Source organism: Bombina bombina, chromosome 3, assembly GCF_027579735.1.
Source record: "Bombina bombina isolate aBomBom1 chromosome 3, aBomBom1.pri, whole genome shotgun sequence".
Lineage (NCBI taxonomy): Eukaryota > Metazoa > Chordata > Amphibia > Anura > Bombinatoridae > Bombina > Bombina bombina.
Genome location: NC_069501.1, coordinates 429,460,741 through 429,532,829, shown reverse-complemented (window position 1 = coordinate 429,532,829; position 72,089 = coordinate 429,460,741).

Sequence of the window (72,089 nt, the reverse complement as noted above, 5' to 3'; positions counted from 1 at the left end):
GAATGTTATTAAGGTTTCTGCATACACCATGTGGGCTATCTTGGTGAACTGTAGACAGTTAAAACATTGAAGATAATTTCTCTGCTCAACTACTCCCCACCCTATAGGACATTGTTATATATATAACCTAACACTACCCCTATAGTAAAACTGACACATCTCCCACACAGTCTACTATTCACATATGCACCTCCTTGGCTCCTGGGTAAATATACATGTTAATGTATTGACTTTTTATATAAAGTGGAGACCATAATTTCTAGGCCCTGGAAGGTACATTTGGGGAATTCCCTCTATAGGCTTCGCATTAAGTGCCCCTAATGGCTAGCCTCCCCCTATTGCACTTTGGATTATCACTTAACTATCCTTCCCCTTCAAGCCTACCAGGAGGTCTCTAATTGCAATAGCGCTACCCATCTCTGGATTGGTGTGCCAGATTCTTCCCCTCCATATCAATACTCCCATCCTAGGCCCTACAACCTAATCTCCTTTAGAGTGTTAATAGAGTGTCTTGGCCTCCCTACACCTCAGTTACCATGACTATATTTCTCTCCAGCCGTAGATATACATTGCACATATGATACCCCCCATAGCTCTCTATGTTAGTCATTGTTCTTAAGACAACCACAGTATACATAATTATATAAATAGTCTCACTCTGTAGCCCTATCACAACTGGCTCCGCCCTCCCTGCTTTTTCCTCCCCCTCCCATACATCGAGTGGCTATTGCCCACTGCAACCCCTCTTCTTTCCTGCTCTCTATGACACCTTTGTGGTCACATTAAATGCCACATTATGATAGGAACTCTCACTTTATTCACTTTATAGATGTGGAGATCAGATTCCATTTATTAAAATATAAAATGAAGTTTCATCTTAACGCGCCCAAACTTATTTCTGACACCTATCTAGACATAACATAGGCTTTTGTTTGTTAAGAGTAATCTTTTCGTATTTCTGTTATTATGAATGTCTCTGCAAAATCCCAGAACTCATGACTTTACTTGATGCCTGGAACAGATACTCCCATGTTAACTGCATAGATAGTTTGAATGCCATAATATTATGCGGTGTACCTTGATGTTTATCCTATGGATGGGCAAATGTTGAATTTTGTATTTCCTTTATGCTTTTTTGAAACTTCAATAAAAATAAAATTAAAAAAAAAAAAAAAAAACTTGAAAATGTTCTAAAGGTAATAACACATTCAAAAACACTGAAACACAAGTAGCGCTTGGTTGTTAAAGAGACATGAAACCCAAAATTTTCTTTCATGATTTAGGCAGAACAATTTTAAACAACTTTCCAGTTTGCTTCTATTATAAAATTTGCTTCATTCTCGTTATCATTTGTTGAAGGAGCAGTAATGCACTACTGGTTTCTAACTGAACACATGGGTGAGCCAATGACAATCGGTATATTTATGCAGCCACCAATCAGCAGCTAGAACCTAGGTTATTTGCTGCTTCTGAGCTTCCCTAGGTAAACTTTTCAGCAAAGGATAACAAGAGAATGAAGCAAATTAAATAATAGAAGTAAATTGGAAAGTTTTTTAAAATCTTTTGCTCTGTCAAGATGTCTAATTGAATTGAATGAATGTCTAATTATGACTTTACTGTCATAATTCTATATTGTGTATAGAAACATCTATTTCCATTGGAAGAAAAAAAAAAGGCAATTTGTCCTATGTCTTTAATATGGCTTACGTTATTAATCAGCTTTCTGCCAGTGCCACACACCTGGCCAGATGGTGGGCAAACCTCTGATTATGCCTTAGCGGTTCATAATGCCAGTGTCATGTACAACCTCATTTACACATACATTTTGTGAGTGGAGTAGATAGGGGCATATATTTATCTAGAACAATCAAGGAAATTAGATGTACTGCTAATTTGGAAATATTTAGAAATTTGGTCATTTGAGTGACACATATACAGAACAAATGTAAATTTGGGTCACAGTCACATATTTTTATTATGTTCCAACTCCTTCTGAGCCCTATCTCCCTAACGAAGATGTTGAAGTTGTCAACAGCAGCGACTGAACAATTTGTCCTCAGGGACTAGATGTGCACAAACATGCACTTAAAGGGGCACTGAACCCATTTTTTTTCTTTCAAGATTCAGGTAGAGCATAAAATTTTAAGCAACTTTCTAATTTACTCCTATTATCAACTTTTCTTAATTCTCTTTGTATCTTTATTTGAAATGCAAGAATGTAAGTTTAGATGCCGGCCCATTTTTGGTGAACAACCTGGGTTGTTCTTGCTGATTGGTGGATAAATTCATCCGCCAATAAGAAAAGTGCTGTCCAGAGGTCTGCACCAAAAAAGGAGCTTAGATGCCTTCTTTTTCAAATAAAGATAGCAAGAGAATGAGGAAAATTTGATAATAGTAGTAAATTAGAAAGTTGCTTAAAATTGCATGCTCTATCTGAATCACGAAAGAAAAAAATTGGGTTCAGTGTCCCTTTAAAGTTAGTTTTAAAATCAGTTTAAACAGATTTATTATTGGGCAAAAACATATTGTAGCATTCTTACACAGTGCTTTTCCATATTTAAGATGGAATTTTTATGTCACTAATGATTGATTGTATTCTTTAATAATACATATCACATGGATTAGTTTATGGCAAAGTTATTTTGTGTTTCACTAATACAACCTTTAGAAATACTGCTATATAATGAGGTAGGGAAGTGGTGAATTATAAAGAACAATAGAATGTATTTTCTGAAGTAAAATATGATCCCTTCAGAGCTTATTCAGATATTTACAAGTAGAGATCCATACAACTCATATGCTTGTTCTCACCAGATCAGCATATTGTTGTTGTTCTTTTTTCAATCATATGTATTTTATGCGTGTATGATATACATTAATAAAAATAAAAAAATTCTGCAGATTTATAAAATATCTTGATGACTTTAACCAGCAGTTTAACAGTTAATACTGCAACTGACTAAAGTCACCAAGACACTTTTAACCATGTGTGTGTGAGACTTTTTTACAGCAGTATAGAACTATAGATGACATTAAAAGCAAGATTCATTGGTGTCAGTGGGTAAAGGGATCAGCTTTAGAGTTACACACAGTCTCTCAGCTGCAGGGTAAACAACCCCTGTCTGAGCTGGAACATGGCCATGAGCAGCCTTCCTTAACAAATGACATGTTTATTTTTTGCAGACATACCTAGTCAACTAGCCCTGCTTCTCTGCCTTCTGTAACTAAAAGGGAGCCTCTGAAGGCAGAAGAGGGAGGAGCAGCTCTGGACTTTTCCTGCATGACAGGGAAGGCAGCAAATCACATAGCAGGTGTTGCTTTCTCCTCCCACACTCACTCCCAATGTGCATTGCAGCTGTGGGCGGGAGCTCCACCCTCCACCTCTGATTATTTGAGCATTTTAGCTGGAACTTATAGTTTCCTGCAGTACAGCTTTAAAAAGTACTTAAAACACAAAATACATGGCGTTATGGGGCCCCTGACTGGAGTCACCCCGGTCACCCCTTGATGGCGGCCCTGGGCCTCATCAGTGAGGTGCAGCCATATTCCTCTAAGCACACTGGACAAGGAGTCCACGTCTGGTTTCCCCCTATTACTCTTAGGGAGACCTCCCCAGGGTCATAAAAATTTGCATACAAAGAGAGAAGCGCTCTACCAGGAACTAACAACAGCTCAGCAGCTTGTTCTATGGCAAGTTACCACCTAGGAGCAGCCTCTTTTAGCCCAGTTGTGCTTTTCACCAAGGAAAACTTTCCTGAAGTATATCAGTCTGATCCCGCCAAGTAAGGTCAGTCCAGTCCCGAAATACCAGGCAATTCTCCTTTGAACAAGGAATATGACAACCCCAGATGATTGTTTCGGCCTCCTATGGGCCTTATCAGTGAGGTGCAGCCATATTCCTCTATGCACACTGGGCAAGGAGTCCACGTCTGGTTTCCCCCATTACCCTTGGGGAGACCTGCCAAGGGTCATACAAATTTGCATACAAAGAGAGAAGTGCACTACCAGGAACAAACAACAGCTCAGTAGCTTGTTCTATGGCGAGTTACCACCTAGGAGCAGCCTCTTTTAGCCCAGTTGTGCTTTTCACAGAGGAAAACTTTCCTGAAGTATATCAGTCTTATATGGTCAAGTAAGGTCAGTCCAGTCCCAAAATACCAGTCTATTCTCCTTTGAACAAGGAACATGACAACCCCAGATGATCGTTTCAGCCTTCTATGGGCCTCGTCGGTGAGGTGCAACCATATTTCTCTAAGCACAATAGGCCAAAACGTACGTCAGGGGTTTTGCCCTTTCTCTTGTTCAGGTATTTTGGGGCTGGACTGCACTGTTAAGTCAAGGTCAGACTGATATGCTACAGGAAAGTTCTTCTCTGTGAAAGGCACATGTTGAGCAAAAAAAGGCTGCTTCTTGAGTGGTAACTAGACATAGAACAAGCTATTATGCTATTGTTCGTTCTCAGGTTGAGGACTTCTCTCTTTTTATTTATGCAAATTATGACCCTGACGAAACGTGGGCTCGTTGCTCACTGTGCCTAGAGGGATATGGCTGCACCTCACTGATGAGGCCCACAATAGGCTGAACCATACGTCTGGGGTTTTGCCGTCTCGCTCGTTCAGAGAGGAATTGCCTGGTATTTCGGGGCTGGAGTGCACTGTTAAGTCAGGATCAGACTGATATGCTACAGGAAAGTTCTTCTCTGTGAAACGCACATGTTGAGCAAAAAAAAAAAAAAGGTGATTCTTGGGTGGTAACTAGCCATAGAACAAGCTATTATAATGTTGTTTGTTCCCAGGTTGAGCGCTTCTCTCTTTTTATTTATATTGTGTATTTAGTGTAACTATTTCACATTCAGCCGGATATGCTTTATGTATTTATAAATAGATATTCCTATATTTATATCTGTATGTATCTATACCTATATATAATCAAATATATAGGTATAAATATATCCGTACCAAAATACCATCAGATATATGTAGACATATGTAGAAATATGTGTTTATAAATAAAAAGAACATATTCTGCATTGTGAAGAACATAGGAATGTAAAATATTTCTATTTTCATGTCAGGTTAGCACACATGAGAATATGCAATCAGGTTTCCACACATTGATTTCTATGGGGGAATAGGTTATTGCATGCGTGATATTCTAAGTTTGGCTTTTTGCGCTCGTCGGGATAGCGCACAAGCGAAAAAAACAGTTTACTTTCAACTCATAATACAACATAACCCAACGGGCGAAAAAACTTACTTCTAGTGCAGTTAATTTTAGCTCCACTTGTCTACTGTATTGTTTACCACTTTCCAAGTCCCATTCCATTTTTTGTAACAGTTTTCCTTGTGTCTGTAATTAACCTTTTTCTTTCTTAAATGCATGTTTTTGTTAGGATGCAAACAATGTCAATAAATAGCACGGGGTACGCTAGCATCACTCATATTTCAAGGAGTGAGTTGTGTGTTGCAATTTTAGTGCACTGGTGGGGATAAGTAAAGAGTTAGGACTAGAATAATAATATAGCAAAACACATGTTTAATATATTAAAATAAAGTAATTCATATATCTATATAAACATATATACAGTATTAAAAGTACAATAGGTGGACACTCAGAGCTTATATCACTTTACGTTTTCAGTATGTTTAAATGCTAAGAATGTATGTCTTATCGCAATGTTATTTGTGTCCATTGGTGATTCTTGTTTGTAACACTTTTTTACTCTTTATAACCTCAATAAAATTTAAAAAAAAAAGTACAATAGGTGTTTATTATTATTATTAAAAATGTTAAGACATTGATATAAAGGGATATGGTATATGGCAAGGTGTTGGAATGGGAAGGGCTCAAAGGTCTATATGTATGTGTATGTATGTATACAGTATATATGTGAACACGGATAGATAGATAGATAGATAGACACATACACACATATACACCATTGAGCACTTCCCAGTCCTTGCCATATCCCTTTAACTCATTTAAAAAAAAAATTAAATCACATGTCTAGTGGATCTCCAAGTGGGAAAATTAATTAGACAAGCATTTGTGTTGTGGATAACTATTGTGCCATAAACCCGTCAAGCAGGCCATATTGAAGCTACATTCCAGGGGAATACATTAGTATTGGTGATTTTATTCTTTCATGTCTAGATAAGTTGTGAAATCTGGAGGTATAATACTAAATACCTGCTAATAAGAAGCATACTGAGTTATCTGCAGAAATATATTTTTACTACATTTGGTAGTTTGTACGCTGACAGTATTTTTACTATTAAAACAATCTTCAGGCATTGTTCTAGCTAAACTTCCTGTTGCCATCAAACTCAGTTCAGAAATGCACTATTAACCACACTTTCGGCTAGATCATGAGTTTTGTCGGTAGAGCCGTGCGGTGCTAACAAGCCTTTTTGTTTCACCGCTCACTTAAAACAATTTATACTTCTAACGCAGCCCCATTGTTTCCTATGGGAAAATAAAAAATATGTCTACACCTAACACCCTAACATGAACCCCGAGTCTAAACACCCCTAATCTTACACTTATTAACCCCTAATCTGCCACCCCTGACATCATCGCCACCTGCATTATACTATTAACCCCTAATCTGCCACTCTGGACACCGCCGCCACCTACATTATACCAATGAACCCCTAATCTGCTGCCCCTAACATCCTCTTCAAATGAAGTCCTAACGAAGAATGAAGGTTCCTTTAAATGATGTCATCCAAGATGGCGTCCCTTGAATTCCGATTGGCTGATAGAATCCTATCAGCCAATCGGAATTAAGGTAGGAAAAATCCTATTGGCTGATGTAACCAGCCAATCGGATTGAAGTTCAATCCGATTGGCTGATCCAATAGGATTGACCTCGCATTCCATTGGCTGTTCCAATCAGCCAATAGAATGCAAGGTCAATCCTATTGGCTGATTGGATCAGCCAATCAGATTGAACTTCAATCCGATTGGCTGATAGCATCAGCCAATAGGATTTTTCCTACCTTAATTCTGATTGGCTGATAGGATTCTATCAGCCAATTGGAATTCAAGGGACGCCATCTTGGATGACGTCATTTAAAGGAACCTTCATTCTTCGTTAGGACTTTGTTTGAAGAGGATGCTCCACGTCGGCTGGATTGAAGATGGACCCGCTCCGCTCCGGAAGGATGAAGATAGAAGATGCCGCCTGGATTAAGCCTTCTGCCGTCTGGAGGACCTCTTCTGCCCCGATTGGATGAAGACTTCTGCCGTATGGAGGACCACTTGTGCCCAGCTGGTTGAAGACGGCTCAAGGTAGGGTGATCTTCAGGGGGTTAGTGTTTTTTAAAGAGAGGATTGGGTGGGTTTTAGAGTAGGGGTGTGTGGGTGGTGGGTTGTAATGTTGGGGGGGCATTGTATTTTTTTTATTGCAGGTAAAAGAGCTGATTACTTTGGGGCAATGCCCCACAAAAGGCCCTTTTAAGGACTATTTGTAATTTAGTATAGGGTAGGGAATTTTATTATTTTGGGGGGCTTTTTTTATTTTATTAGGGGGATTAGATTAGTTTAAAATTCTTGTAATTCTTTTTTTATTTTCTGTAATTTAGTGTTTGTTTTTTTCGTAATTTAGTTTATTTAATTTAATTGTAATTAATTGTAGGTAGATTAGGTAATTAGTTTAGTTATAGTGTAGTGTTAGGTGTAATTGTAATTTAGGTTAGGATTTATTTTACAGGTAAATTTGTCTTTATTTTAACTATAACTATTATTAAATAGTTAATAACTATTGAATAACTATTGTACCTAGTTAAAATAAATTCAAAGTTGCCTGTAAAATAAAAATAAATCCTAAAATAGCTATAATGTAACTATTAGTTATATTGTAGCTATATTAGGGTTTATTTTATAGGTAAGTATTTAGTTTTAAATATGAATAATGTAGTTAATGATAGTAATTTTATTTATATTTATTTAAATTATATTTAAGTTGGGGGGGTTAGGGTTAGGGTTAGACTTAGGTTTAGGGGTTAATACATTTAATATAGTAGCGGCGACGTTGGGTAGGTAGGTGTCGGCGATGTTAGGGACGGCAGATTAAGGGTTAATAAAATTTAACTAGTGTTTGCAAGGCGGGAGTGCGGCGGTTTAGGGGTTAATACATTTATTAAAGTTGCGACTATGTCCGGTCGGTAGATTAGGGGTTAATAATTGTAGGTAGGTGGTGGCAACGTTGGGGGCGGCAGATTAGGGGTTAATAAATATAATGTAGGTGTCGGCGATGTTAGGGGCAGCAGATTAGGGGTTCATAGGTATAATGTAGGTGGTGGCGATGTCCGGTCAGCAGATTAGGGGTTAAAAAAATTTAGTTCAGTGTTTGCAATGGGGGGGGCCTCGGTTTAGGGGTTAATAGGTAGTTTATGGGTGTTAGTGTACTTTTTATCACTTTAGTTAAGAGCTTTATGTTCCGGCGTTAGCCCATAAAACTCTTAACTACTGACTTTCAAATGCGGTAGGAGTCTTGACAGGAGAGGGTCTACCACTCACTTCTTCCAAGACTCGTAATACTAGCGTTAGGCAAATCCCATTCAAAAGATAGGATACGCAATTGACGTAAAGGGATTTGCGGTAAGCTCGAGTCGCAGAAGAAAAGTGAGTGGTACACCTGTACCTGTCAGACTCGTAATACCAGCGGGCAATAAAAAGCAGCGTTGGGACCTCTCAACGCTGCTTTTTAAGGCTAACGCAGAACTCGTGATCTAGCCGTTTAGAAATAAGGAAAACAGACAAGAGCTGTTGTTGTTTAATCATTGGTCAAAAGCAATGCTCTCACAGCTATCTGCCAATCAGATTGCATATCCTCTTCTATTTAATCTATGAAACAATGTACTGAGATGTAGTATTCAAATTCTGACAAATAAGCTACATATGTGAACAGATGCATCAATTGTGATATGTTTATTATAAACATTTGAATATTTGCACAACAGCCACTACCATAAATCTCCATAAAAGTAATTATGAATCAATATATCTTCACTTTTAAATAACCAATCATTCATTCCAATATATATAACTGACTGTTCCAGGAAAGAAAAAAACATGCAGCAATAGCAAAACCTTTAGATATTGTTCCATGAACAAATACAAGCAGAACATATCATTATTAATTAGTACATTACTAATGTACATAAAAAAGAGGATTCTGTGTTTGTTTTTTGTTCTTTTGTTTTTTAAGTAAAATTTTTGAAACAGACATTCCATGCTACATTCTTGTGCAGTGGGTAACTTCTGATATTTTTCAACCAATAACCTACCCAGTTAAAATGGTAGCTGAACTTTGAATTGTACCCAAGACCAGAAAAGGTCACATTAGGGTTGCTATCCGAATTGTATTTATATTTTTAATTTTAAGATTAGAGCTAGTGTAAATGCTGTTATGTGCTATAAACTGGAGTGCTATTTTATCACATATCACTATATTCTTCAGTTCCTAACATCATTGCCTCTATCTAACCACAATAACTAGATCCTGTATGGCTGGCATTTCTTATGTGTTTGAGGAAGTCCACTGTATAGCAGTAGTTTGAGTTCACAGTTATGCAAAGTACCTTAGGGGGTAATTTTCCAAAAATGTAGATCAATTTATTCTCTTTGAAGTTTTGTCCTAAAAAACTATTACTATGCTGAAATTGTAGGGTAAACACATGAAGCAAGCTCTAATTGACAGTGACTAATAAAGGAGACCACAGTTAGGGTTGGCATATTGTTGTTCTTGACAGATTTATCTACCTTTTGTTTGTGATGTACTTTTCATTGTAATGTTATTTGTATTGTAGTTTTAGTGCAGATTAATACACGCACATATATTTGTATATATATATATATATATATATATATATATACATATATACATATATATATACATACACATACATATATATATATATATACACACACACACACACATATATATATATATATATATACACACATATATATATATACATAATGATATATACACACACGCACATATATATATATATATATATATATATATATATATATATATATATATATATATATATATATATATATATATTTAGCAATAACTTGAGACCGCACTCTGAGGACTTAATCCAAACCACTACCGTGGTGTTTTAATTCATGTAACGTTTCGGGGTCTCCCCCTTTGTCAAACATGTATATATATTTACACAGTAAGAAATAAAGAAGGATGAGAACAGCTCTTCAAATATGCAATTCTTCTGCAGACAAACATATGTAACAGTCTATTTAGTTGTTCCCGGGACTTACCCCAAATGAGCTCTGCCGCCCCTGTAGTTGCGACTTGGCTGTGTAATCTTTACCATATAGAAGCTCTGGATATGCCGAAGGACCTCCGTGGTCAAACCGAAACTTTGTCGGTGGGCTGATAGCTCCAAGTAAACGGCACTCACATGAAACTCCGGCAGCGCTTCTAGCTTGCCATACGGACATTCAGCGTCGAACGTGACGTCACAGGGTTCGCCGGTCGGGGGGCGGTGCTCTCTGTCTTCACCCGGGTTTACAACTGGATACAGATGAACAGGGGCTAAAGCGGATCCCAAGCTGGTGTAGATACGTACAATCACAAAGAAGGCAGGATCCAGCTTTTGTATATAATAAAATCCAAATTTTATTCAGTATAATTTAAAACGCCAAACAGGCTATAGAAACAGCACAAACAAAGTAGGTGTGTGAGCGTGACACCAGGGCTTACATGTTTCGGCCAGCAGCCGTAATCATAGCCATAGGTGCCATGCAGGTGAGTGCATACTTAAGAAGGTAGTAGTAAATTGTGATTGGACTAAATACAAATTAAAAAAACGCCCACACTTCGCAGGTAGAAAAGGGAGTTAACCCTTACTTCCCTAAATATGGAACAACACGTATAGATACATAGACAGGTTAATATGTGTACAGAGTTATGGTATAGAATTCGAGACATCATTAGTGCATGATATACATGTTGGAGAGAATAGATAAAAATAAAGATAAAAATAAAAATAAAAGTTCTGGCCATACAAACCAACAGAATGCTATATAGATGTACAAGACTAAACACTATACAAAATAGAATGCTGCACTAGATGTACTATACTTCAAATTATGGTGCAAAAATGTATAGAATATAAAATATTTAACTTATAATACTTGACACTTCTAATACACAATATTGTATAGTAAAGTTTAGCCCCTGTCTACCTAATCTTAGTATAGTGATAGAATGTGTACTATGTAGACAATGCACCTAAATTTATATAGTGGTGCTTGCGGCTAGTTGTAATACTAAATAGACATTATGAATAATGTATAACAGGATAAGAGGGAAGGGGGAGAAGAAAGAGAAGGATGAAAAAAAAAGGATGAAAAGAGAACGCATAATGTATAATTCAATAGTAATGAAAGTATGAAGGAACATATACTAGAATAGTAAAATGAAAGCAAATAACATTGAGTAAAAGTGTGTATAATAGTTAGATATATGCCCTAAACGTACGATGATATACGATTTATATTGGAAAAACATAAGAGCAATGTATATATATTCATAACCTTAATGGGTAATACATAGACCATGGTATGTCCTGAGAGTAGATGATAGTTCTTAAAGAGATAGATGTATACATATGTACTACTCTATCTATAGGGCAACAGTAAAATAAGAGGTATATAAACCCATAATATAGTAATATCAATAATTGCACAGAATGGTAGTTGGATGTAGTGTATAGTGTGTTATACTCTGTAGTATATGAAGCATGGTGTACATAACGGCAGGGCTTACCGATGTGACTATTCCCAAAAGTTGATCAAATCATATCTGGAGTTTAATCCTAATGGAAGTCTAGTTTTTAACGTATAGATCCAATATACTTCTCTTTTAGCAAGTATATTCTCTAAGTTGCCACCCCTTTTTGGGACTTTGGCTTGTTCTATTGCCAGCCATTTAAAAGAATTTAAGCTGCATCTATGTTTAGTGGCAAAATGTTGAACTAGAGGTGTGCTTGACGTACCTTTAGTGATTGTTGAAAAGTGTTCCCTGATGCGTGAATTGATGTCCCTTGAGGTTAACCCCACATACTGGATGTTACATAAGGTGCATATAATAATATATATGACATCCGTACTTTGGCAGTTGAGACAAGTTTTAATAGGATATGTCTGACCAGTTGTTGTAGAAGTAAATTCTTTTGTAACCCAAGCAAAGTCACAGGGTTTACACTTTTTATGGCCACATTTAAACATACCTAAATGTTGTAACCATGAGCTAGTGGGTTGTGATGTCTGTTTTGTAATATAGTTAAGAAACATTTTCCTCTGCTGGCAGCTGATGATAAGCTGATTGACACCGTAAAACAAGGGGTTAGGTGCTCATACAGAAAAAGCCCTACACTAGCATCCATCCTGTCGCCAACAGAACTCAAACAGACATCACAACCCACTAGCTCATGGTTACAACATTTAGGTATGTTTAAATGTGGCCATAAAAAGTGTAAACCCTGTGACTTTGCTTGGGTTACAAAAGAATTTACTTCTACAACAACTGGTCAGACATATCCTATTAAAACTTGTCTCAACTGCCAAAGTACGGATGTCATATATATTATTATATGCACCTTATGTAACATCCAGTATGTGGGGTTAACCTCAAGGGACATCAATTCACGCATCAGGGAACACTTTTCAACAATCACTAAAGGTACGTCAAGCACACCTCTAGTTCAACATTTTGCCACTAAACATAGATGCAGCTTAAATTCTTTTAAATGGCTGGCAATAGAACAAGCCAAAGTCCCAAAAAGGGGTGGCAACTTAGAGAATATACTTGCTAAAAGAGAAGTATATTGGATCTATACGTTAAAAACTAGACTTCCATTAGGATTAAACTCCAGATATGATTTGATCAACTTTTGGGAATAGTCACATCGGTAAGCCCTGCCGTTATGTACACCATGCTTCATATACTACAGAGTATAACACACTATACACTACATCCAACTACCATTCTGTGCAATTATTGATATTACTATATTATGGGTTTATATACCTCTTATTTTACTGTTGCCCTATAGATAGAGTAGTACATATGTATACATCTATCTCTTTAAGAACTATCATCTACTCTCAGGACATACCATGGTCTATGTATTACCCATTAAGGTTATGAATATATATACATTGCTCTTATGTTTTTCCAATATAAATCGTATATCATCGTACGTTTAGGGCATATATCTAACTATTATACACACTTTTACTCAATGTTATTTGCTTTCATTTTACTATTCTAGTATATGTTCCTTCATACTTTCATTACTATTGAATTATACATTATGCGTTCTCTTTTCATCCTTTTTTTTTCATCCTTCTCTTTCTTCTCCCCCTTCCCTCTTATCCTGTTATACATTATTCATAATGTCTATTTAGTATTACAACTAGCCGCAAGCACCACTATATAAATTTAGGTGCATTGTCTACATAGTACACATTCTATCACTATACTAAGATTAGGTAGACAGGGGCTAAACTTTACTATACAATATTGTGTATTAGAAGTGTCAAGTATTATAAGTTAAATATTTTATATTCTATACATTTTTGCACCATAATTTGAAGTATAGTACATCTAGTGCAGCATTCTATTTTGTATAGTGTTTAGTCTTGTACATCTATATAGCATTCTGTTGGTTTGTATGGCCAGAACTTTTATTTTTATTTTTATCTTTATTTTTATCTATTCTCTCCAACATGTATATCATGCACTAATGATGTCTTGAATTCTATACCATAACTCTGTACACATATTAACCTGTCTATGTATCTATACGTGTTGTTCCATATTTAGGGAAGTAAGGGTTAACTCCCTTTTCTACCTGCGAAGTGTGGGCGTTTTTTTAATTTGTATTTAGTCCAATCACAATTTACTACTACCTTCTTAAGTATGCACTCACCTGCATGGCACCTATGGCTATGATTACGGCTGCTGGCCGAAACATGTAAGCCCTGGTGTCACGCTCACACACCTACTTTGTTTGTGCTGTTTCTATAGCCTGTTTGGCGTTTTAAATTATACTGAATAAAATTTGGATTTTATTATATACAAAAGCTGGATCCTGCCTTCTTTGTGATTGTATATATATTTACACACACATAGAAAGAAGGGTACTCACAGGAATGAACAACCAGCTCAATACCATTATTAAAATAGCCTGTTCTTTACTTAACACAACTTATGAACTTAAAGTATACTTGCAGCTGGCATAGCACACCTTCGGTTTAGCATGCAAGTGAAAGCCAGAAGAGGCTTTGGCAGAGCGCCCCACAGAAGTCTATAGGGAAAGGAAGTGTTGTTGCAAAACTGTTTAAAATTGTATTCTCTATCTGAATCATGAAACAAAAGTTTTAGCTTTTTTTTTATAATTCTTTATTCAAAGCAGTGACGTGCAGTAATAGGAGGCAGGGGAGGCAGTGCCTACCCTGTCCAATCAGTGAAAAAAGATTTAAAATAATATTTATTAAATTAAAAGAAAGAAGTATTTTTTGGCTTTTATTTCTTTAGCCACGCCCACCCCTGCCCCAAGGGTACCCCCCCCCCCCCACGGCGATTACCCACGTCATCATTATTTTATTTTTACTACTGCGCTTGCGCTGCCAAATTCAGCATCCATTATTGCGCAATTAGGAGGCAGTGTGCCGGTCCGCTGTCCTCCATTAATTGCGCAACATGGATCTGAATAACTTCCACTGCTTACTTAGCGCTAGCGCCACCAAGTGGTGTCTCTCCGACCCCTCTTACAAGCTCCAATGGAGGCGGTTCTCAAAACCGCCTCCATGATGGAGCTAGATCCCTCAGCCAATCAGCTTCAGCACTGCCGGGAAGGCGTACCTGCTGGGCTGCTGAGTGACAGAGTGACACACTGTGGGTCACGTGACATCAGACTTCAGGCGGGAAGAGACTCTCAGTATGGAGCGGGAGCTGCTGCTGACTGTGTGCAAGTGCGTGCCCTCCCTGTGCTGAAATGAAAGCGCTCAGCTGCGGTTGTGACTAGTGGACTAGACTTACTGGACGGACTCGGTCCTGGAGGACTGTGGCTTGTAAGTATTTACTGCATGCGCCATGCAGGCTTTTTTCAGAGAGGAGGGCTGTGGTTGTTGGAGCAGGGGCCAGGGCAGCCATGCAGCAGCAGGTAGGAGCTGCGTTTCCCTGTAGACTAGACACCGCTGCTGTCTTGAATCAGAGACAGCATGTCAGATAGGAGTTCCGTGTAGGCTCTAGCCTCTGTGTATCAGGTTGAGGTTCCATATAGGCTCTAGCCTCTCTGCATGCTAGCTCTGATGGCAGCATTGCGATCACGTTTCAGGATTGGACTGAGAGTAAACAAAGATGAGTGTAGAACGTAAAAATCAATTAATCTAAATAAAATAGATTATTTTATTTTAATGAATAACAGGGGATAATGTGAATGTGAATCATTTGCTAAAATGCTTGCAGCTATAAAGAGGTTTAATGATTTGGTCTTTGAACATTAATATTTTATTTCTGATTTCGTTTTTGTTTGTTTTTTTTGTCCAGCAAATAAGGTTATTCTTTCTGTAGTTTATAATCTAATCCTGAAACTCTGAGATTGTAACTGTCAGCATGGGATCTACCATCTACCCCTAATGGAATGGAGGACTGTTCTTGCCTTAGTTTGTGGTAGTTAAACATGTGATTAAAATGGGTTCATATTTGTGAACATAGTTTATTGCATTGAGTCTGAGAAAACCTGTTTGGAGAGCTAATCTAACTGATTGAAATAGAGGCCACAGAATATTTGTATAAAAATATTAAATTTAGTTTAGTAAATTATTTTCTGCTAATATAGAATAAACTTAATTAACTGTAAATATTGCACTAAATTATGTCAATGTAAGATTTTGTCCCAAACCTCTAAGGTGAATTGCCCCCTGCATCTACAATTCCCATAATGCTGCGGTGATAACACGGCAGTGATAACAGTAAAGCATAAAATAATATAATTCTATTCTAGAGGTGTCAGTATATGTGTGTATCCTCAGTCCTAGAGGTGTCAGTGTATGTGTGTATCCTCAGTCCTAGAGGTGTCAGTGTATGTGTGTATCCTCAGTTCTAGAGGTGTCAGTGCATTTGTGTATCCTCAGTCCTAGAGGTGTCAGTGTATGTGTATATCCTTAGTTCTAGAGGTGTCAGTGTATGTGTGTATCCTCAGTCCTAGAGGTGTCAGTGTATGTGTGTATCCTCAGTCCTAAAGGTGTCAGTGTATGTGTGTATCCTCAGTCCTAGAGGTGTCAGTGTATGTGTGTATCCTCAGTCCTAGAGGTGTCAGTGTATGTGTGTATCCTCAGTCCTAGAGGTGTCAGTGTATGTGTGCATCCTCAGTCCTAGAGATGTCAGTGTATGTGTGTATCCTCAGTCCTAGAGGTGTCAGTGTATGTGTGTATCCTCAGTTCTAGAGGTGTCAGTGTATTTGTGTATCCTCAGTCCTAGAGGTGTCAGTGTATGTGTATATCCTTAGTTCTAGAGGTGTCAGTGTATGTGTGTATCCTCAGTCCTAGAGGTGTCAGTGTATGTGTGTATCCTCAGTCCTAAAGGTGTCAGTGTATGTGTGTATCCTCAGTCCTAGAGGTGTCAGTGTATGTGTGTATCCTCAGTCCTAGAGGTGTCAGTGTATGTGTGTATCCTCAGTCCTAGAGGTGTCAGTGTATGTGTGTATCCTCAGTCCTAGAGGTGTCAGTGTATGTGTGCATCCTCAGTCCTAGAGGTGTCAGTGTATGTGTGTATCCTCAGTCCTAGAGGTGTCAGTGTATGTGTGTATCCTCAGTCCTAGAGGTGTCAGTGTATGTGTATATCCTTAGTTCTCGAGGTGTTAGTGTATGTGTGTATCCTCAGTCCTAGAGGTGTCAGTTTGTGTATCCTTAGTCCTAGAGGTGTTAGTGTATGTGTATATCCTTAGTTCTAGAAGTGTTATTGTATGTGTGTATCCTCAGTCCTAGAAGTGTCAGTTTATATGTATATCCTCAGTCCTAGAGGTGTCAATGTATGTGTATCCTCAGTCCTAGAGGTGTCAGTGTATGTGTGTATCCTCAGTCCTAGAGTTGTCAGTGTATGTGTGTATCCTCAGTCCTAGAGGTGTCATTTTGTGTATCCTTAGTCCTAGAGGTGTCAGTGTATGTGTATCTTCAGTCCTAGAGGTGTCAGTGTATGTGCATATCCTTAGCTCTAGAGGTGTTAGTGTATGTGTGTATCCTCAGTCCTAGAGGTGTCAGTGTATGTGTGTATCCTCAGTCCTAGAGGTTGTCATTTTGTGTATCCTTAATCCTAGAGGTGTCAGTGTATGTGTGTATCCTCAGTCCTAGAGGTGTCAGTGTATGTGTGTATCCTCAGTCCTAGAGGTGTCAGTGTATGTGTGTATACTCAGTCCTAGAGGTGTTAGTGTATGTGTGTATCCTCAGTCCTAGAGATGTCAGTTTGTGTATCCTTAGTTCTAGAGGTGTTAGTGTATGTGTGTATCCTCAGTCCTAGAGGTGTCAGTGTATGTGTATATCCTTAGTTCTAGAGGTGTTAGTGGATGTGTGTATCCTCAGTCCTAGTGGTGTCAGTTTGTGTATCCTTAGTCCTAGAGGTGTCAGTGTATGTGTGTATCCTCAGTCCTAGAGGTGTCAGTTTGTGTATCCTTAGTTCTATAGGTGTTAGTGTATGTGTGTATCCTCAGTCCTAGAGGTGTCAGTTTGTGTATCCTTAGTTCTAGAGGTGTTAGTGTATGTGTGTATCCTCAGTCCTAGAGGTGTCAGTTTGTGTATCCTTAGTTCTAGAGGTGTCAGTGTATGTGTGTATCCTTAGTCCTAGAGGTGTCAGTGTATGTGTGTATCCTGTGTCCTAGAGGTGTCAGTGTATGTGTATATCCTTAGTTCTAGATGTGTCAGTGTATGTGTGTATCCTCAGTCCTAGAGGTGTCAGTTTGTGTATCCTTAGTTCTAGAGGTGTTAGTGTATGTGTGTATCCTCAGTCCTAGAGGTGTCAGTTTGTGTATCCTTAGTTCTAGAGGTGTCAGTGTATGTGTGTATCCTCAGTCCTAGAGGTGTCAGTTTGTGTATCCTTAGTTCTAGAGGTGTTAGTGTATGTGTGTATCCTCAGTCCTAGAGGAGTCAGTTTGTGTATCCTTAGTTCTAGAGGTGTCAGTGTATGTGTGTATCCTCAGTCCTAGAGGTGTCAGTGTATGTGTGTATCCTCAGTCCTAGAGGTGTCAGTGTATGTGTATATCCTTAGTTCTAGAGGTGTTAGTGTATATGTGTATTTTGTTTTCATGATTCAGATCAGGCATACAATTAATTAGAAAATTTACAAATGACATATTATTTAATTTGCTTCCTTCTCTTGTTATCCTTTGCTGAAAGGTTTATCTAGGAAAGTTCAGGAGCAGCAAAGAACCTAGGTTCTAGCTTCTGATTGGTTTGTCATTGGCTCACCCATGTGTTCAGTTAGAAACCTGTAGTGCATTGCTGCTCCTCAACAAAGGATACAAAGGGAATGAAGGAGATTACATAAAGGAAGTTAACTGGAAGGTAGTTTCAAATAATTGTATGTTCTACCTAAATCATGAAAGAAAAATTTAGGGTTTCATGTCCCTTTAAGAAATACAATTGCAGTTGCTTTGTAAGGAAGGATAAAAACTAATAGAGAATACAAATTGGAATGTGTTACTTAAAGGTATAGGAAAGTCAAAATTAAACTTGAATGTTTGAGATAGAGCATGTCATTTTAAGACACTTTTACTTTCACTTCAATTTTCAAATGTGCTTCATTCTCTTAGTATCCCTTGTTGAAAACTAATACACATATTTTAAACTAGTGGGAGCTAGCTGCCGATTGGTGCCTGCACATACTTGTCTCTTGTGATTGGCTAACTAGATGTGTTCAGCTAGCTACCATTAGTGGAATACTATTCTTTCAGCAAAGGATAACTAGAGAATGAAGCAAATTTGATAATAGAAGTAAACTGGAAAGTTGTTGAAATTGTATGTTCTATCCAAACCATGAAATAACATTTTGGGGTTTCCTGTCCCTTTAAGTTGTTTTTTAGTAGATGAATGTTAATTTGCTTTACAATGTTAAAGGAGCATTAAACACATTTTTTTTCTTTCATGTTACAGATAAAAAAAAATATATTGAACAACTTTACATTTTACTTCTGTTATCTATTTTGCTTTTTTCTTACGGTATCATTTGAAAAGCACACCAGGTAGGCTAAGGAGCAGTAATGCACTACTGGGAGCATCTGGTGATTGGTGGTTGCACATATATGCCTCTTGTCATTGGCTCATTGAATGTGTTCAGTTAGCACCCAGCAGTGCATTGCTACATATCCTTCAACAAAGGATACCAAGAGAATGAAGCAAATTTAATAATAACAGTAAATTGGACCTGCAACCTGCCAATTTAATTGTAAATTTAAGCTGCCTCTGTCATGTTCATATATGTGTTTCTTGGGCGTATCACAGCCAGTGCCTCACCAGCCTCTGACCTCACCGCACGTCACTGATTCAAAGGACATACTTCAAACATACATTCCACATAACGTGGGGTTTAACATCAAGTGGTAATGAGAGTACAAATATCTTAGAGTACAGAAAAATATACATTTCTCGTATGATCAAACTTCAACAATGCATGTCCTTTACATTTTATTAATATTTAACCAATCAGCTGGCCTCCCCCCTTTCTTTTTTAAAGTTTTAGGTTTTATGTCCCTTTAGTATAGCACAGAACTACCCGAAGACCTGTACTACTTGCGCATTATTGGCTTAGCGCATTCTCTACTTAGTGCACCATCCTATATTATAAAAGACAAGAGTTTGTCTGAAGCCGTCATGCGCAGTTCAGACAAACACTTGGCCTTAGACAGCAGCTGATCGCACATGCAGGGGTGAATGACAGCAGCGCGAGGACCCGGCAAGTGGAGAGGGCTGATCGCACGCGCAGGGGTGAATGACAGCAGCGCGAGGACCCGGCAAGTGGTGAGGGGGAGAGAGAGAGAGAGTGAGAGTGAGAGTGAGAGTGAGAGAGTGAGAGTGAGAGTGAGAGTGAGAGTGAGAGAGAGAGAGAGTGAGAGAGTGAGAGTGAGAGTGAGAGTGAGAGAGAGAGAGAGAGAGAGAGAGAGAGAGAGAAAATAAAAATAAACCACACGGCCCGTGTGAACGGGCTTTAGGACTAGTTGATGATATTTGACATGAATTTTACTGTGCACCCCTTAGAAGTCTATTACATGAGGGATTTAGTGCACCAGCGCTATCCAACTTTCAGATGTTAGTGCATCCTAGATTATTGCTGAAGAGAGAAAAAAAATAAATAACATTGGACTTGTAATATAAGTGCAAAAATAAAAATAGGCTATTGATTGCACTTGAGCGGTGTTAATATTTTTGCACTTTACTTATTATGGGGTATTCAATTTTGAGTTTAATTTTATTTTAGGTTGCAAAGAAGAGTAACAAATGTTAAGGGCTTGGTTCATAGAAAAAGCAATGGACAAACACGTAACTGGAGATCTAGATCTATTCAGTTAATTTCATTTTATTTAGATTGCATTATTTGCCAATAATTAAATGATTCTCTAGCGAGAAACATCTATCCAGTTCCTGTGGTGATGATTCATTAAGATTTACAGAGCTCCTTTATGTTCTAGTAAATCGGCTTCATAGGTTAAAGGGAAACTAAACACAATTTTGTTTTTTCATGATTCAGATAGAGCACGCCATTTTAAGAAACTTTCTAATTTAATCCTATTATCAATTTTTCTTCGTTCTCTTGCTATCTTTACTTTAAAAGCAGGAATAAAAAGCTTAGGAGGTTCCATTTTAGGTTCAGCACCCTGGATAGCGGTTGTTTATTGGTGGCTACATTCAGCCAACCAATAAGCAAACGTAACCAAGGTTCTGAACCAAAAATGGGCCGGCTTCTAAGCTTTACATTTCTGTTTTTTAAATAAAGAAAGCAAGAGAATGAATACAAATTTATAATAGGAGTAATTTAGAAAGTTATTTAAACTTAAACTAGGAAGTTCTTTGAATTCTTAAAAAAAATATACCACTATCATAGAAAAAAAAATCATTGTATCCAAAACGTCTAGTTAAAGCCACTAGCATAATATTTCCCACTCAGATAAGATCAAAGCATTCCAGACAGCAAAATTGGTGCCTTGTTTTTAAAGACCATTAAAGAAGTTATTGTAGCAATTGATTTTGTTCCCAGCTGCTAGTATTTAACTCTTTTACCCTTTCAACTAGCTGAACTCCAAGCTCTTCAGCAGTACTGAAGGGGTTAAACTAGAATACAGCTTCTTGAACATTATTAAACATCTAATTATACAGTTAGAATTCTTTGGTAATGAATTCTCCAAATTATTTCCCTGTAGACTATAATGCACCATTTGTCTTAAATTGTCTGAGTGCAAATACAATGTTATTTTGTTAAATGGCTGGTGTCTTTTGTTGATGAAGATAGAAAACATTTGCAGAAATGTGTATATTATTTTTTAGGTTGATGCCAAAAGATTTTAAACCAAGCAACCATCAATGTGAAATTTAAAAAGTGCTGGGGGTTTTTTGTTTTTCTTTTAAGCCTTCAATTTTCTTTCCATGTCCTTAGAATATTATATAGTGAATGTTCCAGTAATCAATTTTGGGTAATTGTTGAAATAAACCAGTTTTTTTTCTTCAAAGGTTCTTAACAATGCAGTCAACACTTTTTCATGGACCCCAGAGCCTCGTTCATGTACCTGGGACTAAATCCAAACTGTTGAAGAGTGAAATAAAGTCTTTGGGGGGTAGTTATCAAGCCGTCTACTTTTCTGGCTTCGCCGGCCCAATACGCCCGCCTAAGCTCGCCTCACATCGCCGCCGCGGACCTGAAAAAATACGCCTAAGTTATCAAATAAAGCTGTCAAAAAGCCGCGGGGCGATGAGCAGCGGACTGTGAGAGTTATCACTCATCCGATCTCGCTGCCCTTCGGCTTTTTCCCAGCATTATTGCTAGCCTGTCACTAAGCACTCACACTAAACTACACTGTTCTACCCCCTATACCGGCGCCCCCGGAGCCCCCCGCAACTAAATAAAGTTACTAACCCCTAAACTGCCGCTACTAGACCCTGCCGCAACTCTTATAAATGTATTAACCCCTAAACCGCCGCTCCTAGACCCTGCCGCAACTCTTATAAATGTATTAACCCCTAAACCGCCGCTCCCGGACACCGCTGCCACCTACAGTATACCTAGTAACCCCTATCCTGCCCCCCCCTACACCGTCGCCCTCTATTATAAAATTATTAACCCCTATCCTGCTGATCCCGCACCTCTCCGCAACTAAATAAATTGTTTAACCCCTAAACCGCCGCTCCCTGAACCCGCCGCAACCTATATTAAACCTATTAACCCCTATCCTGCCCCCCCTACACCGTCGCCACCTATAATAAATTTATTAACCCCTAATCTGCCCCCCACTACGCCGCCGCTACTGTAATAAAATTATTAACCCCTAAACCTAAGTCTAAACCTAACCCTAACGCCCCCCTAACTTAAATATTAATTAAATAAATCTAAATAAATTAACTCTTATTAACTAAATGAATCCTATTTAAAACTAAATACCTTTAAAATAAACCCTAATATAGCTACAATATAAATAATAATTATATTCTAGCTATCTTAGGATTTATTTTTATTTTACAGGTACCTTTCAATTTATTTTAACCAGGTACAATAGCTATTAAATAGTTATTAACTATTTAATAGCTTACCTAGCTAAAATAAAGAGAAATGTACCTGTTAAATAAATCCTAACCTAAGTTACAATTACACCTAACACTACACTATACTTTAATAAATTATTCCTATTTAAAAATAAATACTTACCTGTAAAATAAACCCTAAGATAGCTACAATATAATTAATAATTATATTGTAGCTATCTTAGGATTTATATTTATTTTACAGGTAACTTTGTATTTATTTTAGCTAGTTAGAATAGTTATTAAATAGTTATTAACTATTTAATAACTACCTAGCTAAAAGAAATACAAAATTACCTGTAAAATAAATCCTAACCTAAGTTACAATTAAACCTAATACTACACTATCATTAAATTAATTAAATAAACTACCTACAAATAACTACAATTAAATACAATTACATAAACTAACTAAAGTACAAAAAATAAAAAAAGCTAAGTTACAGAAAATAAAAAAATAAGTTACAAACATGTTAAAAATATTACAACAATTTTAAGCTACTTACACCTAATCTAAGCCCCCTAATAAAATAACAAACCCCCCCAAAATAAAAAAATGCCCTACCCTATTCTAAATTAAATAAATTTCAAAGCTCTTTTACCTTACCAGCCCTTAAAAGGGCCATTTGTGGGGGCATGCCCCAAAGAAAACAGCTCTTTTGCCTGTAAAAGAAAAATACAACCCCCCCCAACATTAAAACCCACATACCCCTAATCTAGCCCAAACCCCCCTTACAAAAACCTAACACTAATCCCCTGAAGATCATCCTACCTTTAGTTGTCTTCACTCAGCCGAGCCACCGATGGAACCGAAGTGGACATCCGGAGCGGAAGAAGTTAATCCTCCAAGCGGCGCTGAAGAAATCTTCCATCCGATGAAGTCATCATCCAGGCGGCGCTGAAGAAAAGTCTTCGATCCTGCCGATGTCATCTTCAAAGAGGCGCTGAAGAGGTCTTCTATCCGGGCGAAGTCATCTTCCAAGCTGGGTCTTGAATCTTCCTTCCGCCGACGCGGAACCACCTTCTTCACCGACGGACTACGACGAATGACGGCTCCTTTAAGGGACGTCATCCAAGATGGCGTCCCCTTAATTCCGATTGGCTGATAGGATTCTATCAGCCAATCGGAATTAAGGTAGGAAAAATCTGATTGGCTGATGGAATCAGCCAATCAGATTGAGCTCGCATTCTATTGGCTGTTCCGATCAGCCAATAGAATGCAAGCTCAATCTGATTGGCTGATTGGATCAGCCAATCGGATTGAACTTGAATCTGATTGGCTGATTCCATCAGCCAATCAGAATTTTCCTACCTTAATTCCGATTGGCTGATAGAATCCTATCAGCCAATCGGAATTGAGGGGACGCCATCTTGGATGACGTCCCTTAAAGGAGCCGTCATTAGTCGTAGTCCGTCGGTGAAGAAGGTGGTTCCGCGTCGGTGGAAGGAAGATTCAAGACCCGGCTTGGAAGATGACTTCGCCCGGATAGAAGACCTCTTCAGCGCCTCTTTGAAGATGACATCGGCCGGATGGAAGACTTTTCTTCAGCGCCGCTTGGGTGATGACTTCATCGGATGGAAGATTTCTTCAGCGCCGCTTGGAGGATTAACTTCTTCCGCTCCGGATGTCCTCTTCAGTTCCATCAGTGGCTCGGCTGAGTGAAGACAACTAAAGGTAGGATGATCTTCAGGGGATTAGTGTTAGGTTTTTGTAAGGGGGGTTTGGGTTAGATTAGGGGTATGTGGGTGGTGGGTTTTAATGTTGAGGGGGGGTTGTATTTTTCTTTTACAGGCAAAAGAGCTGTTTTCTTTGGGGCATGCCCCCACAAATGGCCCTTTTAAGGGCTGGTAAGGTAAAAGAGCTTTAAAATGTATTTAATTTAGAATAGGGTAGGGCATTTTTTTATTTTGGGGGGTTTGTTATTTTATTAGGGGGCTTAGATTAGGTGTAAGTAGCTTAAAATTGTTGTAATATTTTTAACATGTTTGTAACTTATTTTTTTATTTTTTGTAACTTAGCTTTTTTTATTTTTTGTACTTTAGTTAGTTTATGTAATTGTATTTAATTGTAGTTATTTGTAGGTAGTTTATTTAATTAATTTAATGATAGTGTAGTATTAGGTTTAATTGTAACTTAAGTTAGGATTTATTTTACAGGTAATTTTGTATTTCTTTTAGCTAGGTAGTTATTAAATAGTTAATAACTATTTAATAACTATTCTAACTAGCTAAAATAAATACAAAGTTACCTGTAAAATAAAAATAAATCCTAAGATAGCTACAATGTAATTATTAATTACATTGTAGCTATCTTAGGGTTTATTTTACAGGTAAGTATTTAGTTTTAAATAGGAATAATTTATTAAAGTATAGTGTAGTGTTAGGTGTAATTGTAACTTAGGTTAGGATTTATTTAACAGGTACATTTCTCTTTATTTTAGCTAGGTAAGCTATTAAATAGTTAATAACTATTTAATAGCTATTGTACCTAGTTAAAATAAATTGAAAGGTACCTGTAAAATAAATATAAATCCTAAAATAGCTAGAATATAATTATTATTTATATTGTAGCTATATTAGGGTTTATTTTAAAGGTAAGTATTTAGTTTTAAATAGGATTCATTTAGTTAATAAGAGTTAATTTATTTAGATTTATTTAATTAATATTTAAGTTAGGGGGCGTTAGGGTTAGGGTTAGACTTAGGTTTAGGGGTTAATAATTTTATTACAGTGGCGGCGGCGTAGTGGGGGGCAGGATAGGGGTTAATAAATTTATTATAGGTTGCGACGGTGTAGGGGGGGCAGATTAGGGGTTAATACATTTATTATAGGTGGCGACGGTGTAGGGGGGGCAGGATAGGGGTTAATACATTTAATATAGGTTGCGGCGGGTTCAGGGAGCGGCGGTTTAGGGGTTAATATACTTATTATAGTTGCGGTGGGCTCCGGGAGCGGCGGTTTAGGGGTTAATATGTATAGAGTAGCTTGCGGTGGGCTCCGGGAGCGGCGGTTTAGGGGGTAATAACTTTATTTAGTTGCGGCGGTGTAGGGGGGACAGATTAGTGGTGTTTAGACTCGGGGTACATGTTAGGGTGTTAGGTGTAGACAGCTCCCATAGAAATCAATGGGATGTCTGTCAGCAGCGAACTTGTACTTTCGCTATGGTCAGACTCCCATTGATTCCTATGGGATCCGCCGCCTCCAGGGCGGCGGTTTGAAAACCAGATACGCTGGGCCGGAAAAGTGCCGAGCGTACCTGCTAGTTTTTTGATAACTAGCAAAAGTAGTGAGAATGTGCCGCATGTGCGGAACATCTGGAGTGACGTAAGAATCGATCTGTGTCGGACTGATTCCGGCGGATCGAAGTTTACATCACAAAATTCTACTTTTGCCGGTCTCTAGCCTTTGATAACTAAGGCGAATCAGCCTCGCCACAAATATGCTGCGGAATTCCAGCGTATTTGAGGTTGATGGATTGATAACTAGGCCCCTAAGTGGTTGAATAGGGTGATAGGAGGAGGGAGGGTGATTAGCTACTTGTTAATTAAATTAAAAGAACGGGGAGAGGTTAATACAGTTAATAAAAAGAGACTGGTTCAAATGTTAATAAAATATACAGGGACTTTAGTGTGTGTGTGGGGGTTGTTTACATCTCAGTTCATTGGCACTATGTAACATTATAGTACACAGGATGTAACTTGGTCAACTTGTCTCTTTCTCTTGGCATGAACAAGTGCAGATCTTTTCTGGTTCTTCTTCTGCTGGCTACTACTAGTACTAATAACTAGTATTCTATAGTTATTTTTTTCATCCCCTGCATATGTATATATATATATATATATATATTCACACCAATAAAGATATTTACGCCATAGCTCATGGTAAATCTTTCTAGTAACAGTCTCAGAAGAACCACGCTTAGACAGAATTAAGTGTTCAATCTCCAAGCAGTCAGCTTCAGAGAAATGAGATTTGGATGAAGGAAGGGACCCTAAATCAGGAGGTCCTTCTTCAGAGGTAGTCTTCAAGGTGGGAGAGATGACATCTCCACTAGGTCTGCAAACCAGATCCTGCGAGTCCATGCAGGGGCTATTAGAATCACCGACGCACTCTTCTGTTCGATACGACCATACTCGTGGAAGGAGAGCAAATGGAGGAAACAATGCCAACCTGAAAACCCAAGGAACCACCAGAGCATCTATCAGAATGGCCTGCGGATCTCTTGACCTTGAACCCTACCTTGGAAGCTTGGTATTCTGACAGGATGCCATCAGATCTAACTCCGGCACCCCCCATTTGAGGAATAAGCTGGAAAACACCTCCAGATGGAGTTCCCACTCCCTGGGATGAAAAGTCTGTCTGCTTAGAAAATCCACTTCCCAGTTGTCTACTCCTGGAAAGTGGATGGCAGATAGACAGCAATTGTGGGTCTCTGCCCACTGAAGAATCCGAGTAACCTCCTTCATGGCTAAGGAACTCTGAGTTCCTCCCTGGTGACTGATGTAAGCCACAGAGGTTATGTTGTCTGACTCTACCCTGATATACTGGGCTGAGGACAACTGAGGTCAAGCCAATAGAGTATTGTAAATTACCCTCAACTCCAAGATGTTGATGGGAAGAGCAGACTCCTCCTGAGTCCAAAGGCCCTGAGCTTTTAACAAGTTCCAGACTGCTCTCCAGCCCAGCAGGCTGCTGTCCATGGTCACGATCACCCACAAAGGTCTCCAAAAGCATGTTCCCTGAGACAGATGTTCCTGAGAATTCCACCACGGGAGAGAGTCCCTTGACGACTGATCTAACTCTATTCTCTGAGATAGATCTGCATGGTCGCCATTCCATTGTCTGAGCATGCACAGCTGGAGAGCTCTCAAATGAAATTGAGCAAAAGGAATGATGTCCATGGAAGCCACCATCAGACCGATTACCTCCATACATTGAGCCACTGAAGGAAAAGCAGTAGCCTGAAGAGAGAGGTAAGAAGAAATGATTTTGTTTTCCTGACCTCTGTCAGAAAAATCTTTATTAATAGAGAATCTATTATGGTCTTTAAGAACACTATTGTAGCAGGGGAAAGGGAGCTTTTTTCCAGATTCACATTCCATCCGTGGGAACGAAGAAAAGACAACAATATCTCTGTATGAGATTTTGCTTGTTGAAAAGATGGCGCCAAAACCAATATGTCATCCAGGTATGGTGCCATAGCAATTCCACGAGAACGGATCACTGCCAAAAGAGCCCCCAGAACCTTTGAAAAAATTCTGGGAGCCGTGGCTAGACCAAATGGAAGGGCCACAAACTGGAAATGTTTGTCCAGAAAGGCAAATCTCAGGAATCTGTGATGGTCCTTGTGAATAGGAACATGAAGATATGCATCCTTTAGGTCTTTGGTTGTCATAAACTGACCCTCTTGTACTAAAGAAAGAATGGAGCATATAGTCTCCATCTTGTAGGATGGAACTTTGAGAAAAATGTTTAGACACTTAAAGTCTAGAATGGAACGGAAAGTTCCCTCTTTTTTGGAACCACAAATAGGTTGGATTAGAACTCGAGACCCTGTTCCTGCACTGGAACTGGAACTATCTTTTCCAGGGAGGAAAGATGTTGTATACATTTCAAGAATGCTTCTCTCTTTATCTGGTCTGCAGATAATCTTGTGAGATGGAATCTGCCTCTGCGAGGAAAAGTCTTGAATTTCAATTTGTAACATCTCATATCCAGGCTTGAGAGAACTGAGAAAGTCTGCCCCCAACCTGATCCGATCCCAGATCGGGGGCAAGCCATTCATGCTTATTTGGAATCAGCTGTGGGTTTATTTGATTGTCTCTCCTTGTTCCAAGATTGATTGGGTTTCCAATAAGACTTGGATTGTTCCTGCTTGGAAGAAGAAGGGGAAGGCTTTCCTTTGAAGTTACAAAAGGAACAAAAATTACTCTGACAAACTTTAGGCCTATTCTTCTTATCTTGAGGTAGAAAATACCCTTTTCCACCCGTAATATCAGAGATAATTTCTGCCAAACCGGGTCCAAAAAAGGTTTTGCACTTGTAAGGAATTGCCAGAAGCTTGACTTTAGAGGAAACGTCCGCAGACCAGGATTTCAACCATAACACCCTGCGGGCTAGGACAGCAAAACTAGAAGTTTTAGCTCCTAGTCTAACAACCTGTAAAATGGCATCTGCAATAAAGGATTGGCCAACTTAAAAGCTTTAATCCTATCTTGAATTTCATCCAAGGAAGTCTCTACTTGAAAAGAATCAGACAAGGCGTTGAACCAATAAGATGCCGCACTAGTCGTGGTGGCAATACACACCGCAGGTTGCCATTGGAGACCTTGATGAACATAAATCTTTTTCAAATAAGCCTCCAGCTTCTTGTCCATCTGATCCTTAAAACAACAGCTATCATCAATACTAATAGTGGAAATGGCCCCTTGAACTTTGGGTACAGTATACCAAGGGTCTTTAATAAAGTCCTTGACAAGAAACATTTTCTTAAAAATGGGAGACAGGGAAAAAGACACCCCTGGTTTCTCCCATTCCTGTGAGATACTCTCCCTAGCACGGTCCGGCACAGGAAAAACCTCAGAAGTGGAAGGTTCATCAAAGAAACTATTAAGTTTACTAGATTTCTTAAGAGTGACAACGATAGGGGTATCAGAGTCATCTAAAGTAGCTAAAACCTCCTTTAACAATACACAAAGCTGTTCAAGCTTAAATCTGAAGGGTACCACCTCAGTCTCAGAAGAAGGAACTATACTGTCCAAATCTGAGATTTCACCCTCAGAAAGTCCCGATGTATCTTCCTCATCAGACTTATGAGAAAGGGCAACTTAGGAAGCAGAACTGAGGACAGGCACCTTACTTTCTGAATTTCTAGATTTCCTCTTGTGTTTTCCCTGTAATCTGGGAATGGCAGCTAATGCCACAGATACCGTTGAAGATACCTGGGCAGCAATTTCTGCTTTTAAATAAACTCCACTAGGAGTTATAGAGGAACCACAGGGCACTGCATGTGATGCCATTGAGGCTTGGGATGTAGCAGGAGAAAGCTGAGGTATTATTTTAACAGCATCATCCTGAGAGACATAAGGTTAAAAAATGTTACCTTTATTTTGCAAGGTTTTCTTGACACATGAAGAACAAAATTACATAGGAGCTGCAATTTGTTCATCTAAACATAATAAGCATGAATTCATGAGAGCAGGCTCTTGCTCCATATCAGACATGTTGTGAAACAGTAAATAAACTTGTACGGATAAGTTTCAAAGATTTTAATATTCAATTAAAATAAGCCAAGGAAAAAATACACTTTAAATTTTATCCCAAATTAGAATCGATCCCCAGCTAAAATTATGTGAAAAAAGTTAAGAAAAAACATTTAATAAACATCAAATAAACTTCTAAAATACTCCTCAGGCAACCCCACACCTCTGTAGCTGTGGTGCCTTACCCCTACCAATTAAGACCGAATCACCAAGAAATGGAGAAAAACAACTTTTTCCTCAGAAACGTTATTAAGTAAAGCCGATCATGTGACCGCAACTGCCAAGCTCAAATTACTGCTGTGACACAGAGAGGCACCACTTCCTGCTACACTGAGTAACAGAAATATCCATTTTTTCAAACCTGACAGTTTAAAATGTTTCATCGTTTTATTTTAAAGCAAAGGGGAAATTAATAAACTACTAAAATAGAAAATTCAGCCTTACTTTCAGTTTAAACTTGTATTGTATTATCAAGTAAATATGTGTCAGAAAATAAAGCCTAATAAAAACATTTTACCCTTTCTTTTTAAAAGAGTTTAAATGTTAGTCTCACACATGCTACAGTGCCTGCTTCATGCCCCCACTTAATTTGTTAAGTGCATGGTCTCCCGAACTGTAAGAAAAAGCACTTACCTGCTCTGCTGTCCGACATGTAGACAGTTACAAGGTACGAGAAGACACAGTTCTTCACAGAGACCTTTGAAAAAGAAAGAACAGAGTAGCCAACTCCGGCTTTCTAACTAGGGCAGCAATTATTAGGAAAATTCAGTAAGTACCTCTTTACAAGTTCCTAACTGCTTTAAAGCCACCACTACCTGACTGCAAGGAATGACGTGGAATACGGCTATACCCCAAAACTTGCTTGTAGATTAAATCAAAATTTAGTTTAGACACCTAAACTTCACCTCCTCCATGCACCAAAGGCAAAGAGAATGACTAGGGGTTGTGGGTAAGGGAGTGATATTTGACAGTTTAACTGTGGTGCTCTTTGCCTCCTCCTGCTGGCCAGGAGTGCCAACAGTAATTACTTAAGCCGTGGACTCACCATATATATATATATACACACACATATATACACACACACACACATATATATATATATATATATATATATATATATATATATATATATATATATATATATATATATATATATATATAACAGCAATAATTTAAACATGGCTGGGCATTCAAAGGCATTTTCCATGGTAAAGGTGGTAAAAAGAATTAAACTACCCCAAATAAAATATCAGATTCATTTTGTACAGAAGGAGAGTGCAACTTGTAGTACACATGCACTGCACATCATTTAAGAAATAAGTTCATTAGTTTAAAATTCTTTACTCATGTAGGTACATATCTCTGGATATAAAGAGTAGAATTCCACTCTCCCACTCTCCACCCTGCTGGGCTGCCATGCTCTGGGGCATTATCAGACGTCATATAGAAATATATACATTTGAAAGTTTAAATAAATAAATGTTTAAAATAATTTTTTGATTCCTGGAATCTTTTCCCTTTCACATAGTTCTCACTCAACTAAAATTTTAATTTTGTGTTCAGTGCCGACATTTCAGGAGACCATGAGGACATGATACCCAAATTCTCAAAAGACAATAAATTAGAAAACAAAAATAGAAAGTCTGTCAGTATCAGCTTTAAATTACACTGGAGTCTCTTCCGTAATCAAACACAAAACTGCACTGAGCTATGAATCTAAAATACCATATGAAAAAAGTATGTATCACCTTATTTAAATAGACAGAGAATCCCAACACAGGGGCAGTGGTCATATATCAGTACAATTGGTTCCCAAATGCAGCTGTTTACCAAACATTCTGACTAGTATATAATATATTAGTTTACTTGTTGAAACACTCATTTTATACTGGGTCTTAAAGGTACACAGAAGTCTAAATTAAATTTATGAATATGTAGTTTTAATTACTTTTCAGGTTACTTCTATCATCAAATTTACTTTGTTCTTTTGCTATCCTTTGAAAAGGAGACTTGGGAACAGCAATTCACTACTGGGAGCTAGTTAGGGATTGATGGCTACATGCATATGCCTTTTGCCACTGGCTCACAGATGCCTTCTGCTAGGTCCCAGTAGTCCCGAGGTTTTCAAACCTGTCCTTAGGCCTCCCAAAAAGGGCAGTTTTTCAGGATTACCATGGATGAGAGCAGGTTTACTAATCAGCTGATTATTTTACCTGTGCTCCAGTTTAGATATCCTGCAAATCTGGCCTGTTAGGGAGGTAGGAGGACAAGTTTGAAAACTCCTGCAGTAGTGTATTGCTGCTCTGGATCTTCGTTTATATACGAGTAATATACTAACTATAAAATGCTATAACATATTAAAACTTTTTTTATTATTATTTTTATGTCCCTTTAAGGAGCATTTTGGACTACCATTTTAAAGTAAAAAATGTTGCTTATGTTCCTTGCTTGTTATGAGGTAGACGACAATCTGTTGTTTGATAATTATCAACAGGTTAACGGGTTACCGACAAGCACTAGAAATCTTGTAAGGTTGATAGTCCTTTAAAAAAAAAAAATTATAAATATGTAAGACTGTTTTAAAAAGCATGTTGTGGTATTTTTTTATTTATTTTTTTAATGTTGTTATCCTGCAAAGTAAAACCCTGTTCAGTACAATAACAACTTTTCGGAAGAAGCAGAACCATTGCTTCAATGGAGCAAATTTTGCAGCTTTACTCTTTGACAATGGATAGTGTGCTACGCGTTCTTCTGTAAGATGTCAACAGTTATTGATTCTAGGCCAAAATCAAGCAAAACCTGAAAAACTATTCCTGCTTGATGAATTAGGATTCATAAACGTATAATAAAGCAAATTGCAAAGTCTTTAGATAATGCACAATTATACATTCTGGGCCAGATTACAAGTGGCACGCTAAATAAAACATTCTCTCACTCGCAAACACCACTGGAAGTAAACTTTTAATGCGGGCAGGTTAGCACGCGTATTAAAAGTTGAAAGGAAATTGTTTGCATGAGAGTGAAACCAACACATTCTAACTATAGGACTTCAGATATCGCAATTTCTTATCTCCATAGAGGGATATTTATCAAGCCGTCAACCGCAAATATGCTGGAATTCTGCAGCGTAATTGTGGAGAGCCTGATTCCCCTTATTTATCAAAGCCTACAGACTGGCAAAAGTTGAAATTTGTGACGTAACATACAATCTGCCGGTCTCAGTCCGACACAGATCGATGCTTACGTCATTACAGATGTTCCGAATGCAAATTCGGCACTATCTGACTTCTTTTGCTAGTTAACAAATATCTAACAGGTACGCTCTCCACTATTCAGGCCCAGCATACCCTGGAGGCGGCGGATGCCATAGAAATCAATGGGAGTCTGAAAGCAGCGAAAGCTCATGTTCTCTGCTGCCCGATATCCCATTGATTCCTATGGGAGAATAAATGCTATGTTTACACCTAACACCCTAACATGTTCCCCGAGTCTAAACACCCCTAATCTGCCGCCACCTACATTATGTTATTAACCCCTAATCTGCCGCCCCGACACCGCCACCACTTACATTATACTTATTACCCCTAATCTTCTGCCCCGACATCGCCGCCACCTACATAAAGTTATTAACCGCTATCCCGCCGCTCCCGGAGCCCACCGCAACTAAATAAATGTATTAACCCCTAAACCCTTGGCCTCCCACATCACTAGCACTTACTAAACCTAATAACCCCTAAACTGCCAGCCCCCCACATTGCCATAAACTAAATTAACCTATTAACCCCTAAACCTAACAATCCCTTAACTTTACATTAAATATTAACTCATCCCTATCTTATAATAAATTTAAACTTACCTTTAGAATTAAATTAAACTATATTAAACTATTAATTAACCTACCCTAACTATTATACTAAAATTACATTAAACTATATTAAACTATTAATTAGTCTACCCTAACTGTTATACTAAAATTATATTAAACTATATTAAACTAATAATGAATCTACCCTAACTGTTATACTAAAACTACATTAAACTACAAATTAAATTAACTATATTATATATTTAAACACCTAACCCTACTCAAATAATTTAAATCTACTATTAAAAAATACAAAGTTACAAAAAACTAACAACTAAGTTACAAAAAATAACAAACACTAAGTTACAAAAAAAATAAACACTAAGTTACACAAAATGAAAAATAAATGATCAAATATTTAAACTAATTACACCTAATCTAAGAGCCCTGTGAAAATAAAAAAAGCCCCCCCAAAATAAAAAAAACCCTAACCTACAATAAACTACCAATGGCCCTTAAAAGGGCCTTTTGCGGGGCATTGCCCAAAAGAAATCAGCTCTTTTACCTGTAAATAAAAAATAAAAATACCCCCCCAAACAGTAAAACCCACCACCCACACAACCAATCACCCCAAATAAAAACCTAACTAAAGAAACCTAAGCTCCCCATTACCCTGAAAAAGGCATTTATATGGGCATTGCCCTTAAAGGGACAGTCTAGGCCAAAATAAACTTTCATGATTCAGATAGAGCATGTAATTTTAAACAATTTTCCAATTTACTTTTATCACCAATTTTGCTTTGTTCTCTTGGTATTCTTAGTTGAAAACTTAACCTAGGAGGTTCATATGCTAATTTCTTAGACCTTGAAGCCCACCTCTTTCAGATTGCATTTTAACAGTTTTTCACCACTAGAGGGTGTTAGTTCACGTATTTCATATAGATAACACTGTGCTCGTGCACGAGAAGTTATCTGGGAGCAGGCACTGATTGGCTAGACTGCAAGTCTGTCAAAAGAACTGAAAAAAGGGGCAGTTTGCAGAGGCTTAGATACAAGATAATCACAGAGGTTAAAAGTATATTAATATAAATGTGTTAGTTATGCAAAACTGGGAAATGGGTAATAAAGGGATTATCTATCTTTTAAAACAATAAAAATTCTGGTGTAGACTGTCCCTTTAAAAGGGCATTTAGCTCTTTTTCAAAAGCCCAAACCCTAATCTAAAAAAAAAACCCAACCCAATAAACTCTTAAAAAATCCTTACACTAACCCCCGAAGATCCACTTACAGTTTCTGAAGAGCCGACATCCATCCTCAACGAAGCGGCAGAAGTCCTCATAGAAGCCAGAAGAAGTCTTCATCCAAGCCCGCAGAAGTCTTCACCCAGACGGCATCTTCTATCTTTATCCATCCGGTGCGGAGCGGCTCCATCTTCAAGGCATCCGACGCAGAGCATCCTCTTCTTACGACGTCTTCTTCGGAATGAAGGTTCCTTTAAATGACGTCATCCAAGATGGCGTCCCTTAGATTCCGATTGGCTGATAGAATTCTATCAGCCAATCGGAATTAAGGTTGAAAAAATCCTATTGGCTGTTGCAATCAGCCAATACGATTGAGCTTTCATCCTATTGGCTGATCCAATCAGCCAATAGGATTGAGCTCGCATTCTATTGGCTGATTGGAATTTAAATCTAAAGGTAAGTTTAAATTTATTATAAGATAGGGATGAGTTAATATTTAATATAAAGTTAGCGGGTTGTTAGGTTTAGAGGTTAATTGCTTAATTTAGTTTATGGCAATGTGGGGGGCTGGCGGTTTAGGGGTAAATGGGTTTAGTAAGTGGTAGTGATGTAGGAGGCCAGAGGTTTAGAGGTTAATACATTTAGCTAGTTGCGGCGGGGTCCGGGAGAGGCGGTATAGGGGTTAATAACTTTATTCGAGTTGCGGTGGGGTCCGGGAGCAACGGGACAGGGGTTAATAAGTTTATTAGAGTTGCGGTGTGCTCTGGGAGTGGTGGTTTAGGGGTTAATAACTTTATTTAGTTGCGGCTGGGTCTGGGAGCGGCGGGATAGGGGTTAAACAGTTTAGTATAGTGGCTGTGTTTAGTGACAGGGGACAAATAAAGCTGTGAAAAAGCTTAATAGCAGCGAGATCGATGACTGTTTAGTTAACAACAGTCCGCTGCTCATTGCCCCGTACTTGGTGCGCAGCTTTTTGACAGCTTTTTTGTTAAATATGTAGAGAGTATTCAGGTCCGCGGCCTTGATGTTAGGCGATGCCAGGCAAGCGTATTGGTGCCGTTGAATGCAAGTTAGTTGACGGCTTGATAAGTAGGCCTCATAGTCTTTAATGGAGTACAACACTGTTAAAAAAAACACTTAGCACTTACAGTCTAACCTGACACCGTGTAAGACCTACATCACTAAACACAAAGGTGGTTAGGAATATTTTACATTCCAATGTTCTTCGCATAGAATAAAATGTTCTTTTTAATTTTAAATATATATTTCTATATATACAGTATCTCACAAAAGTGAGTACACCCCTCACATTTTTGTAAATATTTTATTACCGGTATATCTTTTCATGTGACAACACTGAATAAATTACACTTTGCTACAATGTAAAGTAGTGAATGTACAGCCTGTATAACAGTGTAAATTTGCTGTCCCCTCAAAATAACTCAACACCCAGTCATTAATGTCTAAACCGTTGGCAACAAAAGTGAGTACACCCCCTAAGTGGAAATGTCCAAATTTGGCCCAAAGTGTTAATATTTTGTGTTGCCACCATTAATTTGCAACACTGCCTTAACCCTCTTGGGCATGGAGTTCACCAGAGCGTCACAGGTTGCCACTGGAGTCCTATTCCACTCCTCCATGATGACATCACAGAGCGCTTCGCCACCTTCCGTTTGAGGATGCCCCACAGATGCTCAATAGGGTTTAGGTCTGGAGACATGCTTGGCCAGTCCATCACCTTTACCCTCAGCTTCTATAGCAAGGCAGTGGTTGTCTTGGAGGTGTGTTTGGGGTCGTTATCATTTTGGAATACTGCCCTACGGCCCAGTCTCCGAAAGGAGGGGATCATGCTCTGCTTCAGTATGTCACAGTACATGTTGGCATTCATGGTTCCCTCAATAAACTGTAGCTCCCCAGTGCCGGCAGCACTCATGCAGGCCCAGACCATGAAAATCCCACCACCATGCTTGACTGTAGGCAAGACACCCTTGACTTTGTACTCCTCACCTGGTTGCCGCCACACACGCTTGACATAATCTGAACCAAATAAGGTTATTAGTCTCATCGGACCACAGGACATGGTTCCAGTAATCCATGTTCTTAGTCTGCTTGTCTTCAGCAAACTGTTTGTGGGCTTTCTTGTGAATCATCTTCAGAAGAGGCTTCCTTCTGGGATGACAGCCATGCAGACCAATTTGATGCAGTGTGTGGTGTATGGTCTGAGCGCTTACAGGCTGACTCCCCACCTCTCTAACCTCTGCAGCAATGCTGGCAGCACTCATATGTCTATTTCCCAAAGACAACCTCTGGATATGACGCTGAGCATGTGCACTCAACTTCTTTGGTCGACCATGGCGAGGCATGTTCTGAGTGGAACCTGTTCCGTGAAACCACTGTATGGTCTTGCCCACCGTGCTGCAGCTCAGTTTCAGGGTATTGGCAATCTTCTTATAGCCTAGGCCATCTTTATGTCGAGCAACAATATTTTTTTTTTTAGATCCTCAGAGAGTTCTCTGCCATGAGATGCCATGTTGAGCTTCCAGTGACCAGTATGAGAAAGTATGAGAGCGATAACACCAAATTTAACACACCTGCTCCCCATTCACACCTGAGACCTTGTAACACTAACTAATCACATGACACCGGGGAGGAAAAATGGCTAATTGGGCCCAATTTGGACATTTCCACTTAGGGGTGTACTCACTTTTGTTTGGCTGTGTGTTGAGTGTATTTTGAGGAGACAGCAAATATACACTGTTATACAGGCTGTACACTCACTACTTGTAGCAAAGTGTAATTTCTTCAGTGTTGTCACATGAAAAGATATAATAAAATATTTACAAAAATGTGAGAGGTGTACTCACTTTTGTGAGATAATGTACATCTTATATTTTATAGATATATACAGATATATATAGGAATATATAATTAAAAATTGTAAGAACATTTTCTACTATGTAGAGAACATTGCAATGTTAAATATTTACAGTAAATACACAGTAAAACACATTCTAAAACATTAATACTGAATAAAAATGATTTTCCATGTTTTAATTATGTGAGTGGAAAAGGCTCCAAAGTGTATATATAAGTGTTTATATGAATGTATGTGTTTATATGTGTATATATGTATGTATATACATATATGCATACATAAACAAATAAATACACACACACACACATATATATATATATATATATATATATATAAAAAAATATACCCTTACACATATTTATGTATATATATATATATATATATATATATATATATATATATATATATACACCATATAACCATTTTAATTCAAACACCATGTCATATACCATATTTAATGTATTTATGTTCTGTTTGGTGCACTTTTTTTTTTAATCTTACATTTTATGCTACGTCTCCACTTGTGAAAATCCGACGCACGCTAATTTTGTTTACGCTCAAACTAACATATTGCTTATCTCGACCTGCGCTAACAATAGAGCACCGAATGTAATCTAACCTTCTATGAGGAATTCAAATTTGTGTTTAATGCCCCCTTAAGGTGAAAAAAAAGACTTCTGTATGATTGGGTTATGAGAGCTGTGATTCTTGCCATTTTTTTTTTTATTCAAAAGTAAGATATATGTTTTTAAGAATATAATTTTTTGCAACACTAACATAAAGCAATTTACTCTTTCTTTTTTTACACAGAGATCTTTTGGGACCTATTTTATTGATATATATAACCTCTTGCTCCACATTGGGATGTGTGTCAGTAAAGTCATATATACATTTTCACATATGGTGATTTTAGATTCATACTTCACTGCAGGTTTTTATTTGGAAAAGACAATAAATGACTGTGGCTGTTTATCAGGAGTGCAATGAAATAAATATTACAGAGGAGGAATAAATATTGCCAATTATAGTGATAGAATAGTCCCAGAGAAAGTTAAATAAATAAAAAGGCTTGATAGAAATCACTATCTTTGCACTTTGTGGTAATGGGATTTAACGGTCATGGGAACCCCAGTGTATGGCATCTTGCACTAAATCAAAGTAAGGTTGATTGTATGTCAGAAAGCGCCTAATTAAAGGCTATGGGAATTAGGTTTGGGAAATATCGTATATATCTGTTATTCCTAATATGATTAATTCTCATATGTGTAGGAATGTATGCCGGAATACTGTATAGAAATATATACAATTTATTTCTTCATACAGTTAATAAACATATAATAGAAACATACATTTAAAAAACATGGATCCATGTGAAAGTATACAAATATAATAAATTACGATCTTTGTTCATGAAATACAATAAAATAACATAATAGTTCCTAAATTTGTTTCTTAAAAATCTCTAAATCAGTTCCTAAATTAGTTTCTTAAAATCTCTAAAAAACTTTTATAAAATTCTTACAAAATTGATTAAAACATATAATCCGTTGAAGTCCCTAACCGGTTAGGGTGATTTGATATTCTCAAAACAGTATTAGTCTCTTATTTGGTGTGAATTCAATAATAAAAATGTGAGACAAAAAATGTGAAGCAAAAAATAGAGTGTATTAGCTTTACTTTTTTTTTTTTGAACATTGGACTTCACGTTTTAAAAGTTTTTTTAATCTATTTTAGAAGCTTTTTTCACACATTTTTTCAAAATATTTTTTATCACTATTACAACACACAAAGAAATTTTGTGTTTCACACTCTATTTTTTGCTTCACATTTTTTGTCTCACATTTTTATTATTGAATTCACACCAAATAAGAGACTAATACTGTTTTGAGAATATCAAATCACCCTAACCGGTTAGGGACTACAACGGATTATATGTTTTAATCAATTTTGTAAGAATTTTATAAAAGTTTTTTAGAGATTTTAAGAAACTAATTTAGGAACTGATTTAGAGATTTTTAAGAAACAAATTTAGGAACTATTATGTTATTTTATTGTATTTCATGAACAAAGATCGTAATTTATTATATTTGTATACTTTCACATGGATCCATGTTTTTTAAATGTATGTTTCTATTATATGTTTATTAACTGTATGAAGAAATAAATTGTATATATTTCTATACAGTATTCCGGCATACATTCCTACACATATGATAATTAATCATATTAGGAATAACAGATATATACGATATTTCCCAAACCTAATTCCCATAGCCTTTAATTAGGCACTTTCTGACATACAATCAACATTTCTCAACCATTTTTTGGGGCAGCTAGGTACCCCATCTGTCATTAAGCATCATTGGGATATTATGAGCGCTGAGAGATACTATTGATACTAAATCAAAGTAAGTACATGTCTGTCCTCCTCATCATGGTCCAATTTTATTATTATTAAAAGTACAAAGAAAAAAATACAGAAGCACTTTAAAAGGACATTAATCCCTATGTTAATAATTAAGCCGTACACAGAGGCAATGATTTGAATGACCCAAAAACAGCTTAATTGCAGGAAGTGAACCAGACATTTGAACTAAGACTAATATTTCAAATGAATTCTTACGAAAAATCTGTATGCAGATATTGGTATCATACATACGCACGTATGCATGATGCTGTGGCAAGGAGAGAGAGAGAGAGAGAGAGAGAGAGAGAGAGAGAGAGAGAGAGAGAGAGAGAGGTAAATTATATAGGAATTTTAAACCTTGATTTTTGTCTAATAACATTTGTATAACAATACTCTAACAAAGACATATATACTAATTTAGTGAAATGTATTCACTACTTTTTTGCTAAAGAAACATTCTAATGGAATAATAAAATAAACTAATGCATTACAGCATTTCCTATTTAAATGACTATCACATTATAATTAAAGACCTGCTCATGAGCTCCAATGCATTGCCTTCCTAAGAAGGACATTGTAGTGAGCCAATTAGCACTGTTATACACACATAGCGACCAATCATTGGCAATGTCCTGTTTAGAAACAGCAAAGAAGCAGACCTGATATGACAAATGAAACACTTAGAGGTTTATTGCACTCTTGCTTTTGTTTTCAGTAGATAACAATTTCTGGTAATGTCAGTGCATTTTTTCTAGTGATCACAATCCTAAGATACTCAGAATGGTGATATTGTGATTTTGGTTGTTACATCACAGGTTGAAGAGTCTATATGCTGATTGATCTCTTTTAATAGCGTGTAGTGATGCTATTAGGGGACGTGTGCAATTAACCTATTGTGCTCTGAAAACCGCAGAGATACGTGTCAATTTATCTATATTTGAACAGGGGCATTATTGGTAATGTGGAAATGTGTGCTTGTTGGGTTATTGATTTTGCTAACTTTTAATAGTGTAAAAGTGTTCATTATTATTTTTTGTAATTTTAACTGATCTAGTAAGAAGCATAAATATCTGTTTGGTGATGTTGTCATCCAACATGGCAGCTGTTAAAGTTATGGTAAACTCTCCCCTTTTTTAAAAACAGATTCGGAATGTTAGTAATATTTTACATGGAGTTTAATTTATCAGTTGTAATGAAGTTGTGCTATAACTTACTTTTTAATGTAGCTATAGAATTCAAATACCCTGCGCTCTACCGGCCACTTCAAAAGTCAATCTTTCTGCGAGCTAAAGGTTTGAAAGAAATATAGGACTGGCACATGTTAAAGGGATAGTAAAGTCCAAATTAAACTTTCATGATTTAGATAGGGCATGTCATTTTAAATAACTTTCTAATTTACTTTTATCATCAAATTTGCTTGGTTCTCTTGTAATTCTTATTTGAAATCTAAACCTAGGAGGCTCATATGCTAATTTTTAAGCCTTTGAAGTCCGCCTCTTTTCTGAATGCATTTGACAGTTTTTCACAGCTAGAGGGTGTAAGTTAATGTGTTTCATATAGATAACATTGTGCTCATGCACGTAAAGAACTAATTGCCTGAAATGCAAGTCTGTCAAAAGATTTGAGATAAAGAGGCAGTCAGCATAAGCTTAGATACTAAGGCCTAGATTTAGAGTTGGGCGGTAGCCGTCAAAACCAGCGTTAGATGCTCCTAACGCTGTTTTTGGGCTACGCCGGTATTTAGAGTCAGTCATTAAAGGCTCACTTTCCAGCCGCGACTTTTCCATACCGCAGATCCCCTTACGTCATTTGCGTATCCTATCTTTTCAATGGGATCTTTCTAACGCCGGTATTTAGAGTCGTGTCTGAAGTGAGCGTTAGAAATCTAACGACAAAACTCCAGCCGCAGAAAAAAGTCAGTAGTTAAGAGCTTTCTGGGCTAACGCCGGTTTATAAAGCTCTTAACTACTGTGCTCTAAAGTACACTAACACCCATAAACTACCTATGTACCCCTAAACCGAGGTCCCCCCACATCGCCGCAACTCGATTAAATTTTTTTAACCCCTAATCTGCCGACCGCCACCTACGTTATACTTATGTACCCCTAATCTGCTGCCCCTAACACTGCCGACCCCTATATTATATTTATTAACCCCTAACCTGCCCCCCACAACGTCCCCGCCAGCTACCTACAATAATTAACCCCTAATCTGCCGACCGCAAAGCGCCGCCACCTACATTATCCTTATGTACCCCTAATCTGCTGCCCCTAACACCGCAGACCCCTATATTATATTTATTAACCCCTAATCTGCCCCCCTCAACGTCGCCTCCACCTGCCTACACTTATTAACCCCTAATCTGCCGAGCGGACCGCACCGCTACTATAATAAAGTTATTAACCCCTAATCCGCCTCACTCCCGCCTCAATAACCCTATAATAAATGGTATTAACCCCAAATCTGCCCTCCCTAACATCGCTGACACCTAACTTCAATTATTAACCCCTAATCTGCCGACCGAATCTCGCCGCTACTGTAATAAATGGATTAACCCCTAAAGCTAAGTCTAACCCTAACACTAACACCCCATTAAGTTAAATATAATTTAAATCTAACGAAATAAATTAACTCTTATTAAATAAATTATTCCTATTTAAAGCTAAATACTTACCTGTAAAATAAACCCTAATATAGCTACAATATAAATTATAATTATATTATAGCTATTTTAGGACTAATATTTATTTTACAGGTAACTTTTTATTTATTTTAACCAGGTACAATAGCTATTAAATAGTTAAGAACTATTTAATAGCTAAAATAGTTAAAATAATTACAAAATTACCTGTAAAATAAATCCTAACCTAAGTTACAATTAAACCTAACACTACACGATCAATAAATTAATTAAATAAAATACCTACAATTATCTACAATTAAGCCTAACACTACACTATCAATAAATTAATGAAATACAATATCTACAAATAAATACAATGAAATTGTAACTAACTAAAGTACAAAAAATAAAAAAGAACTAAGTTACAAAAAATAAAAAAATATTTACAAACATTAGAAAAATATTACAACAATTTTAAACTAATTACACCTACTCTAAGCCCCCTAATAAAATAACAAAGCCCCCAAAATAAAAAAAATGCCCTACCCTATTCTAAATAAAAAAAGTTCAAAGCTCTTTTACCTTACCAGCCCTGAAAAGGGCCCTTTGCGGGGCATGCCCCAAAGAATTCAGCTCTTTTGCCTGTAAAAAAAACACATACAATACCCAACATTACAACCCATCACCCACATACCCCTAATCTAACCCAAACCCCCCTTAAATAAACCTAACACTAAGCCCCTGAAGATCTTCCTACCTTATCTTCACCATACCAGGTTCACCGATCCGTCCTCGGAAGTCTTGATCCAAGCCTCGGAAGTGTTGATCCAAGCCCAAGCGGGGGGCTGAAGAGTGACGTCCATCCTCGGGCTGAAGTCTGGATCCAAGCGGCGGCTGAAGAACTCCATCATCGGGCTGAAGTCGGAAGTCCATCATCGGGATGAAGTCTTCTATCAAGCCGCATCTTCAATCTTCTTTCTTCTGGAGCGCATTCTATTGGCTGATCGGAACAGCCAATAGAATGCGAGCTCAATCTGATTGGCTGATTGGATCAGCCAATCGGATTGAACTTGATTCTGATTGGCTGATTCCATCAGCCAATCAGAATATTCCTACCTTAATTCCGATTGGCTGATAGAATCCTATCAGCCAATCGGAATTCGAGGGACGCCATCTTGGATGACGTCATTTAAAGGAACCGTCATTCGGCGAGTAGGTTGAAGAGGTTGAAGAGGTTGGATCCGCGTCGGTTGGAAAGAAGATGGCTCCGCTCCGCTCCAGAAGAAAGAAGATTGAAGATGCGGTTTGATAGAAGACTTCATCCCGATGATGGACTTCCGACTTCAGCCCGATGATGGAGTTCTTCAGCCGCCGCTTGGATCCAGACTTCAGCCCGAGGATGGACGTCACTCTTCAGCCCCACGCTTGGGCTTGGATCAACACTTCTGAGGCTTGGAACAAGACTTCTGAGGACGGATCGGTGAACCTGGTATGGTGAAGATAAGGTAGGAAGATCTTCAGGGGCTTAGTGTTAGGTTTATTTAAGGGGGGTTTGGGTTAGATTAGGGGTATGTGGGTGGTGGGTTGTAATGTTGGGGGGGGGTATTGTATGTGTTTTTTTTACAGGCAAAAGAGCTAAATTCTTTGGGGCATGCCCCGCAAAGGGCCCTGTTCAGGGCTGGTAAGGTAAAAGAGCTTTGAACTTTTGTAATTTAGAATAGGGTAGGGCATTTTTTTATTTTGGGGGGCTTTGTTATTTTATTAGGGGGCTTAGAGTAGGTGTAATTAGTTTAAAATTGTTGTAATATTTTTCTAATGTTTGTAAATATTTTTTATTTTTTGTAACTTAGTTCTTTTTTATTTTTTGTACTTTAGTTAGTTTATTTCATTGTATTTATTTGTAGATATTGTATTTAATTAATTTATTGATAGTGTAGTGTTAGGTTTAATTGTAGATAATTGTAGGTATTTTATTTAATTAATTTATTGATCGTGTAGTGTTAGGTTTAATTGTAACTTAGGTTAGGATTTATTTTACAGGTAATTTTGTAATTATTTTAACTATTTTAGCTATTAAATAGTTCTTAACTATTTAATAGCTATTGTACCTGGTTAAAATAAATACAAAGTTACCTGTAAAATAAATATAAATCCTAAAATAGCTATAATATAATTATTATTTATATTGTAGCTATATTAGGGTTTATTTTACAGGTAAGTATTTAGCTTTAAATAGGAATAATTTATTTAATAAGAGTTAATTTATTTCGTTAGATTGAAATTATATTTAACTTAGGGGGGTGTTAGTGTTAGGGTTAGACTTAGCTTTAGGGGTTAATCCATTTATTACAGTAGCGGCGAGATTCGGTCGGCAGATTAGGGGTTAATAATTGAAGTTAGGTGTCGGCGATGTTAGGGAGGGCAGATTAGGGGTTAATACTATTTATTATAGGGTTATTGAGGCGGGAGTGAGGCGGATTAGGGGTTAATAACTTTATTATAGTAGCGGTGCGGTCCGCTCGGCAGATTAGGGGTTAATAAGGGTAGGCAGGTGGAGGAGACGTTGAGGGGGGCAGATTAGGGGTTAATAAATATAATATAGGGGTCGGCGGTGTTAGGGGCAGCAGATTAGGGGTACATAGGGATAATGTAAGTAGCGGCGGTATACAGAGCGGCAGATTAGGGGTTAAACAAAATATGCAGGTATCAGCGATAGCGGGAGAGGCAGATTAGGGGTTAATAAGTATAAGGTTAGGGGTGTTTAGACTCGGGGTTCATGTTAGGGTGTTAGGTGCAGACGTAGGAAGTGTTTCCCCATAGAAAACAATGGGGCTGTGTTAGGAGCTGAACGCGGCTTTTTTGCAGGTGTTAGTTTTTTTTTCAGCTCAAACAGCCCCATTGTTTTCTATGGGGGAATCGTGCACGAGCACGTTTTTGAAGCTGGCCGCGTCCGTAAGCACCGCTAGTATCGAGAGTTGCAGTGGCGTTAAATAATGCTCTACGCTCCCTTTTTGGAGCCTAACGCACTGAAAACCCAGCCATTCTGTGAACTCTAAATACCAGCAGTATTTAAAAGGTGCGGGAGAAAAAAAGCACGCGAAGCTAATGCACCCCTTTGGCCGCAGAACTCTAAATCTAGGCGTAAGTAAATACAGAGGTAAAAAGTATATTTCTATAACAGTGTTGGTTATGCAAAACTGGGGGAATGGTAAATAAAGGGATTGCCTATATTTTTAAACAATAACATTTTTGGTGTTTACTATCCCTTTAAGTACAGGACTTTTTTATCTGCTGATAACTAATAAAAATGACTGATTGCGATTGTGTCTCACTGACGAGGCCCATAGGAGGCCGAAACGATCGTCTGGGGTTGTCATGTTCCTTGTTCAGAGGAGAATTGCCTGGTATTTCGGGGCTGGACTGACCTTACTTGGCAGGATCAGACTGATATACTTCAGGAAAGTTTTCTTCTGTGAAAAGCACACTGGTCTAAAAGGGGCTGCTTCCGGGTGGTAAATCGCCATAGAACAAGCCACTGAGCTGTTGTTCGTTCCTGGTAGAGCGCTTCTCTCTTTGTATGCAAATTATTATGACCCTGGGGAAGTCTCCCTATGGGTGATGGGGGAAACCAGACGTGGACTCCTTGCCCAGTGTGCTTAGAGGAATGTGGCTGCACCTCACTGACGAGGCCCATAGGAGGCCGAAACGATCGTCTGGGGTTGCTTCTCGGGCCTTTGGCTTGGATCAAGTGCAGTTTTCTGTGCTTGGTCTTGGTTTGCTGCCTGGAGACCTGCTCCTTCGGCCTGGGGTCCTTTCCCTTTGGGGTTTGGGCTCCTGCTGCTATTGGGGGGGTGGCTACTCCTTAGGCGTAGAGCAACTGGGTAGTAGGGCCGTCCCCTTGGCCTTGTGGCATCGTCCCTGGACTTCAGCCACATGCTGCTTTTGGGGGGGCGCTCTGAAATCCAGCCTAAAAGAGGCAATAGGGCAAATATGGCTACCATTGTGCCAAATGTTCCCCATACACTTCGGGTATTGATTTCTGAGGACTTTCGAGAGAAGATTGGTTTGGCTCATGTCCAGCAGGTGGTTTTGGAGGGTGTTTTGAAGATGCCAAGAGCAAGTTTGCATTGTGTTCAGTCATTCCCTTCAAGAGGAATTTTTGATGTGGCTTTCACCGATGAGCATTATTTACAGACCTGCTATCAACGGACTATTGATATGGCTGCTGCTCCAGAGTTGGTTGCCATGAAATTTGTTGCCTGTGTGCAGAGGGAGAGAAGAATCCCGGTGACAGTACATATGTACAACCCTTGGGTCACTGATGTGGAAATTTGTCAGTTTCTTTGTCGCTACTTTGATGATGTTCAAGGAGGTAGCAAGCTGAAGAATCAGTGCGGGACTTTCAATGGAAAGCGCAGGTTCTGGGTGCGGTTTGTGCCTGATGAATTAGGTATTGGTGGAAAGAAACACCCTCCACAGACTTTCGCCATTGGTGGAAATAGAGGTTTCCTATACTATGATGACATGCCTCTTTTTTGCCGTAGTTGCAACCTGTTTGGTCACATTGCTGAAAATTGCCCAGGTGCCAGATGTCAAAATTGCGGTGAGGAGGACCATCTTGTTGCCCACTGTAGTAAACGCCGGACCTGTGACCTGTGTGGTTCTTCAAGTCATCTGTGCAGGATGTGTCCTTTGATGATGTTGCAGGGGCTTGATAGAGTGAAGCCTTCCTATGCTGATGTTGCAAAAAAAACATCTTCAGTTGCAGTTGAGCCATCTGTGAATGAGGAGGAGGTCTCTGATGAGGCATTGAACTCTATATTACCTCTTTTGTGCAAGAAATCTGCATTTGGGGTCCCTGTCGGAGAGGTGTCTGATGCTCCTGTGGTGGTTCCTGTGGCTGAGAAGGTGGAGGAAGCCCAATCTCATCTTCAGGAAGTGGATCTTGCTACATCTAATGTGATAGCTGCTTCAGATGTTCTTGAAGCCCTGTTGCCCAATTCTGTGGATGATACTGTTGCTGTTCCTGGGACAGAGAATGTTTCCTTCACTGAGTCATCTTGTGATTCTGCTCCTGATGCTGTTCTTGGTGAAGGGGAGAACATTGATTGGTCTGCTGTTGTGTCCTCTAGTTCTGAGGAGGATATGGACACTGAAGGGAAAAAATCTGCCTCCAAGCGAAAAATAGATCTGGATTCTGATGGATGGGAGAGTCCTGATTTGAATCTTCCAGTAGTTAAGGGTGCAGATCCAGATACTACAAGTGATGCTGACTCTTTAATTTCAGAGTTTCCTTCTGTCTCTACTAAAGACGTTCCTTCTGACTCAAGCCAGTGTATAGGTGACTTTTCTGATGCCTCTTCTGTTGGTTATCTAGATAAAAGAGATGTGAACCAACTTGCTGAAGTTACTGGTTATGAGGCTGGCAAGGGGGAGCCTAGGAGGTCGGAACGTCACAGAGGCAGATTTAAAGGATCTCCTTTGAGTCCTAGGAAAAAGAAAGGAAAGAAGAAGTCCTGATGTTATTTCTTTTTTTGTTTTTCTTTAATTTATTTTTGTGATGTTTCTGACCATTTCTTCCCTTAATGTCAGGTGTATGACAACTATAGCAAGGAGAGCTGAAATTTTTAAATTATTATCTGTATGTTCTGCTAATATTTTTTGTTTGCAGGAATGTGGTCTCTCTGAACATCCTAAATGTGCTGACTGGGAATATGGTCCTAAAGTATGGTCTTGTTCTTCTGATAGGAATAGGGGGGTGGGAGTTTTGTTTAAGGGGTTTAGTTTTTCTATCCTTAATGTAGTTCATATTGTCCCAGGTCGGGTACTTTTGGTTAGTTTTAGTTTTTGTGGGACTGTTTTTCGTTTGTTTAATGTATATGCTTCTCCAAATAGGGTAGAACGTTTGCTTAATTTTGAAACTTTAAAGTTTTTTCTGCCAGGTCGAGAGCCAACTTTTTTGGTTGGGGATTTTAATTGTATTATTAAGAATGGGGACAGAGAGGGTGGGAGTGATTGTAGGGTGGATAGCTCAGGGAAGTTTTTACTTGATTCGCTTAAATCTTTCGGTTTGAAGGATGCCTTCGGGTCTGTTTCTTTTTCAGGGGAGGGTTTTACTTTCTTTAGTGATAGTGGTGGGATAAAATCTCGAATTGATTTTTGTTTTTTATCTAAATTTTTATGTGTTGATGATTTTTCTTTAAAGTGGATGCCCTTTACGGATCATGCCCTTTTGATGTGTAAGGTGAATTGTGATTTGAAGATTAAGTATGGTAAGGGTGTTTGGAAACTGAATGTGGATTTGTTAAAAGATGAGAAGTTTAAGCGTCAGTTTGTTTGGATGTATGAAAGGTGGCGTGAAAGAAAATGTGATTTTAGTAATGTGCTTATGTGGTGGGAATGTTTGAAGGTGGAAATAAAGAGGTTTTTTATTAAGAAAGGCTGTGAGAAAGCTAGAATGGAAAGGGAGTTGTATGATAAATGGTATCTGAGGTTGTTGTATTTGTATGAATTGAGAAATTGTGGTATTGATGTGCATGAGGAAATTGCTGAAGCAAGAAAGATAATTAAAAAGTGTATGCATGAAAAAGGAAAGAAAATTGTTTTTATGGCAAGATTGGAGAAAATGGAAAAGGATGAGTCTTGTAGTAAATATTGTTTTAAGAAAGCTTTTGAAGGAAAGACTGGTTTAGTTAGTGTTTTTGATAAGGTTGAGTGTGAAGTTAATGGTACGTATGGTGTTTTGCGTGAAGTTCATGAGTTTTACAGTGAGCTGTATGAAGAAAAAACAAGAGATGTTTTATTGGAAAATGAGTTGTTGGAAAACATTGAGGTTAAGTTGGAAAAATATGATAATGATTTGTTAGAAAGGGATCTAAGTTTGGATGAGATTGCAGAGGTTGTTAGGAGTTTTAAGAATGGGAAGGTACCTGGTTGTGATGGTTTGCCTGTTGAATTTTATACTTGTTTTTGGAATTTGATTGGGGTGGATATGTTGGATGTTTGTAAGTTTGTTTTTAGAATGAATGTTTTGCCTGTTTCAATGAGGAAAGGTTTGATTGTTTTGTTATTTAAAAAGGGTGATAAGAGAGATTTGAGGAATTGGAGGCCGATTACGTTGTTGAATGTTGACTATAAGGTTATTGCAAAGGTGTTGGCAAATAGAATGCGTGGAGTGATTGGTAAGGTTGTGGGTGAAGAGCAAGTGTGTGCTGTTCCTGGGCGTCAGATTTCTGAAAGTTTGTTGTTACTACGTGATGTACTGTGGTATGTGAGGGAGAGGATGAGGTCTGTTGCTGTTGCTATTGTGGATTTTGAAAAAGCGTATGATAGGGTAGTGCATGATTTTATGTTTCATGTTTTAGAACGTTTAGGTTTTTCTGGTAAGATTATTGGATGGTTTAAATGTTTGTATAGTGATATTGTGAGTCAAGTCCAGGTTAATGGTTTTTTGACTGAGGAATTTTGTGTTAAATCTGGAGTGCGTCAAGGATGTCCTTTGTCTCCTGTGTTATTTGTATGTGTCATTGAGCCATTATTAACTAGTTTGAGGAAGGATAAATTAGTTAGAGGTGTGAGTGTTCCTGGTAGTAATGGAAGGTGTTTAAAAGTGATTGGGTATATGGATGATGTGAGTGTGGTATGTGAGACTCAGGCTGGTTTGAGGAGGGTGAAAACTTTAGTTGAATGTTTTTGTATGGCAAGTGGTTTCAGAGTTAATTGGAATAAGTGTAAAGTTAAAGTTTTTGGTAATGATAGGGAGATTGATTCCTGTGGATGGCCTGTGACTGAAGGTGCAATTGAGGTGTTGGGTGTGAAATTTGATGTGGATTTGAAAGGCTTGGAAAGTTGGGAGAATGTTTTTGATAAAGTGAGTAGAAAACTTCAGTTTTGGTCTTTAAGGACTTTATCTTTGGAAGGAAAAATGTTAGTTATTAAATCGGTTTTGATCCCTATTATGTTATATTTGGCGTTAGTTTTTCCGCCACCTGAGAGGATTTTTCTGAGAATTTTGAGAGTGTTGTTTTCTTTTTTCTGGAGTTCTGGTATGGAGCGTTTGAAAAGAGATGTTGTTGTTAAGAGTAAGAATGTTGGTGGTAAGGGTTTTCCAAATGTGGAGAGATTTTTGGCTGTGAAATATGTTAGTAGGTGTGTGGTTCTGAGTGGTAAGGATAGCATGGCTGGTTGTATGGTAAAGTATGCTTGTGGAAATGTTTTAAGACGATATGGTTTATTTGAGATTCATAGAAAGAAACCGGTATGTTTTGCTGTTCCGTGGTTTTATGTAAGGGTGGAATGTTGGATTAAAAAATATGGTTTGGAGAATGTTAGTAGGGAGATGTGGTGTGCAAACAGAATGGTGTTGAAAATGTTGGAGAAGAAGGAAGGTCTTGAGTTGATTGGGGGTTTGAATGAAAATGAATGTGTGTTGGTATGGAAAAATGTGTGTAATAAGTATTTGATGAATAGGCAGAAAGATATTAGTTGGATGAGTGTGCATAAGTGTTTGCCAACAAGGGATTTTCAGAGAATGCGTCGTTTAGTGGCTTCAGAAGTGTGTCCTAGAGATGGTTGTTTTCAAAGCGAGAGTGTTATTAATTTGTTTTGGAATTGTGAGTATGCTAGGGATGTTTGGAGAAGTTTGAAAATGATGATTAAGGGTTTGACTGGAGTGCAGTTTTTTACTTTTAATATGATGATGTATGGTTTGTGTGGAAGTGGTGTGGAAAAGGCGAAAGCAAGATTGATATGGTTGTTGGCATGTTGTGTGAAGGAGGTGTTGTGGGATGTGCGTAATATTTTGATTTTTAAGAAAGAGGTAGTTACTGTAGGTAATTGTGTGGGTATGGTCTGTGGGAAGTTGTTTTTGTATTTTTCTTTTGATAGGAGGCGATATGGGGAATTAGATTCTGAAGGCATCTGGAAGACAAAGAAGTGGAAGGATTGGATTATTTAGTTGTTGTTTTTTTTTTTTTTTTTTTCCCTCCAGTTTGTTTTTATCTGTATTTGAAATATGTTTAATTTTATTTTGTGTGATTATTTAAGTTTAATGTTTGCATTTTGATTTTTTTCTGATGACAAAAATTTGGGTCAATATTTCAGTTTTGTAACAAGAGATATTTTGTTTGCATTTGTTATTATGATTTTATTTTGTTTATATGCATATATGATTATTTTTCTAATAAAAGAATTACGAAACGATCGTCTGGGGTTGGAATGTTCCTTGTTCAGAGGAGAATTGCCTGGTATTTCGGGGCTGGACTGACCTTACTTGGCAGGATCAGACTGATATACTTCAGGAAAGTTTTCTTCTGTGAAAAGCACACTGGTCTAAAAGGGGCTGCTTCTGGGTGGTAAATCGCCATAGAACAAGCCACTGAGCTGTTGTTCGTTCCTGGTAGAGCGCTTCTCTCTTTGTATGCAAATTATTATGACCCTGGGGAAGTCTCCCTATGGGTGATGGGGGAAACCAGACGTGGACTCCTTGCCCAGTGTGCTTAGAGGAATGTGGCTGCACCTCACTGACGAGGCCCATAGGAGGCCGAAACGATCGTCTGGGGTTGTCATGTTCCTTGTTCAGAGGAGAATTGCCTGGTATTTCGGGGCTGGACTGACCTTACTTGGCAGGATCAGACTGATATACTTCAGGAAAGTTTTCTTCTGTGAAAAGCACACTGGTCTAAAAGGGGCTGCTTCCGGGTGGAAAATCGCCATAGAACAAGCCACTGAGCTGTTGTTCGTTCCTGGTAGAGCGCTTCTCTCTCTGGCCTAGATTTGGAGTTCGGCGGTAAAAGGGCTGTTAACGCTCCGCGGGCTTTTTTCTGGCCGCACCATAAATTTAACTCTGGTATCGAGAGTTTAATCAAATGCTGCGTTAGGCTCCAAAAAAGGAGCGTAGAGCATTTTTACCGCAAATGCAACTCTCGATACCAGAGTTGCTTACGGACGCGGCCGGCCTCAAAAACGTGCTCGTGCACGATTCTCCCATAGGAAACAATGGGGCTGTTTGAGCTGAAAAAAAACCTAACACCTGCAAAAAAGCAGCGTTCAGCTCCTAACGCAGCCCCATTGTTTCCTATGGGGAAACACTTCCTACGTCTGCACCTAACACCCTAACATGTACCCCGAGTCTAAACACCCCTAACCTTACACTTATTAACCCCTAATCTGCCGCCCCCGCTATCGCTGACCCCTGCATATTTTTTTTAACCCCCTAATCTGCCGCTCCGTAAACCGCCGCAACCTACGTTATCCCTATGTACCCCTAATCTGCTGCCCTAACATCGCCGACCCCTATATTATATTTATTAACCCCTAATCTGCCCCCCTCAACGTCGCCGACACCTGCCTACACTTATTAACTCCTAATCTGCCGAGCGGACCTCACCGCTACTATAATAAATGTATTAACCCCTAAAGCTAAGTCTAACCCTAATACTAACACCCCCCTAAGTTAAATATAATTTACATCTAACGAAATAAATTAACTCTTATTAAATAACTTATTCCTATTTAAAGCTAAATACTTACCTGTAAAATAAATCCTAATATAGCTACAATATAAATTATAATTATATTATAGCTATTTTAGGATTAATATTTATTTTACAGGCAACTTTGTAATTATTTTAACCAGGTACAATAGCTATTAAATAGTTAATAACTATTTAATAGTTACCTAGTTAAAATAATAACAAATTTACCTGTAAAATAAATCCTAACCTAAGATATAATTAAACCTAACACTACCCTATCAATAAATTAATTAAATAAACTACCTACAATTACCTACAATTAACCTAACACTACACTATCAATAAATTAATTAAACACAATTGCTACAAATAAATACAATTAAATAAACTAGCTAAAGTACAAAAAATAAAAAAGAACTAAGTTACAAAAAATAATAAAATATTTACAAACATAAGAAAAATATTACAACAATTTTAAACTAATTACACCTACTCTAAGCCCCCTAATAAAATAACAAAGCCCCCCAAAATAAAAAATTCCCTACCCTATTCTAAATTAAAAAAGTTACAAGCTCTTTTACCTTACCAGCCCTGAACAGGGCCCTTTGCGGGGCATGCCCCAAGGATTTCAGCTCTTTTGCCTGTAAAAAAAAACATACCATACCCCCCCCCAACATTACAACCCACCACCCACATACCCCTAATCTAACCCAAACCCCCCTTAAATAAACCTAACACTAAGCCCCTGAAGATCTTCCTACCTTGTCTTCACCATACCAGGTTCACCGATCCGTCCTGGCTCCAACATCTTCATCCAACCCAAGCGGGGGTTGGCGATCCATCATCCGGTGCGGAAGAGGTCCAGAAGAGGCTCCAACATCTTCCTCCTATCCGGCAAGAAGAGGACATCCGGACCGGCAAACATCTTCTCCAAGCGGCATCTTCAATCTTCTTCCATCCGGTGCGGAGCGGGTCCATCTTGAAGCAGGCGACGCGGATCCATCCTCTTCTTCCGTTGTCTCCCGACGAATGACGGTTCCTTTAAGGGACGTCATCCAAGATGGCGTCCCTCGAATTCCGATTGGCTGATAGGATTCTATCAGCCAATCGGAATTAAGGTAGGAATTTTCTGATTGGCTGATGGAATCAGCCAATCAGAATCAAGTTCAATCCGATTGGCTGATCCAATCAGCCAATCAGATTGAGCTCGCATTCTATTGGCTGATCGGAACAGCCAATAGAATGCGAGCTCAATCTGATTGGCTGATTGGATCAGCCAATCGGATTGAACTTGATTCTGATTGGCTGATTCCATCAGCCAATCAGAAAATTCCTACCTTAATTCCGATTGGCTGATAGAATCCTATCAGCCAATCGGAATTCGAGGGACGCCATCTTGGATGACGTCCCTTAAAGGAACCGTCATTCGTCGGGAGACAACGGAAGAAGAGGATGGATCCGCGTCGCCTGCTTCAAGATGGACCCGCTCCCGCTTGAAGATGCCGCTTGGAGAAGATGTTTGCCGGTCCGGATGTCCTCTTCTTGCCGGATAGGAGGAAGACTTTGGAGCCTCTTCTGGACCTCTTCAGCACCGGATGATGGATCGCCAACCCCCGCTTGGGTTGGATGAAGATGTTGGAGCCAGGACGGATCGGTGAACCTGGTATGGTGAAGACAAGGTAGGAAGATCTTCAGGGGCTTAGTGTTAGGTTTATTTAAGGGGGGTTTGGGTTAGATTAGGGGTATGTGGGTGGTGGGTTGTAATGTTGGGGGGGTATGGTATGTTTTTTTTTACAGGCAAAAGAGCTGAAATCCTTGGGGCATGCCCCGCAAAGGGCCCTGTTCAGGGCTGGTAAGGTAAAAGAGCTTGTAACTTTTTTAATTTAGAATAGGGTAGGGAATTTTTTATTTTGGGGGGCTTTGTTATTTTATTAGGGGGCTTAGAGTAGGTGTAATTAGTTTAAAATTGTTGTAATATTTTTCTTATGTTTGTAAATATTTTATTATTTTTTGTAACTTAGTTCTTTTTTATTTTTTGTACTTTAGCTAGTTTATTTAATTGTATTTATTTGTAGCAATTGTGTTTAATTAATTTATTGATAGTGTAGTGTTAGGTTAATTGTAGGTAATTGTAGGTAGTTTATTTAATTAATTTATTGATAGGGTAGTGTTAGGTTTAATTATATCTTAGGTTAGGATTTATTTTACAGGTAAATTTGTTATTATTTTAACTAGGTAACTATTAAATAGTTATTAACTATTTAATAGCTATTGTACCTGGTTAAAATAATTACAAAGTTGCCTGTAAAATAAATATTAATCCTAAAATAGCTATAATATAATTATAATTTATATTGTAGCTATATTAGGATTTATTTTACAGGTAAGTATTTAGCTTTAAATAGGAATAAGTTATTTAATAAGAGTTAATTTATTTCGTTAGATGTAAGTTATATTTAACTTAGGGGGGTGTTAGTATTAGGGTTAGACTTAGCTTTAGGGGTTAATACATTTATTATAGTAGCGGTGAGGTCCGCTCGGCAGATTAGGAGTTAATAAGTGTAGGCAGGTGTCGGCGACGTTGAGGGGGGCAGATTAGGGGTTAATAAATATAATATAGGGGTCGGCGATGTTAGGGCAGCAGATTAGGGGTACATAGGGATAACGTAGGTGGCGGCGCTTTTCGGTCGGAAGATTAGGGGTTAATTATTTTAAGTAGCTGGCGGCGACGTTGTGGGGGGCAGGTTAGGGGTTAATAAATGTAATACAGGGGTCGGCGGGGTTAGGGGCAGCAGATTAGGGGTACATAAGTATAACGTAGGTGGCGGTCGGCAGATTAGGGGTTAAAAATTTTAATCGAGTGGCGGCGGTGTGGGGGGACCTCGGTTTAGGGGTACATAGGTAGTTTATGGGTGTTAGTGTACTTTAGGGTACAGTAGTTAAGAGCTTTATGAACCGGCGTTAGCCAGAAAGCTCTTAACTCCTGCTATTTTCAGGCGGCTGGAATCTTGTCGTTAGAGCTCTAACGCTCACTTCAGAAACGACTCTAAATACCAGCGTTAGAAAGATCCCATTGAAAAGATAGGCTACGCAAATGGCGTAGGGGGATCTGCGGTATGGAAAAGTCGCGGCTGAAAAGTGAGCGTTAGACCCTTTAATCACTGACTCCAAATACCAGCGGGCGGCCAAAACCAGCGTTAGGAGCCTCTAACGCTGGTTTTGACGGCTACCGCCGAACTCCAAATCTAGGCCTTTGTATGCAAATTATTATGACCCTGGGGAAGTCTCCCTATGGGTGATGGGGGAAACCAGACGTGGACTCCTTGCCCAGTGTGCTTAGAGGAATGTGGCTGCACCTCACTGACGAGGCCCATAGGAGGCCGAAACGATCGTCTGGGGTTGTCATGTTCCTTGTTCAGAGGAGAATTGCCTGGTATTTCGGGGCTGGACTGACCTTACTTGGCAGGATCAGACTGATATACTTCAGGAAAGTTTTCTTCTGTGAAAAGCACACTGGTCTAAAAGGGGCTGCTTCCGGGTGGTAAATCGCCATAGAACAAGCCACTGAGCTGTTGTTCGTTCCTGGTAGAGCGCTTCTCTCTTTGTATGCAAATTATTATGACCCTGGGGAAGTCTCCCTATGGGTGATTGGGGAAACCAGACGTGGACTCCTTGCCCAGTGTGCTTAGAGGAATGTGGCTGCACCTCACTGACGAGGCCCATAGGAGGCCGAAACGATCGTCTGGGGTTGTCATGTTCCTTGTTCAGAGGAGAATTGCCTGGTATTTCGGGGCTGGACTGACCTTACTTGGCAGGATCAGACTGATATACTTCAGGAAAGTTTTCTTCTGTGAAAAGCACACTGGTCTAAAAGGGGCTGCTTCCGGGTGGTAAATCGCCATAGAACAAGCCACTGAGCTGTTGTTCGTTCCTGGTAGAGCGCTTCTCTCTTTGTATGCAAATTATTATGACCCTGGGGAAGTCTCCCTATGGGTGATGGGGGAAACCAGACGTGGACTCCTTGCCCAGTGTGCTTAGAGGAATGTGGCTGCACCTCACTGACGAGGCCCATAGGAGGCCAAAACGATCGTCTGGGGTTGTCATGTTCCTTGTTCAGAGGAGAATTGCCTGGTATTTCTGGGCTGGACTGACCTTACTTGGCAGGATCAGACTGATATACTTCAGGAAAGTTTTCTTCTGTGAAAAGCACACTGGTCTAAAAGGGGCTGCTTCCGGGTGGTAAATCGCCATAGAACAAGCCACTGAGCTGTTGTTCGTTCCTGGTAGAGCGCTTCTCTCTTTGTATGCAAATTATTATGACCCTGGGGAAGTCTCCCTATGGGTGATGGGGGAAACCAGACGTGGACTTCTTGCCCAGTGTGCTTAGAGGAATGTGGCTGCACCTCACTGACGAGGCCCATAGGAGGCCGAAACGATCGTCTGGGGTTGTCATGTTCCTTGTTCAGAGGAGAATTGCCTGGTATTTCGGGGCTGGACTGACCTTACTTGGCAGGATCAGACTGATATACTTCAGGAAAGTTTTCTTCTGTGAAAAGCACACTGGTCTAAAAGGGGCTGCTTCCGGGTGGTAAATCGCCATAGAACAAGCCACTGAGCTGTTGTTCGTTCCTGGTAGAGCGCTTCTCTCTTTGTATGCAAACATTGAAAATAACTCAGCAGCAGTTAAAGGAACATTTTTTCAATTGTGATTCAGATAAAGCATGCAATTTAAAACAACTTTTCAATTTACATATATTAGGCTCAGGAGCAGCAAAGCACAACTGGGAGCTAGCTGTTGATTGGTGACTGCACATATATGCTTTTTATAATTGGTTTATCTGATGTGCTCAGCTAGTTCCCAGTAGTGCATTGCTGCTCCTTGAACAAACAATACCAAGAGAATGAAGCAAATTTGATAATAAAAGCAATTTGGAAAGTTGTAGGCTGTATCTGAATCATGAAAGAAAAAGATAGGTTTAATGTCCCTTTAACATTTCAATTATTATCATACAAGATTGTGATGAACCACTTATTTGTCAACCAGTATTTGTTTAATAATAGAATTGTCTACTGAATCAGATAAATTTATTAATACACTTTAGTATTTCCCTTTAAAATCTATCTTACTAGAAAAGGATATGTTCATTCTAGTTTAGTTGGTCTAGTTTAACTGGTCTAGTTTAGCTGGTCAGCTTTAAGCTGGTCTGGTTTAGTTGGTCTGGTTTAGCTGGTCTGGTTAAGTTGGTCTAGTTTAGCTGATCTGGTTTAGCTGGTCTAGTTTAGCTTGTCTAGTTAGCTGGTCTGGTTTAGCTGGCCTAGTTTAGCTGGTCTAGTTTAGCTGGTCTGGTTTAGCTGGTCTAGTTTAGCTGGTCTAGTTTAGTTGGTCTAGTTTAACTGGTCTGGTTTAGCTTGTCTGGTTTAGCTGGTCTAGTTTAGCTGGTCTAGTTTAGCTGGTCTGGTTTAGTTGTTCTAGTTTAGCTGGTCTAGTTTAGTTGGTCTAGTGTAGCTGGTCTGGTTTAGCTGGTCTGGTTTAGCTGGTCTAGTTCAGCTGGTCTAATGTAGCTGGTCTAGTGTAGCTGGTCTGGTTTAGCTGGTCTAGTTTAGCTGGTCTGGTTTAGTTGTTCTAGTTTAGCTGGTCTAGTTTAGTTGGTCTAGTTTAGCTGGTCTAGTTTAGCTGGTCTGGTTTAGCTGGTCTGGTTTAGTTGTTCTAGTTTAGCTGGTCTAGTTTAGTTGGTCTAGTTTAGCTGGTCTGGTTTAGCTGGTCTGGTTTAGCTGGTCTAGTTCAGCTGGTCTAGTGTAGCTGGTCTAGTGTAGCTGGTCTGGTTTAGCTGGTCTGGTTTAGCTGGTCTAGTTTAGCTGGTCTGGTTTAGTTGGTCTAGTTTAGCTGGTCTGGTTTAGCTGGTCTGGTTTAGCTAGTCTAGTTTAGCTGGTCTAGTTTAGTTGGTCTAGTTTAGCTGGTCTAGTTTAGCTTGGAATTTCTCCCATCTTTACAATTTCTTGCTATTTTAACAGATTAAAAACTACCACAGCTCCCTCTGTTAGGGATGAGGCCAAGTAAGCAGTGTCATTTCTTGGCTCCCATAGGATTTCATATAAACAGCTCACGCTATCAGCAGGGAGGCTGCCTGCTCTCAGCTCTCAGCTAATCATCTTGCCTTTTAGTCCAAACTTGTCATGCACTGATCCCTTCCCTACTTACCAAGGCCACCTGGAATCTGCAGAGTGACAGCACGTGCCCTTTCTTCCCCTCCTTCTGAATCTGAGCACATCCAAAAACAAACTTCCCACAAACTGAACGGGGCTCTTCCTAATACACTGTCTGTTGTTTGTGCATCCCATTCACATTGAGTGGAGTTATATAATAACAATGGGCCTTTTGCCTAAGTATTCACATTCACAGCTCATAAAGAGAGATCGTTAACATGGTTTTACAGACTTGCTGTGTTTTGCTAAACAATCATAACCCCAGTTTATTTGTGTAACATCCACTGGCCCTAAGGAATAATGTACAAATCCTTGGAACTGGGTCGTATTTTGCCAGTAATAAATGAAGTTAGAAGAAAAGGGAAATAAACCTTATACTATGCCTATTATTCCTACTAATTGAATGAATCAACTAGCTTTATATATGTATGAAAACAACTGACAATGCACACTTTTTAATGTTGACGCAATCACAATCAGTTATTTTCCATTGTTTCTGAGAACTGATAACTCACTATCAAATCATCAAAAAATGTACCTATAGTTAACATGGTGATCACAATCCAATTTCTTGATACTTAATATATTTTCATGGTCTTACATTATATATAAATATAATATGTATATAAATAATAAATAATAATTTGCTTTGTTATCTAGATATCTTTGTTTAAAGAGTACATCTAGGTAGGTTCAAATGGGCTGAAGAATCAATGTTTTGCAACATTATATGTAGCACTGTTATAAATTGTTGCAATCGCTGCTGCTATAAAGTTCTAAAAACATGCATGCTTCTGAGCTCATATGAGCCTTCCTAGACTTACTTTTTAACAAAGTATACCAATTTGATAATGGAAATAAATTGGAAAGTTGTTTAAAATTACATATTCTATCTAAACTATACAGGTTTCATTATGACATCAAACAGTACCTTACCTGCCAGTTATACCATTGACAATATACAGGTAGAGCTAAGAGAGTGGGGGAAAATTGTAGATTTTAATTTAAAAAAAAAAATTAAATTAAGTTAGAATTTTGGAATAATTCTGGATTTTGGAATTCCGGATTTGGGGATTTGTACTTCCTATCCCACTGGTCTAAACAAGGCTTGGGATGTAGAATTATTTATTTTTTAATATAGTTTTAATATTCATTCTCTTATTGGTGTTGAAGCATATTTTATTGAGGATTTATTTATGTTTTTTTAATACCCTCTTGTATACTGGGGTGCTTTATTATTTTGCTTGTTCACTACTAATGTTGAATTATAACTGTTTTTATTACTTTGGTCTAATAACATCTCTTCATTCCTATATAATAGTCCATTTGTTTTCACCTTTCATCAGTAAATAAGCAATTATCATTTGTGTAGCTTGTTTGATGAAGCCTTATAAGGTGGGTTTGTTCTACTTCTTAAATACTGTTTTTACACTATAATAACTGTTTTTAGGCTCATAAATCCAGGGGCAAGTCAAGCGGGAATGCATGGAAACAGAGTTCCTGCACTATTTTTGCAGGTGGGCCATAGCTCCCCCTGGACAGAGAACAGAAAAGCTGAAGTAAACACTGATTCTGCTGGTGGGAGGAACTGAAGCTCAGTCTTGCTAGAGGGATAGTGAGATCCTCTAGTAATGAGCAGTAACACTTCCTACAATACACTAAATGCAAGCCTCCCAGCGGTCCTGCTGTGTGATCACTCAGCACTGCGTGTTACACATGGTGCTTACATTTCTGTGTGACTTACTCTGTGGTTATTTAGCTCCCCTCAGCAGAAATAGGACTATTACACCTTAAAGGGACATACTACTCATATGCTAAATCACTTGAAACTGATGCAGTATAACTGTAAAAAGCTGACAGGAAAATATCACCTGAGCATCTCTATGTAAAAAAGGAAGTTAGTTTACCTCACAATTTCCTCAGCTCAGCAGAGTAAGTTCTGTGTAAAAAGTTATACTTCAGCTGCTGCCCAGCTACAGATAAAAAAGAAAAAAAAGAATAAATGAACAGCAGCCAATCAGCATCAGCAGTGCTGAGGTCATGAACTCTTTTACTGTGATCTCATGAGATTTCACTTAACTCTCATAGTAAACTTCCTTAAACTGAATAGGGAAATAATATGAGTGTGCACAAACTCACTCCCTTAGCTGTCCTGGGACAGACATACTGATTTGCTGCTTAAAGTCCTTTGCAATGAGGTTTGAATACTTAGGACATTTTGAGGCAACCATTTAACCCTTCATTGGTTTTAATTTGCTCTCATTAACCAAAGTATATAGATTTATATACATATAAATACAGTGTGTGTGCATAAAACAATATTGGTGAGTTCCCACCCTTGGTGAGTTCCCACCCTTTTTTTATAGGACTTGACCCCTGCATAAATCTATTTATGCTGCTATCTTGTAGTATGTTATATCTATTTAATTAGAACATATTTTTCAAACAGATTCTTTCTCTTTTTTTAAAACGTTTAATTCCTTCAAATGGGTTAAAGGGACAGCCTATTCCATATCCATAATTGTTACTGCTTAAAAAGATAGATAATCCCTTTATTACCCATTTCCCAGTTTTGCATAATCAACACAGTTATATTAATATGCGTTTTACCTCTGTGATTACCTTGTATCTAAGGCTAAGCAGAGCAGACTGCCCCCTTATTTCAGTTCTTTTGACAGACATGCATTTTAGCCAATCAGTGCTGACTTCTAGGTAACTCTACGTGCGTGAGAACAATGTTATCTATATGGCACACACAAACCAACATCCTCTAGCTGTGAAAAACTGTCAAAATGCCCTGAGAAAAGAGGCGGCCTTCAAGGGCTTAGAAATTAGCATATGAGCCTACCTAGGTATAACTTTCAACAAAGAATACCAAGAGAACAAAGCAAATTTGATGAGAAAAGTAAATTGGAAAAATGTTTACAATTGCATGCCCTATATGAAACATGAAAGTTTAATTTTGACTAACCACTTAAACAAACTGTCAGCTCTGAAACACCTTCATTATTCTCTAGATGATGGTACAGCCCAAAATTGGAGCATATTAATCTATGCCTGGTCTTGGTTGGTTCACTAGCTGTATCATCATCTGAAGAGCCATATGAGCACAACTTTGGCTAAGCATTTAATTCCTTGATGGAGGTTAAACACATACGGCTAGATTTAGAGTTTTGTCGGTAACGACCCGCGTAGCTAACGCTGGCTTTTTTCTGGCCGCACCTTTAAAATAACTCTGGTATTGAGAGTCCACAGAATGGCTGCGTTAGGCTCCAAAAAAGGAGCGTAGAGCATATTTAACGCCACTGCAACTCTCGATACCAGAGTTGCTTACGGAAGCGGCCAGCTTAAAAAACGTGCTCGTGCACGATTCCCCCATAGAAAACAATGGGGCTGTTTGAGCTGAAAAAAAACCTAACACCTGCAAAAAAGCCGCATTCAGCTCCTAACGCAGCCCCATTGTTTGCTATGGGGAAACACTTCCTACGTCTGCACCTAACACTCTAACATGAACCCCGAGTCTAAACACCCCTAACCTTACACTTATTAACCCCTAATCTGCCACCCCCGCTATCGCTGACCCCTGCATATTATTATTAACCCCTAATCTGCCGCTCCGTAAACCGCCGCTACTTACATTATCCCTATGTACCCCTAATCTGCTGCCCTAACATCGCCAACCCCTATATTATATTTATTAACCCCTAATCTGCCCCCCACAACGTCGCCTCCACCTGCCTACACTTATTAACCCCTAATCTGCCGAGCGGACCGCACCGCTATTATAATAAAGTTATTAACCCCTAATCCGCCTCACTAACCCTATAATAAATAGTATTAACCCCTAATCTGCCCTCCCTAACATCGCCGACACCTAACTTCAAACATTAACCCCTAATCTGCCGACTGGAGCTCACCGCTATTCTAATAAATGTATTAACCCCTAAAGCTAAGTCTAACCCTAACACTAACACCCCCCTAAATTAAATATAATTTAAATCTAACGAAATTAATTAACTTCTTCTTCCAAGCGGCATCTTCTATCTTCATCCGATGAGGACCGGCTCCATCTTGAAGACCTCCACCGCGGACCCATCTTCTTCCGACGACGACTTCCCGACGAATGACGGTTCCTTTAAGGGACGTCATCCAAGATGGCGTCCCTCGAATTCCGATTGGCTGATAGGATTCTATCAGCCAATCGGAATTAAGGTAGGAAAATTCTGATTGGCTGATGGAATCAGCCAATCAGAATCAAGTTCAATCCGATTGGCTGATTCAATCAGCCAATCAGATTGAGCTCGCATTCTATTGGCTGTTCCGATCAGCCAATAGAATGCGAGCTCAATCTGATTGGGAAGTCGTCGTCGGAAGAAGATGGGTCTGCGGTGGAGGTCTTCAAGATGGAGCCAGTCCTCATCGGATGAAGATAGAAGATGCCGCTTGGAAGAAGATGGTTGCCGGTCCGGATCTACTCTTCTTCCCGGATAGGATGAAGACTTTGGAGCCTCTTCTGGACTTCTTCAGCCGTCGGATGATGGATGTCTAGCCCCCGCTTGGGCTTAGATGAAGATATCGGAGCTAGGACGGATCGGTGTGATACCCGGTGAGGGGAAGACAAGGTAGGAAGATCTTCAGGGGCTTAGTGTTAGGTTTATTTAAGGGGGGTTTGGGTTAGATTAGGGGTATGTGGGTGGTGGGTTGTAATGTTGGGGGGGGGGTATTGTATGTGTTTTTTTTACAGGAAAAAGAGCTGAATTTCTTGGGGCATGCCCCGCAAAGGGCCCTGTTCAGGGCTGGTAAGGTAAAAGAGCTTTGAACTTTTGTAATTTAGAATAGGGTAGGACATTTTTTATTTTGGGGGGCTTTGTTATTTTATTAGGGGGCTTAGAGTAGGTGTAATTAGTTTAAAATTGTTGTAATATTTTTCTTATGTTTGTAAATATTTTTTTATTTTTTGTAACTTAGTTCTTTTTTATTTTTTGTACTTTAGTTAGTTTATTTCATTGTATTTATTTGTAGATATTGTATTTAATTAATTTATTGATAGTGTAGTGTTAGGTTTAATTGTAACTTAGGTTAGGATTTATTTTACAGGTAATTTTGTAATTATTTTAACTATTTTAGCTATTAAATAGTTCTTAACTATTTAATAGCTATTGTACCTGGTTAAAATAAATACAAAGTTACCTGTAAAATAAATATAAATCCTAAAATAGCTATAATATAATTATGATTTATATTGTAGCTATATTAGGGTTTATTTTACATGTAAGTATTTAGTTTTAAATAGGAATAATTTATTTAATAAGAGTTCATTTATTTTGTTAGATTTAAATTATATTTAACTTAGGGGGGTGTTAGTGTTAGGGTTAGACTTAGCTTTAGGGGTTAATACATTTATTAGAATAGAGGCGAGATTTGGTCGGCAGATTAGGGGTTAATAATTGAAGTTAGGTGTCGGCGATGTTAGGGAGGGCAGATTAGGGGTTAATAAATATAATATAGGGGTCGGCGGTGTTAGGGGCAGCAGATTAGGGGTACATAGCTATAATGTAGCTGGCGGCGGTGTGCGGACGGCAGATTAGGGGTTAATAAGTGTAGGTAGCTGGCGGCGACATTGTGGGGGGCAGATTAGGGGTTAATAAATATAATATAGGGGTCGGTGGTGTTAGGGGCAGCAGATTAGGGGTACATAAGGATAACGTAGGTGGCGGTCGGCAGATTAGGGGTTAAAAAAATTTAATCGAGTGTCGGCAATGTGGGGGGGCCTAGGTTTAGGGGTACATAGGTAGTTTATGGGTGTTAGTGTACTTTAGAGCACAGTAGTTAAGAGCTTTATGAACCGGCGTTAGCCCAGAAAGCTCTTAACTACTGACTTTTTTCTGCGGCTGGAGTTTTGTCGTTAGAATTCTAACGCTCACTTCAGCCACGACTCTAAATACCGGAGTTAGAAAGATCCCATTGAAAAGATAGGATACGCAATTGACGTAAGGGGATCTGCGGTATGGAAAAGTCGCGGCTGAAAAGTGAGCGTTAGACCCTTTTTTGACTGACTCCAAATACCAGCGGTAGCCTAGAATTTATTTTAAAAAGTGAACTTAATTGTTAAATGTTTAGCACATGGTTCACAAGTATTTCCTTCGTTATGCAAGCAGAAATAAAATAAATAAAAATAAATGCATTCATTTCACTTCCAGGATGTTGAAACCTAGCATCTGACAGATTTGTATAGCAACATACTTTCTAAACTAGATAATAATCTGGAGACAGTGTCTGCAATTTCAAACACAACTCCCAGCACCATCGCCCAGTGTGAAGTCTGTGTATTTTGATTGGCACCACAAGCAAAATGTGAATTTAAGGTGACTTGAGCTGTACAAATATTGTCAAGTAGACTTAAAACACCTGACTGAGGGAGTAAAAGTTCATGTATTTCTAAATAATAAAGCCAAATAGGATTTTCATTGGGTCTGCAGGAAACATTATTGTTGGTAGGATTAACTTTTTGTCATTCTTTTTACAATCAGATATTAAAACTCCTGAGTAATCCCAGAGCATGGTAATATAATATATAGAGCAACAGAGGTGGTTTCTAATATGCAAGTAGCTATAATCATTATGAAACATAGCTGGTCCAACCCATATATAGTAGATGATAATCTTGCCTGCCAGACATAGCATTGGCTTTCTTAGGAGAAGATTAAGTAGATGCTCCCTAACTTTTAAAATTTGCACTAAACATTGATATGACACAAACATAAATCATGTAAGAAGTTTATAAATGTATTGTAATAAAATGTTGTTACTTCAAATGCCATAAAGCCAATAAAACACGATTCTGAAAGTAGGCAACCCTTTGCAGTTGCCTACATTGCCTAATGAGAAATTCCTGTTTTTAGCAGTTCCTAGAAATGAAGCAATGTTTAGTATGAAAATATATTAGGGATGAGGGAGGGGAATGATAAGGTCTTAACTAACATTTAACATTACATCAAGAAAAACACTACATCTTTATTTGGAAGAAATATTTTATTAACAAATGGTTTCAGGCCACAAATCCCCTACAACCCTCCAAGAAAAAGTCTGAGGCTACAATAGGGGTACAGCTGCATGGTGCCCCCCCCCCCAAACATACTGACAACCTTCTGCATAGACTACTTCCCAGAGACTAATACATTAGCCACAGCACTTTGTCCCACTATGCTCCTGCAGCTTGCCAGGAACTTCACCTTGTTAGCCCCAAGTCCTGCATCTCACACAGCCGAGTGTCACAAGTGAAAGGACCTTGCCACAGTGCACTTTGTAAGTTACAGGACCCAGGGTTACCTTAAGGCGCCTTCAACTCATCCAAGCATTTGAATTCGGCTAAGCAATTCAATTCATCCAAGGCACTAATTTGCCTGCATCCAATACAAGTGCACCTTAGGCCTCTTTATTGTGAGCACATGCAACACAAATACAAGCAATACCAAGCACCAAATACTTAAACACACAGAACATTGTAGGGGAGTAGAAGGGTTGGGAAGCCTTTCAAAGGAAAAAGGTTCTGACTTCCTGTCTACCCTCTTTTATTTTAACTTAGCCCCTCCTTTCTATAGCTACACCCATAGTCCTCTCCTACTTACTAGCTCAGTAAAATTGCCAGCCCATAGCCAGTTCCATTCCTATGCAGTCCCTAAACTGTTCAATACCACCACTTTACAGAAAGCCTTTTCAGCATTTGGAATAGCCTTCCCACAGAGGTGGTATGGTTAATGCAAGGGATTTCAATGATGCAGTGCTTTTACCCATCCCACAGACACCCCGACCACACCTAATTATCACACTGGAAAGCCCTGGACTAACATAACCACGAGCCTTAAGACTCTGTCCTCATCCTCCCAGTCCAACGATGAGGAAAAGAAACATTCGCCTAGATTACGAGTTTTGTCGGTAAAAACTTGCGGAGCTAACGCTCCTTTTTTTCCAGCGCTCCCTTTAAACAATGCTGGTATTACAAGTTTTCTGAATGGCTGCGTTAGCCTCAGAAAAGTGAGCGTTGAGCAAAATTTAGCTCCACTTCTCACCTCAATACCAGCGTTGCTTACGGTAGCGGTAAGCTGGAAAAACGTGCTCGTGCATAATTTCCCCATAGGATACAATGGGGCTGAGCTGGCTGAAAAAAACCTAACACCTGCAAAAAAGCAGCGTTCAGCTCCTAACGCAGCCCCATTGTTTCCTATGGGGAAACACTTTCTAAGTCTACACCTAACACCCTAACCTGAACCCCGAGTCTAAACACCCCTAACCTTACACTTATTAACCCCTAATCTGCCGCCCCCGCTATCGCTGACACCTACATTATATTATTAACCCCTAATCTGCCGCTCAGGACACCACCGCCACCTACATTATCTCTATGAACCCCTAATCTGCTGCCCCCAACATCGCCGACACCTACATTATATTTATGAAACCCTAATCTTCCACCCCCAACGTCGCCGCCACCTACCTACAATTATTAACCCCTAATCTGCCGCCCCCAACGTCGCTGCTACTATAATAAAGTTATTAACCCCTAAACCTAAGTCTAACCCTCACCCTAACACCCCCCTAAGTTAAATATAATTTAAAGAAATCTAAATACAATTACTATAATTAAATAAATTATTCCTATTTAAAACTAAATACTTACCTATAAAATAAACCATAAGATAGCTACAATATAACTAATAGTTACATTGTAGCTATTTTAGGATTTATATTTATTTTACAGGCAACTTTGTATTTATTTTAACTAGGTACAATAGATATTAAATAGTTAATAACTATTTAATAGCTACCTAGTTAAAATAATTACAAAATTACCTGTAAAATAAATCCTAACCTAAGTTACAAATACACCTAACACTACACTATCAATAAATTAATTAAATAAATTAACTACAATTATCTAAACTAAAATACAATTAAATAAACTAAACTATAGTACAAAAAAAAACAAACACTAAATTACAAAAAATAAAAAAATATTACAAGAATTTTAATCTAATTACACCTAATCTAAGCCCCCTAATAAAATAAAAAAGCCCCCCAAAATAATAAAATTCCCTACCCTATACTAAATTACAAAAGTAATCAGCTCTTTTACCAGCCCTTAAAATGGCTTTTTGCGGGGCATTGCCCCAAAGTAATCAGCTCTTTTACCTGTAAAAAAAAAAATCAAGACCCCCCCAACATTAAAACCCACACACCCCTACTCTAAAACCCACCCGATCGCCCTTTAAAAAAACCTAACACTAACCCCCTGAAGATCACCCTACCTTGAGCTGTGTTCACCCAGCCGGGCCAAATTCTTCATCCAATCCGGGCGATGTGGTCCTCCATCCGGCAGAAGTCTTCATCCAAGCGGGGCAGAAGAGGTCCTCCATCCGGCAGAAGTCTTCATCCATCCGCAGCTCTATCTTCAAGACCTCCGACGCGGAACATCCTCCTCGGCTGATGAACTAACGACGAATGAAGGTTCCTTTAAATGAGCTTTTGAAGTTCAGACATCCAGGCGACGAGAAGTCTTCATCCATGCAACGTCTTCTATCTTCATCCAGGCAGCATCTTCTATCTTCATCCCGGTGGCGTCTTCTATCTTAATCCTGACGGCGTGGAGCGGGTCCATCCTGAAGACATCCGGCACGGAGCATCCTCTTCATACGGTCGATTTGAACAGCCAATAGAATTTCAGTAGCTCTCATCCTATTGGCTGATTTGAATATCAAAAATCAAATCAGCCAATAGGAATGCAAGGGACGCCATTTTGAAAAGGCTCCTTTGCATTGAAGATTTAGTATACGGCGGCGACCGTATGAAGAGGATGTCTACAGGATGGACCCACTCCGCACTGCCGGGATGAAGATAGAAGATGCCACCTGGATGAAGATAGAAGACGCCATCTGGATGGATGAAGACCTCGCCATCTGGATGAAGACCTCTTGCCGCCTTGATGTTCGGACTTCAAAAACTGTAAGTGGATCTTGGTGGGGGTTAGTATTAGGTTTTTTTTAAACTTTATTTGGGGGGGTTAGATTAGGGTTTGGGCTTTTCTTAAAAGAGCTAAATGCCCTTTTCAGGGCAAGAAAAAGAGCTGAATGCCCATACAGATGCCCTTTTCAGGACAATGGGTAGCTTAGGTTTTTGTTAGAGTTAGGTTTTTTATTTTGGGGGGTTGGTTGGGTGTTGAGTTTTACTGTTGGAGGGGTCTTTGTATTTTTTACAGGTAAAAGAGCTGATTTCTTTAGGGCAATGCCCTACAAAAGGCCCTTTGAAGGGCTATTGGTAGTTTATTGTAGACTAGGGGTTTATTTTTATTTTGGGGGAGCTTTTTTATTTTTATAGGGCTATTAGGTTAGGTCTAATTGTTTTTATTTTGGATAATTTTGTTTTTTTAGTAGTGTTAGGTTTTTTAATGTGTAATTTAATTTATTTAATTGATAGTTATTTTAATTTTAGTATAATAGTAATGTTAGTTTAATTTATAGTTTAAACTTAGGTTTTTATTTATTTTAAGATAGGGATCTTGTCATTTTAATTAATAAAGATAGGGAGGGGGTTGTTAGGTTTAGGGGTTAATAGTTTAATTTAGTTTTTTGTGATGTGGGGGGGTGGCAGTTTAGGGGTTAATAGGTTTATTTAGTGGCAGTGATGTGGGAGGCCAGAGGGGTTAATAACTTTATTATAGTGGCGGCGATGTTGGGGAGCGGTGGAATAGGGGTTAATACATTTTATTAGTGGCGGCGATGTCAGGAGCGGCTGATTAGGGGTTAATAATTTTATTTAGTTGTCGGCGATGTCGGGGGTAGCAGATTAGGGGTGTGTAGACTTGGGGTTTATGTTAGGGTGTTAGGTTTGAATGTGTCAATCACTGGATTGCATAAAGCAAGTGAATACAAACCACAGTTCAAGTAATAATACAATGTGTGTCAAATCCAACGCTGCATGGGGCAATATCATGGAGATATAAAGCACAAAACACTTGAAAACTTGCAAGTACAGAAGTTAAGCATGTGGATGGTGAGGGTGTTTTTCTTACCGGCTTCTAGGCTGGGTAAAGACCAGGGCATCCCATTCTTCAGGGAATGTACTGACTGCTCCCGCCGTGCATGCCGACACCTCTCCGCCTCTAATACAGTCGAAATTTGTGATCCTCTCCGTTGCCGTAGTTGCTCCACCCACTTTTGCATCTATGCCATGACACACTAGCGATGTCTAAAACGGCTTGGCTGTAATGCTGATCCTTCAGCAATACGTGGCTGGTAATAAGCACTGAGTGTGAAAGCACTAGTTTGCAGGACGGGGTGCTGAATAAACCCGGCAGAAAATAAAAGTCACTTAAAAAAGAAAGGGTTCAGCACTCCCATATAAAATCCATAGGCTTTATTGGCAAAACATGAACAAAAGTGCAGTTAAAAAAGTGCATCTTACGCGTTTCGGCTAAGTGCCTTATTAATAGATGCTTAAAAGCTGCACTTTTGTTCATGTTTTGCCAATAAAGCCTATGGATTTTATATGGCAGTGCGGAACCCTTTCTTTTTTAAGTGACTTCTTGCACATGCTCAGTAGAAACTGGTAACTAAAGAAGTGTAAATATAAAAATACTGTGCGCATTTTGTTACTGGAACTAAAATTCGAAAGCTGTTTAAAATTGCATGCTCTATCTGAATCACAAAAGTTTAATTTTGACTTGAGTGTCCCTTTAGATTGGTATGTTGCTATTGCTGTGTTTTCTCAAGTGATTTTGCTAGATAAAGAAATATTAATGATCTGTCAGAGGACATTTCTAAAAGGGAGAGGTGTAGTGTAAAAATTGATAATTACCTCTTACCTAAGCTTGGTACATATTATGGGCCACACTTATCCTGTGATCCAGCTGTTAAGGCTCTAGGTTGCGCTGAAGATAGGAGGCTAAGTGCTGGATTTATTGTGGGGTGCATTATGCGCGTCTTGGAGACTGAAGAGTCTTTGGAGGGGCGACTTTTCAAGGAAAGTGTTATAAGGCCCCAGCCAACATCATTCTGGTGCTTGGTTATTCCTATGGCAGTGATGGCATTCTTGTCCATGTATTGCTTTCCTGGTATTGACCCCTGCTTTCATCCTAAACTACGACTCAGGCCTCATTCCTGTCCGTATCCTGATTTAACCCCTTAATGACTGGACCATTTTTCAATTTTCTTACCCTTAATGACAATGGCTATTTTTACATTTCTGCAGTGTTTGTGTTTAGCTGTAATTTCCCTCTTACTCATTTACTGTACCCACACATATTATATACCGTTTTTCTCACCATTAAATGGACTTTCTAAAGATACCATTATTTTCATCATATCTTATAATTTACTAA